General features: G+C 40.9%; 1 non-coding gene across 1 annotated transcript; it reads left to right on the top strand.

Annotated features, from left to right (window-relative positions):
- Window positions 1-21877: 21877 nt before the first annotated feature.
- Window positions 21878-21949, top strand: TRNAH-GUG. The gene has a single exon. It is a non-coding gene; the product is annotated as a tRNA-His (tRNA).
- Window positions 21950-72089: the final 50140 nt, after the last annotated feature.

Genomic DNA, 72089 nt, shown 5'->3' on the forward strand with positions numbered 1-72089 from the left:
GAATAAGAAAGAAATGCTTTCTAAGAACAATAATGTAAATTGCTACAGAAAAAAATGTCAGATTTATATGTTCAAGTACTTATTGACTTAAACATGAAAAATTGGAGCAGACCTCCCAGATTAATTTGTATTGATAATACCTCTTAACTGCATCCTCTCCCATCCTCAAGGAGCTTTGAGTCCCATAAAGATATTATCTGGTCCAGACATGCAAATTAAAATAGGAACATAAGTTCAGAACTTGAAAGAAATAAGGCCATGCCTGAAAAAAAACAGGCTTTGTGAAAATTCAAATTAAAACACTGAGAACTGAAACCATGGTGGGACTGAGGGTGGGCAATAGAAGATGCCTTATAAGAAAAATATCCCCACTAGGATGAGTTTTCATGCTCAGACTTAAGTGGAAGATGAAAGAAATCTTGAGTCACTAGAAGTTAATTAAATTATACCAACAAATTCTAAAATATTATGAAAGTTATGGGGCAATTGGGTATTTGGACACTACCAAACTTACTTTAGACCTGAAATGGTATTGTGGTTTTTGGGTTTCTTTTTTCTATTTTTTCTTTTTGATAGAGAGTTAGATAGATAGATGAAAAGAAAGTGAAAGGGTTGGTTGCTCAGTGGTGTCCGACTCTTTGCGATCCTATAGATGGTAGCCCACCAGGCTCCTCTGTCCATGGAATTCTCCAGGCAAGAATACAGGGGTGAGTCATCATTTCCTTCTCCAGGGGAGTATTGTGTTTTTTTTTTTTAATATTTATCTTTCAGAGATACATACTGGAGAAATCCTAATATTTTATGGGTACAACTTCCCCTGGTGGCTGAGAGGTTAAAGCATCCACCTGGAATGCGGGAGACCCGGGTTCTATCCCTGGGTTGGGAAGATCCTCTGGAGAAGGAAAACGACAATCCACTCCAGTACTCTTGCCTGGAGAATCCCATGGAGGGAGGAGCCTGGTAGGCTACAGTCCATGGGGTCGCAAAGAGTCGGACACGACTGAGCGACTTCACTCTAGTAAACTATTCATAAAAATATGTATTTCAGCTTTGATTTGCTTCATAGTAATATAGAGAGAAGTGTATGGGAATATAAATAAAACATGATTGGCCAAGAGTTGATCAATATTGAAGCTGGAAGATGAACACATTAAATGTTTAGGATACTATTCTGCTATTTTATCTTAAAAATATTTCATAATAACATTTTAAAAGAAAGAATATTATAAAGTGTATCAGGTACACAAAGATGTAATAAAGAATAATCTGGTAAACACTGTCCAGCTGAAGAATTAAAACATAGAAATATAGTTGAAAAAATTATAAATCAACTCTTTTACTTCAATTATCTGGATATATTTGTGGTGTCTCATTGGGAGGGTAGTGGCTAGTGTTGACTCATTAGAAATTGGTAAGACTTCAGATGATTACTCCAGCTAGACAGAGTAGATCTGGATTGGCCTTAAGGCAATGCAGTACCTGCCCTGGAGCTAACTCAGGCCTGAGAATCCAAAACCCCTGGATCAAAATCCCTGTTCTAACTACAGTTGTGTGAACTTCCGTCAAGTTCCAAACTTTCTGACTCCCATTTCCTCATATATAAAAATTATGTTTAGTAATACTAACCTTGAAGGATTACAGTCAATGTCTATAAGTCACATAGTTGGCTCTAGCCAAACAGTAGCTATTTTATTTGATGTTTCGAAAGAAGACATTTGGAGATTTCTCAGCTGAAATATATGAGCATCCCTGAATAAGCAGTAAATAAATACTTTATGCCTAGCCGATAAAATAAAGTTCAGTTTGCTACTAATCAAAGGAAAAGAGATTATCACTTTGAAAAGGTTTTAATAGCAACCAGGAGCAGGAAGGCCAAAGTTGGGTTATTTATGAGTTTGGGGACTCTGAGTTAAGGTAGATTTTTCAATGCAGTATAAGGGAGCACTTAATATGAATTGGTCAACATTTATTATGTTATGCTAAAATATTGGTATACACAGATTTGGGAAGATTTCAAAAGGAGTCTTAAGGAGTAAATCATCTTTTGAAGATATTTATTGCCCTGAGATGGAGAGGACAATGGCAACCCACTCCAGTATTCTTGCCTGGGAAATCCCATCCCTGGCAGGCTGCAGACCATGGGGTTGCAAAGTGTCAGACATGACTGAGTGACTAAACGACAATAACAAATTGCCCTGAGAAAGGGGTGATGAATGGAGAAAGAATAAATGGATTTGAGGGAAGTTCTTGAAATGAACAGCATTACCTGCCACTTCAGCTTTCTGGGCCAGAGTTTCCTAAAAAAGTAGTTAGATTAAGGCTGTCCGATAGTCACTTGTGTTAAAGTAAACAGTAGACTGAATAGGTATAGGTGATCTTTGCTCTTGGTTATATATAGAGAGGCTCTAAGAAATATTTTTTGTCATTTGCAGTTTTATTTTTTTGGCCCTAACTGATGCAGGGATTATATGATGTAATAATGCATTAAAAAACAATAACTTCCTTTATGCTCATACTTGCAACTCATACATTGTCCATTGCTTTTTGTCCCTCATTTGAATGTTTCTGATTGTCCTTAAAATACTCTTGTAGCTTAATGCCAGTGGTCTTTAACCTTGCCTGCACATTAGGATCACCTGGGGATATTTTGAAAGTCCCAAAGCCCAGGTCCATTTCAGGCCAATTAAAGGGGAATATCTGGAGTGCAGTCTGGGCGTTAGTAAACCTAAACTCCCCCAGTGATTCCGATGAACATCTAAGGTTGAGAAAGAATGCTTGCCACCTAGCTGGAGAAATAAAACCTTGGCCAGGGAATTATAAGACTCTCACTAGACCCTGACACTGACTACTGAGCACTGAAGGCTGGAGCATCACTCTGATGCCCTTGGTTGTGGTGGTGGTTTAGTCACTAAGTCGTGTCTGACTCTTGTGAGCCCATGGACTGTAGCCTGCCAGGCTCCTGTGTCCATGGGATTCTCCAGAAAACAATACTGGAGTGGCTTGCCATTTCCTTCTCCAGGGGATCTTCCCAACCCAGGAGTCAAATCCAGGGCCCTCGCATTGCAGGAAGATTCTTTGAGCTTTCTTTCACTTTTTTCTTTGACTTTCACTTCCCTTTCTTTGACTTTGACTTTCACTTTCTGAGCTACAAGGGAATCCCTCTCATGCTCTTAGACTTTAGTATAAATATTAATAATGACAGAGGTGCTATGGACAAACATTCTGCCTTTTAAAATATGATTTCAAATGGCATCAAATTTCTCAGGGACTTAAAGTTCATGGCAGTCTTCCTCTTTGAGTATCCATTCCACCAACTTCCTTTTCTTTACTGTGTTATCACAGTGGTCTTCCTACATTCTACTCTAGTATTAACCCAAACAGGGAATCACCCCATTTCTTTGATTTGCACCTGTCCCCACCATCCCAGCACCTGCCCACTCCACACACATGCTCATATAAAACTCCTGCAAGTGTAGCTGCCATGCCTGGAGACTGGAAAGACAGAAGAGGTTTTTCATTGCAGAAACATGAAAAGCTTAATATGGCTTATCAGATACGGATGGTCTGAGAAGTCATTTGGCCATTTTGCATCCTGTACAATTACCAGCCCCACCTACCTTTCTTCTCCCACTCTCTCATTCTTTGCTCTTCTCTCAAGGCAAAATAAAAATTCTTACCATTGTCTTATGCAGAGCATTCTAGTTATTTCTAGCCTAGTCCCCATTCTCAGCTTTGGAATTCCCTTTGTATATCCAAGGACTCCTTACTGTCTTCTGATAAACAAGGAAACATCTTTTCCAGGCAGTACCCCCACCACCTCCCCCATCCAAATCCTGTAAGGAAAACAAAGTGCTAGGGAAATCTTACTGTCACTCTCAGTGGAATTATGATAGTCCCTTCCCAACTCCTTAAAGAACAAGGGCTTCCCTTGCAGCTCAGCTGGTAAAGAATCTGCCTGTAATGTGGGAAACCTGGGTTCGATCCCTGGATTGGGAAGATACCCTGGAGAAGGGAAAGGCTACCCACTCCAGTATTCTTGCCTGGAGAATCCCCATGGACTGAGGAGCCTGGTGAGAAGTAGTATTCTGGCCTGGAGAATTCCATGGACTGTATATAGTCCATGGGATCTCAGAGTCAGACATGACTGAGCGACTTTAACTTTCCCAACTCCTTAGAATACATAAACAGTTAAATTAGTTTAGGTTTTAAATAATAAAAAAAAAATTTGCTACAATAATTTAGGTCCTTAATTCAGCCAGTATTTATCCCTACTGTAACAGGTACTAAGAGATATGTAAATAGATGACAAATTTTCCTGGAAGAATTAGTTTAGTTGAGGATATAAGACAGACTTGTAAGACATAGCTAAAGTATATGTACCGTAAGAGATTGATTATAAGTCTCATGAACTTAGCTTCTAAGACGTTATTTCAGTTCATTGGCCTTTACGTTTCCATATACTCAAATATTATATGTTTGCAAAGAACTAGTTTTTTTTCTCAATCCCATTTGCATGGTCAAACCACAAGTTGTGTACTTATTTGACTTTTGGTTATGTTTTCTCTGACTTTACTGGTCAGAAACACAGATCAGTACAGCTCAAAGCATGAATAGAGAACTTCCATTTCCAAAGTAGGTGCCTGAATCAACATTTCTTCTGTATATATTCAAAATTCTTGTCTAAAATATATTATCATCATAAATCTATCAATGAACTTTCAAGAAAGGAAGGAACTCAGCCCAGTAACTGAGAGAAAAAGACTGACATTTGGAATTTTATGCCTAGTAAAAATATACTTCAGAAACGGAGATTAAATCGAGACATTTTTCAGGCACACAAAATAGCAGACTCTCTAATGGCAATACTAAAGATATTCTTTGAGCATTGAGAAAATGCTCTCAAATAAAACAGAGGATGAGATGGTTGGATGGCATCATTGACTCAATGGACATGAGTTTGAGTAAACTCTGGGAGCTGGCAATGGACAGGGAGGCCAGGAATGCTGCAGTCCTTAGGGTCGCAAAAAGTCGGACACGACTGAACAACTGAACTGAACTGAAAACATCTGAGATGTGAGCAGGAAGGAAGAACACAGAAAGTGGTGAATATGTACGGAAATAGAAATAAGTATCGGCTGCATAAAACAGTGAACAATGTCAAGCCAATCTCACTCAAGAACCCAGCATAAATCCTACAGAAAACCTTGGAAAACCAAACCAGTAGTGCCTTCAAAGTAAAACACATAAGGACCAAGTTGGGTTTATTTCAGGAAAGCAAGTTTGGTTTCACGTTTGAAAAATTAGCATACAAACTGACGGACTAAAAGAAAGGGTATATGATCATCTCAGTAGATACCAAAATGTATTTGCTAAAATTGAATATTCATTTCATGATCTAAATTCTACCAAAGAGAAACATTTCTTAGGCAAACTGGCAATAGAAGGTAACTTATTTAACCTGGTAAAAGATATCTACAAAAACTAACAATAAATATCTTATTTAGTAATAGATGTTAAAGTTTTCTTTAAGATCACGGAAAAACCAAGAGTGTCTGTTATCACCTCTTTTATTCAAACTTGTACTGTATACATAGGCCAACACAACAAGACAAGGAAAAGAAATAGAAATTATAAAAATGATCATAATTTGCAACTGATGCATATGATTATGGACATATAAACTCACCCCTAAATGTACAGATTAACTATTAGAGTTAATGAGAGGTTTGGCAAGGTTGCTAAACAAAAATCAATATAGAAAAACTACATTCCTAAATACCAGCCAAAAATTGTGGTATAAAAAAGTACTATATACACACTACTGCAAATGAACAGTCTACATCTACATACAGCTGCGAGGGTGAAGCTTGCAAACATAACTGTGAGTATAGGGAACAGGCTGCAAAGGAATGCATACTGTACTGGCCCATTTATGTAAAGTTCAAAACCAGGAAGAGTTAAACAATTTATGGCTGAGGAATACACACATAGGTGGTAACACAATAAAGAAAAACAAGGAAAAGGTTATCACAAAAATGAGCACATTGATTATCCCCATGAGGAGGCAGTTCAGTTCAGTTCAGTTCAGTCGTTCAGTCGTGTCCGACTCTTTGTGACCCCATGAATCGCAGCACACCAGGCCTCCCTGTCCATCACCATCTCCCAGAGTTCACTCAGACTCACGTCCATCAAGTCCGAGTGAACTCCCGGAGTTCACTCAGACTCACGTCCATCGAGTCCGTGATGCCTTCCAGCCATCTCATCCTCGGTCGTCCCCTTCTCCTCCTGCCCCCAATCTCTCCCAGCATCAGAGTCTTTTCCAATGAGTCAACTCTTCGCATGAGGTGGCCAAAGTACTGGAGCTTCAGCTTTAGCATCATTCCTTCCAAAGAACACCCAGAGTTGATGTCCTTCAGAATGGACTGGTTGGATCTCCTTGCAGTCCAAGGGACTCTCAAGAGTCTTCTCCAACACCACAGTTCAAACGCATCAATTCTTCGGCGCTCAGCCTTCTTCACAGTCCAACTCACATCCATACATGACCACAGGAAAAACCATAGCCTTGACTAGACGGACATGTACAATAAGGACTTAGGTGGTCCCAGCAGTGTTATTTTTTTGAGTTGGTTGACCTTATTTCTAGTTTTTCATTATTAAAAATGTTCATAGGACATATTTCACATTTCTTTTAAGAAGTTAAAGAGGGAATGGGGATAAAGAGGAAACATCAATGTCAAATGTCTGCATAAGGAAATGGTGGCTGTTTCATCTACACTTTGTTTTTATTTTGTTTTTCTGGTTACATTTCTGAGTTTTCCAGCACTTGATTATGAAAACAGACCTTGCTGTCTGGCATGAAGTTGGTAATATCTTCAGAGATAATCTACTCTTATTTGGCCAGAGCTTTAGCAATTACCATTACGATGTTTACATCCAAATCTTTTATTTTCATTGCTTCCTGTAACATGTGTAGGGCTTCCCTGGTGGTTCAATGGTAAAGAATCCACCTGCCAATGCAGGAGAGGTGGGTTCGATCCCTGAAACAGGAAGATACCCTGGAGAAGGAAATGGTGACCCACTCTAGTATTCTTGCCTTGGAAGTTCTATGGACAGAGGAGCCTGGTGGGCTACAGTCCATGGGGTTGCAAAGAGTCAGACACGACTTAGTGAATAAACAACAGCCACCCATGTGTCAGTTCCTCTGGGACATTGCCTTCTAGTATTGCTGCTTGAATGATCTACTGTCACTTAAAATTACAGGTCTGGTTTGAGGACTTGTGTTGAGTTTGTGAACATTCTTCTTAGTGTACTCTCTCTCTAGGTGAATTCATTCATTGCCTTGGTTTTTATACCACTTATATACATGCAATGTCTCTCATACATCTTATTTCAACCTGAAGTCTCTTTTCTGAGTTCTAGGTTCATGTATTCAGTTGACTGCTTGATATCTCAATCTGGCTGTTTCACTGATATCAGAAGCCAGCATATTGAATATGCAATGTTTCATAACTAGAGGTGTGAAAATCATAAGCAATGCTTGGAAAATGGCAAATAGTTTTGTTTTGCTGGTCTTAGTGTGGGGAACTGGATGGGGATATAGAAAATGTAACTAGTTCAGGAAAGGATTTTGGAAATAGGAGTCCAAAGTAAGAAAATATAAACACATATTTAACACTGGCAAAAAACTAATGACTTTCACTTTTTTATCTCACCTGGCTAAGAAAAATTCAAAAAATAATGATGAAAATAATATTCATGGATTTCTGTATAAATATGATAAATTTCATATTTAAAAAGTATATTATGGGGTAGGGGAGGAGTGGGGTGGGGGAAGAATGGATTGGGAATTTGGGATTAGAGATGCAAACTATTATATATATAATGGATTAACAACAAAGTCCTATTGTATAGCACAGGGAGTTGTATTCAATAACTTATGATAAATCATAATGGAAAAGAATATGAAAAAGAATGTATTTACATATGTATAACTGAATCACTTTGTTGTACAACAGAAATTAACACATTATAAGTCAACTATATTTCAATAATTTCTTTTAAAGTAAAAAAATGTAATTAGGATAATAGTTTGGGGACATATAATACTTAAGAGATTTGCTTAAGAGTTTGGACTTTGTGGATAATGGGGAGTCACAGAGGGATTGTTATTTTCTGTCAGTTCATGCAATAAATAGTAATTGATGACCTGATATGCACTAGATACTGTGCTTGGCACTGAGGGATACAGTGTTAACTGTATAACCCACAGTTATCCAAGATTCTTGAGAGTGTTAGGAAGTAGAATGCATTGGAATTGGTGTCAGGTTAGAACAAATGGGATGAGAAGCATGGCTAGGCAAAGGAACTGAGGATGGCAGCAAGTTGTCTTCTGGCTTGGGATATTGAGGGAATGGAGTGCTTTTACCTGTGAAAGGTGATATAGAAAAAGAGGAAAGGTGGGTGGCTGAGGATATCTGTCTTATCTCGGACCCTGAACCTGAGATGACTCTGGGACTTCCGGTAAGGAGGTTGAATAGCTAATTACACACGTGGGATTGTGTTGTAGGAAAGAAACTGAAGATGGAGGTATTGGTTTGGGATTTCATCTATAGGAAGTTAGCTGAGCATGATGGGTGGAAGTGGGTGGTGTAAGATTGCCAAGGAGGAGCAAGAAAGTGATAACTCACATCACATGCAAGAAAAAATGTGGCACTGGCAAGCCAGTTAATCCCAGTGTTGCCACAACTAGCTATGTAGCCTTGACTTACCTTCCCCAGTTTTTGTGAGTCTGCCTCCTACTGACTCATTACCTCTTCTCGGATGAAGAAAGCCAAAACTACACGTAAACAGAAGAGTCACAGGATAGTCAGGTTGGTTTAAAGCCTTCTGAAAACTTTGCCTGCCACCTCACTCAGAATTGGTTGAGTCACAAACACTCCCTCCCTGTAAGCACGGGGCGGTGCGGGGGAGGGGTGCACTTCCTGGCAGGTTGCAAACATTGTACTGGATAAAAGTTATATGTTTGCTCTTCAGTTCAGTTCAGTCACTCAGTCATGTCCGACTGTTTGTGACCCCATGAATTGCAGCATGCCAGGCCTCCCTTCCATCACCAACTCCCGGAGTTCATACAAACTCACGTCCATTGAGTCGGTGATGCCATCCAGCCATCTCATCCTCTGTCGTCCCCTTCTCCTCCTACCCCTAATCCCTCCCAGCATCAGAGTCTTTTCCAATGAGTCAACTCTTCACATGAGGTGGCCAAAGTACTGCAGTTTCAGCTTTAGCATCATTCCTTCCAAAGAAATTCCAGGGCTGATCTTCAGAATGGACTTGTTGGATCTCCTTGCAGTCCAAGGGACCCTCAAGAGTCTTCTCCAACACCACAGTTCAAAACCATCAATTCTTCGACGCTCAGCTTTCTTCACAGTCCAACTCTCACATCCATACATGACCACGGGAAAAACCATAGCCTTGACTAGATGGACCTTTGTTGGCAAAGTAATGTCTGCTTTTCAATACGCTATCTAGGTTGGTCATAACTTTTCTTCCAAGGAGTAAGCCTCTTTTAATTTCATGGATGCAATCACCATCTGCAGTGATTTTGGAGCCCAAAAAAATAAAGTCTGACACTGTTTCCACTGTTTCCCCATCTGTTTGCCATGAAGTGATGGGACAAGATGCCATGATCTTCGTTTTCTGAATGTTGAGCTTTAAGCCAACTTTTTCACTCTCCACTTTCACTTTCATCAAGAGGCTTTTTAGTTCCTCTTCACTTTCTGCCATAAGGGTGGTGTCATCTGCATATTGGAGAAGGCAATGGCAACCCACTCCAGTACTCTTGCCTGGAAAATCCCATGGACGAAGGAGCCTGGTAGGCTGCAGCCCAGGGGGTCGCTAAGAGTCAGGCACGACTGAGCGACTTCACTTTCACTTTTCACTTTAATGCATTGGAGAAGGAAATGGCAACCTACTCCAGTGTTCTTGCCTGGAGAATCCCAGGGATGGCGGAGCCTGGTGGGCTGCCGTCTATGGGGTCGCACAGAGTCGGACACGACTGAAGCAACTTAGCAGCAGCAGCAGCAGCAGCATCTGCATATCTGACGTTATTGATATTTCTCCCGGCAATCTTGATTCCACCTTGTGCTTCATCCAGCCCAGCATTTCTCATGATGTACTCTGCATACAAGTTAAATAAGCAGGGTGACAATATACAGCCTTGAGGTATTCCTTTTCCTATTTGGAACCAGTCTGTTGTTCCATGTCCAGTTCTAACTGTTGCTTTCTGACCTGCATACGTGTTTCTCATGAGACAGATCAGGTGGTCTGGTATTCCCATCTCTTTCAGAATTTTCCAGTTTATTGTGATCCACACAGTCAAAGGTTTTGGCATAGTCAATAAAGCAAAAGTAGATGTTTTTCTGGAACTCTCTTGCTTTTTCAATGATCCAGCGGATGTTAGCAATTTGATCTCTGGTTCCTCTGGCTTTTCTAAAACCAGCTTGAACATCTGGAAGTTTGTTTGTTGTTAGGACCATTATTAATACCATTATTACAAATAAAAATAACAGCCCTTGGTTTGGGAGGATTGAGTCATATCCTCCTCCAGTAGGTATGCTGGAGTCATAATTCCTACAGTACTTCAGGATGGGGCCTTATTTGAAGATTGGGTCTTTATTGAAAAATCAAGTTAACATGAAGTCACTAGGATAGATCCTAATTCAATATGACTGGCAGCATTTGAAAAGAAAGAAATTCAGACATAGAGACAGATATGCACTCATGGAGAATGGAGTTGAAGGGAGCAATTAGGGTGATATGTCTGCAAGCCAAGGAAAGCCAAGGCTTGCCAGCAAATACCAGCAGCCAGAGGAAAGGCATGGGAGAGACTCCCGCTCACAGTCTCAGAAGGAACCAGCCCTGCTGACTCCTTCCAGAACTCCACATACTTCTGTTGAAGCCACCCAGCTTGTGCTACTTTGTCATAGAAGCCCCAGAAAGCCAACACATGGTTGCATACTGCCTGATTTTTTATCAAATGCTTTTTTTGCTTATTCTTTTTGAATCGTTGCAGTCTCCTGTGGAAGACATTATTAGTGATCTCCTTTCTGGGAGAGGAAACTAAATCTGTTTAATGGAAAGAAGCATAAAAATTTTAATGGAAAGTCAGGACATTTTACCCATGGGGCACAGCATTATGTGAATGGTATTGAGTTGGTCAAAAAGTTCTTTTGGGTTTTTCCAGAACATCTCCTGGGAAAATCCCAACAAACTTTTTGGCCAACCTAATAAATAGTGGAATATGTTGCTAAAGCACATTGTAGGTTTGACTCCCAGCTCTGGTGGCTGAGGCTGTGTAGTCCTAAGTAAGGTCATTAACCAACTCTATACCTTGGTACCCACTGCAGTATTCTTGCCTAGAGAATCCCAGGGACAGAGGAGCCTAGTGGGCTGCCATCTATGGGGTTCCACAGAATCGGACACAACTGAAGCAACTTAGCAGCAGCAGCAGCAGCACCTTGGTACCAAAGAGAAAATAATAACATTTAAAGTAGTACCTGGGCTTCCCTGGTAGCTCAGTGGTAAAGAATCCACCCACCAGTGGGGGAGGTGTGGGTTTGAACCCTGGATTGGGAAGATCCCTTTGAGAAAGAAATAGCAACCTACTCCAGTTCTTGCTTGGCAAATCCCATGGACAGAGGAGCCTGATGGGCCACAGTCCATGAGGTCACAAAGGGTTGGACATGACTGAACAGGCATGCAACTCAAAGTAATACCTAAGGTTCTCATGAGGATAAAATGAGCTAATTCCTGTGAAATGTTTCATGCGGTACCTGCTATATTAATAGGTGCTCAACAAATTGTAGTTATTTTAAAATAATTATTCATGGGAAATTGCAGGGAGTGAAGAAGCCCTTCAGCAATTATGAGGGTCATGCATTCATAGATGCCTCTCATAAATGTACTGTGTGAAAGATCTGTACTAAATGTATTATGTATATTTAATGGTCTCTAGATTCATGTCAACTGCTCCTTATTCCACAGGCAAACCCAACTAGGTGGTGATTCTGCCCCAGGGCCCATTCAGTCATCAATGGGAGATTTTCTCCCTCTGGGTCGAGTCCATCATAACCTTCCAGCAACACTTTGTGGTAGGAATAAGGATTCAGGCCATCACATTAGAAATCAGTCAGGATAGAAAGGGAAAGGATTGGAAGTTATATGCAGCTGGGAATCAGTCAGTTAAAAGGTCAGAAAGTAAAGCTCAGTTTTTGATATAGATGGATCCCACGTGCTTTGAACTTTAAAATCATTGCATAAGGTTTCACTATAAGCAAGTTTACTATGAAGGGATTTCACCACACAAATAACGAGTACGGGAACTCAATCACCATCCTGAATTTTAAAAATGCAATTAAAAGTGGTGCAGACCCACAGAGCCTTGCCAAACCCTGCTTTAAATAACAGTTTAGAGAATCACAAACTTCAATTACTTTTGGCAATGTTTTGGTTTTTCATGAGGCACTATAGGTTATTAAATGTCGTAGCTATTTAGCCTGCTAATGAATAGTTTATCCTACATTCAATTAGGCTGGTTTTCCCTCCTTTTTTTTCTTTCTGTCTCTTTTTTGTTTGTTTGTTTCAGCCCACTCAAAAAATTGATGATAATTAAGGGAAAGCTGTCAGGAGGCCAGGTTTTTCATCAAAAATTTCTTATGGTTCTAGGGTTACTGAGGGTAGAAATCTGGTTTCATTTGTAAACTTAATATCCGTCTTCCACATCAGCAGTGACTACCATAATGATTATAACAGTAAAAATAATTGCAGTTGTATGCTCTCAGTAGCATCTTTCAAATCACTGTCAATGTTTCACATTTTTCTGTTAATATTTTTGTGTAGTAGACAAGGAGCAGATTTATTATTCCTTTTAAAGTCAACGAGGCAGAGGAGGTTACATGAATATTCTCCAATCAGAAAGTTCATCATGAATAAAGCAGAAAAAAGCATAAACAGGTAGTGTTCATCCATCAGGCTGTCCAGTTCCCTGGTCTGTCTTTCTTGTGATCGAAGAATTGAGATCAGGGCATGCTAATGGTATTTTCCTGTATTGCTAATCTCCACGTTATTGACGTCTGATCTGTTCGGTAGGCAGTCCCTTCCTGATCTGTAGTGGTGCTTATTTATTTCATAGCCCCACTTCAGGGAGATTATGGCCCCCCAGATTGTTGACATTCACAGAGGAGGTCAGAGTTGGACAAAGATCCATATGCCATTCAACATAAGTGTACTTGTGAAATTTATTTCAGGAAAGGCAAACTTAAGCTCCTTGATAGCAAAACACCTAAACTTAAGGAAAAGAGGCCAATTTAAAAGGTCTTAAATATTTATTACCTCATTGTGCAGCTTTAAGGGAGACCGAACTTTAGAGTTCCAATCCACACCCAAGCCAAATAATTTTTTAATCTAGTCAGCCTATGCTGTGTCCTAGGCACTAAGGTTAAGTGTGGGGGAGAGAGAGATGAGTAAGATGTAGGCCGCACCTTGGCAGAGATGTGTCATGGATTTGCCCCAACCCCACACTGACTGGGGCCAAGCATCTTGGATGTATGAGAGCTCAGTCACTATGAGAGCAAATATTGTTATGTTAAAATTTTTTAGAGTAGGGCTATCTTGTAATAATATTGATGCCTTAACGTGATAATTTTTTGTGTATTTAACATGGTTCAGGGTCTATGCAAATATTTTACTACATTATCTCATTTAACATACATAACAATTTAGGTCAGTACATACAACTTAATCCATAAAACAGTAAGTAGTAAATACTGTTTTGTTTTTATTTTTTAATTAAAGTACAATTGACTTGCATTATTAGATTAACTTCCTGTGTATAACATAGTGATTCAGTATTTTTACAGATTCAGTTCAGTTCAGTTCAGTCTCTCAGTCGTGTCCAACTCTTTGTGACCCCATGAATCGCAGCACGCCAGGCCTCCCTGTCCGTCACCAACTCCCAGAGTTCACACAAACTCATGTCCATCGAGTCAGTGATACCATCCAGCCATCTCATCCTCTACCGTCCCCTTCTCCTCCTGCCCCCAATCCCTCCCAGCATCAGGGTCTTTTCCAATGAGTCAACTCTTCGCATGAGGTGGCTAAAGTATTGGAGTTTCAGCTTTAGCATCATTCCTTCCAAAGAACACCCAGGGTTGATCTCCTTCAGAATGGACTGGTTGGATCTCCTTGCAATCTAAGGGACTCTCAAGAGTCTTCTCCAACACACAGTTCAAAAGCATCAATTCTTCAGCGCTCAGCTTTCTTCACAGTCCAACTCCCACATCCATACATGACCGCTGGAAAAACCATATATTGTATTTTACAGATTAGACTCCGTTAAAAGTTATTACAAGAAAAAGAAAGAGCAACTTGAACAGATCTAGAGAAAGAGGCCCAGCTGCTGAGCCAGGGCCCTGAGCTTTCTCTGCGGAGGGTTTTGAGGAATGATACTTGTCTAAACTATCCCTTCTTCCTCCAGCTCCCACCCTAGAGCTCTTTTCCTTCCATCCCCATACTTATCTCCTGATTAAATTGGTCCCAATATTGGCTTCTTTGGGCAGAAGGTACAACATGACAGCCTGAAACCGGGGCAAGCAGTCTCCACTCTGTGGGCCTTCTTGGTTCTGATGCTGTGTTCATGCCTCTCTCATTCTCACTATGAGTCTTGGGCACTATGTGTCCCCATCTCGGGTTGGAACTGCCCGTTCCACCAGACCCTCAGACATTCTTCCTTCTGGTATCTGACAAGCCACTTATCCTCAAAATCAGAGTCCAGTTGATAAATCTCGGCCATCTCTGGGTCCTGGCATACCTCCACTCCTCTGACACCCCCTCATCCTGATCTGAAACTCAGAGTGGCTCCCTCCTATGTCTGGTCTGACTCAAACATAACTAATCATTATTAAGCACTGACTATATACCCAGTGCTCTTTCAAAGCACAATGCAAGTTTATTTAATCCTCACGATAAACCTATAAAGTAGATATTATTATTATTTATTATTATCATCAGGCTTCCTTCCTGGCTCAGCTGGTAAAGAATCCACCTGCAATGCAGGAGAGCTGGGTTTGATCCCTGGGTTGGGAAGATCCCCTGGAGAAGGGCATGGCAACCTACTCCAGTATTCTTGCCTGGAGAATCCCCGTGGACAGAGGAGCCTGGTGGGCTATAGTCCATGGGGTTGCAAAGAGTTGGACAGGACTGAATGACTAAGCACAGCCCATTATTATCACCATCCGCTTTTAATAAAGGAAACTTCAGCACAGAGAGATTAAATCATTTCCAAAGCTGTCAGCCCTAGAACTTTCAGCAGCCTATGTTGAAGTTTCTTTAAGAAAAATAGCTCCACAGTGATTGATTAGAACCCTCATGGCCATAAATCCAGAATGCTAACTGGTCCCCATTCTGCCAACGCTTCTTTTCCTTAAAACCTCAAGTTCCTAATACAGTGGGAAAAGAAAATCTGATTGTGGGTACGCCCTGGCAATCCGACTCTCCACCCTCCCCCTTCCTCAGGGGCTCCTGTTGCCACCACTTTCCCTAATTTTCTGCTGCCCCAGGCCTTCAGCTGTTCATATGATCACTCGTGGCTCAGCCCCCCTCATAAGGTTTCCAAACAGGGGCCTGGCCCACCATATCGTAAAGGTTAGGCCCACGTATTCCAGAGGGCTGTGTCAGATGAGGAATTCTATTAGAAAGCTTTGCATCTGGAGTTTTCTAATGGTGCCTTCAGGCAAAAAAAAATTAAAATTAAACCAACAACCCCTCCATCCACTCCTCCCCACCCCCCATTCCTGCTTTCCCCACAGCAAGATTTTTGACTTGGTTAAATCAAATTCATTAATAAGCAAGGGGGAAAAGCACTCCAGGCAGTTTACCCTTCAAAATGTAAACTGTTAAAACATTTTGTGGTTATAAGCATTATGAAAAAGAATGCATTTTCTCTCGTGTTCTGTGATATCTCATAATCAAAGATTTTCTGATACATGCAGGGAACACTATGGAGATGGTCACATGTAAGGGCATTTCACTTTCAGCATTCTTTACAGTAATGGTAACACGCTTGAAAGTTTAAAATTGGCAGCTGCAATGTGCCTGGTCTTCCTCCGCTGTCAGCCACTGTTTTTTTTTCCCCCTGAAAATATTCTCAGTGTTGTGTACAAGCCATCTTTGTTTCTCTTACAGATACCGAATGCCCTTGTGTATGTGTACCCAGTGTGTTCAGCCTTCTCCTCCCTCCATTCTTCCCTCCCTTCCTCCCCCCCCTCCTCTCTCTCTCTCTCTCTCTCTCACACACACACACACACACACACACACAGACACAGACACACAGACACACAAACCATGTTCCCTGGTATGGGGCTGAAGTTACAGAAAGAACCCAAGAAAAAAAGTGGTTTTTAAGGTCCCTATAAGGTCACGGCTGGTTGGGGCCTGACTGGAAACAGGGCTTGGGAGGGGAGGGGACGGAGGGGACTTCTTTGCAGGGGGTTCCCAACCTGTCTTTGTCTGAAAACTGGGCACTGGGCCAGTCCCAACCCAGCGGATTGCCTGGCCTCCAGCCCAGTGATGGATCTGACTGTCATTTCCCTACCCCCGGTGAGGGAGGAGGCAAGCTACGAAGAGGGGTGAGGAGGAGAAAAGCAGAGCCGAGTCTGGGAAAAAGGTGGAGGGGCGACACAGGAGGAAGGACTCAGCTGGGGAGGGGAAGGCCTCCCCCAGTCCCAGGGCCTCTTGTCAGTCCCCGCTCCCCTGTTAGAATCCATTATGAAAAATCAGAGAAAGTAACGACTCCATCCGAAAGAGCATCTTGTGTTCAGGCAGCTAGAGGAAAGGCAGGAAAGCTGTTGCTCCATCACATCTAACATTGAGACAACGCTGGTTAAAATTTTGTTTTCCTACTTAAAAGTGTTATTTTTAAGAACTTCCTGAAAAGGGAAGCCTGCAATCTTCTTCTTTGGGAATGAAACCTGTAGCTAAATGCTCCTCACCGGCAAGAAATTCTTCTTTACACACAACTTAAATCAAAAGACCAATCCCTCTGTATTTAAAATATGTTGCCATGGGCTGGGAAATGAGGTTCAAGACATTTAGAAGCTGACAGAAAGGACAGCTTCTGTGAACTTAAGGAAAATAGTATAGTTATCAGGATGCCTCTATTTTGATTGATTTCTTCGCTTCAAAATCTTTACACTTGGGTACTCTTTGTGAAGGCTTCCCAGATGGCTTAGTGGTAGAGAATCAGCTTGTCCATGTAGGAGATGCGGGTTCAATCCCTAGGCTGGGAAGTTTCTCTGAAGTAGGAAATGGCAATCCCCTCCAGTATTCTTGCCTGGAAAATCCGATGGATGGAGGAGCCTGGCATGCTACAGTCCACGGGGTCATAAATAGTTGGACATGACTTCGTGACTAAGCACAGATTGTTTGTGAATATATTTCTCTAAATTAAATGTATGTTTGCATTCAAAGTGTGAACAGTCTGACAGCTCCTCTAGACCAATTCCCCTCACCTTACTGATGAGGAAACCGAGATCCAGAGAGGTCGTGACTAGCCCAAGGTCACGCAGGTAGAAGGACTGGAGCAAGGATGTGAGAAAGCTGGCCCTCTGCCTCTCGTTCTTTCACTCTGGTTCTCCACCAAGTACCATGCCTGCCCTGGCTTTCTCTACTTCAGTCTAATTTTTGCTAACTTTAAGCAATATGTGTGTGTGTGTGTGTGTGTGTGTATTCCTTTTCATGACATCACCTTATATAGTCTATCTTGTTACTTCTCTGTCATTCACCTGTATCTGTCTCACTAAACAGAACTGCTTGAAATAGTGACACATGTCTCTCCTATTCTTTCTCGAATCTTTAAGATTCAGAAAAATGACTGAACTATAGCTGGTCCCCAACCAGAGTTTGTGGGAGATCTGTTAGTGGGAAGGTGATAACAATATGAAAGCTGACACAGTAAAGTCATCAATAAATTACAAAGGAGTTGAAAAGGCAGTCAGAAGGCATGCTTTGATTCCATCAATTTACCCCTTTGAGGTGGGTTGTACATATTGGTGTTTATAGAAGAAATCTGAATGTATATCTCTAACAAGGCAGTGCTGGTCAGGAGGAAAGCCTGGTAGTTGTACAAAAGCCCACTCCACTTTAACAGGAGGGAATGTTTCGGAGTCTACCACAAGACGACTGACATTGCTAACTAAGAGGAAGCTCGTGTACACACCCAAGAGAAGCTCTGTATGGTGAACCCCATTCAGAGGCTGGACCTCGCTCCTGTGTTCAGAAATGTTGCTCTGTAGTCATGTCTGTCTTTAGGTCTGCACCCTCCCAGACTTCCCCAAGCCGCTTTTCCACTAGTACCGTGGCTGGAAGTCAAGAATCCTGTTCACCCAAGACTTTCAACTCTGACTTGCAGGCATCTGGCCCAGTGCTCTGCCTGGTGCTTTTGTAGCAGGGCAGGGTTATGTGACCAGTTCTAGCCAATGAGCTTTGAGAAGAGCTTTCAGTTGCTGGTTCCAGACACTGCAGAGCTCTTTCCGTTTGTAAAACAGTGAGGAGTGTTCCTGGAAGTTCTTCCTTTAGCCTGAGTCTCTGAGTCAGGAGACACAGAGCAGTGAACATGGAATGTCAGCAACAGAAAAACCTTCTTTATTCTAAGCCACTAAGATTTGGGCTCTGTTACTGTAGCATAACCTAGCCTGACAGACATAATGTGTGAGGTAATCTGAGGGGTGGTAATGACCGTGACACCATCGTATTGCATCCTTTGAAGGGAAAGTTATTCCCTTTTCACATTCCTCCCCGCTATTCAGATGAGTTGAGAAGATTGGCTTAGAGGCTATTTTCTTTTAACAGCTCTCCTACTATTGCCCACCTTCCTTTTAAACTGAGAGCTGAGCTTGAGCTCAGAATATTTGGCCAGAATTTAATTCTATTTTGTTTTCATAGATTATTTTATAATGATCTCTGGGGAACATGATCCTGTTTGTTTGTTTTTAATTTATGGAATGTTACAAAATTTCCTTTGAAAATATATTTATTTAAACAAAATAAAAGAACTACCATCTCTACAGTGTTTACTATGTGACAGGCCTACTTTAAGTTTTGGGGCATGTCATTACCTATTCCATCCTTGGAAGAATTTTATGGAGTAGGTACTATAATATCTCCACTTTGCAGATGAAAAAACTGAGGCACAAAGGTTAAGAAGCAGCCCAAGTTCCCCCATTTAATAAGTGACAGAGCCACAATTCAGTTCGGGTGCTCAATCATGTCCGTCTCTTTGCAACCCCATGGACTGGAGAATACCAGGCTTCCCTGTCCATCACCGACACCTGGAACTTGCTCAAATTCATGTCCATCAAGTTGGGGATGCCATCCAACCATCTCATCCTCTGTCATCCCCTTCTCTTCTTGCCTTCAGTCTTTCCCAATATCAGGGTCTTTTCCAATGAGTCAGTTCTTTGCATCAGGTGGCCAAAGTATTGGAGCTTCAGCTTCAGTATCAGTCCTTCCAATGAATATTCAGGACTGATTTCCTTCACGATTGACTGGTTTGATCTCTTTGTAGTCCAAGGGACTCTCAAGAGTCTTCTCCAACACCACAGTTCAAAAGCATCAATTCTTTGATGCTCAGCCTTCTTCATAGTCCAACTCTCACTTCCATACATGACCACTGGAAAACCATAGCTTTGACTAGATAGATGGACCTTTGTCAGCAAAGTAATGTCTCTGCTTTTTAATATGCTGTCTAGGTTTGTCATAGCTATTCTTTCAAAGACCAAGCGTCTTTTGATTTCATGGCTCCAGTCACCATCTGGAGGAAAGGAAAGCAAAGGAAAATAAAGTCTGTCACTGTTTCCATTGTTTCCCCATCTATTTGCCATGAAGTGATGGGACCAGATGGCATGATCTTAGTTTTCTGAATGTTGAGTTTTAAGTCAGCTTTTTCACTCTCCTCTTTCACCTTCATCAAGAGGCTCTTTGGTTTCTCCTCACTTTTTGCCATAAAGGTGGTATCATCTGTACATCTGAGGTTATTGATATTTCTCCCTGCAGTCTTGATTCCAGCTTGTGCTTCATCCAGCCTGGCATTTCCCTTGATATACTCTACATATAAGTTAAATAAGCAGGGTGACAATATACAACCTTGATGTACTCCTTTCCCAATTTGGAACCAGTCCATTGTTCCATGTCCAGTTCTAACTGTTGCTCCTTGACCTGCATACAGACTAGAAAATCTGTTTCCACAATTTGTACTCTGAGAGTTGATCTAAATTAAAACAAAAACAAAAACAGAGATGTCCCTTTTGTTCTGTTGGTATGTGCCCATAGCAAAGAGTATGAGGGTGGAACACGAAAGATGGTGTTTCAGGAACCTCCTTTTGGCCTGCAAGGAGACGTGTTCTGCACCCTGCCACAGAGTGACCTTTGACCAGATTCACCCACCTGTATTGCTGGTCAGGACAGAGAGCAGGCTCAGGGACTCAGGGCATTACTTCCACTGCCATGGAAGGAAAATAGACTTGTGAGAGCTTGAAGGAAGATAGAAGGGACTATGTGGTCTTCCCAGGTGGTGCTAGTAGTTCTTTATGTCGCCTGCTAATGCAGGAGACATAAGAGACTCAGGTTCGATCCCTGGGTTGGGAAGATCCCCTGGAAGAGGGGAGCAACCCACTCCAGTGTTCTTGCCTGGAGAATCCCATGGACAGAGGAGCCTGGTGGGTCCCTAATGTTGCAGAGTGGGACACGACTGAAGAGACTGGCATGCACGTGTGCAGAAGGCGCTACAGGCGAGTGGGGGGTGGGGTGGTGGTGACCGTTTGTGTCTGAAGCTTTTATCTGCAGAAATACCCTTTTTTTCAGAAGCACTGGATTTCTTGGCACCCACTCAACAGATGAATTCAGTCCTTACTACCCTATATACAGTGCCAGCTACCCAAGCCACTCTGGGCCTCTCCGTTCAGAAGGCTTAAAGGAGACACCCCATAACACTCCAGTGATTACAAAGAGGGTTTTGATGTGTTTTCTCTTATGGTTTTCAACCTTTGGGGAATATCTTGTCCAGACTACTTTAATTTTTAAAACAAAGAAATTTCTTAAAAATGTCTCCTTGAATCTTACTTAGCATGGAGCTCTCCAGTTTCTTTGGGTGGAAGAAATTAGGAAGCTAATGTTATTAGGAAGCTTTTTTTTTATTTTGCATTATTGTGACTTCAAGACCTAAATATCCCAGGGGAAAAAAAAAAAAAAAGCTTTAGGGATCAATGGGTTTGAAAGAAGACCTTTCCTTTATCAGAGCGTGCTCACCCTGGCTTCTAATAGGAAGAGCAAGCCTTCCTGACTCACTCAGTTCCTCAGTCCATTTTGTTCTTACCATATTTTTTTTATATCTCTGCTGCCTAGGCATATGGAAAGAAGGCTCGTGGTGGAGAAACCACAAAAGAGGCTCAGATTCATATGTCATTTAATGCAATGTAATTGGTGGTGGCGGTTGAGGGTGGGAAATCTGTATTCATAATTGGTTAAAAGTAGGAAGCATGAGTCAACAGGCTGGGTTCTCGCAGTCTGGTTACTTTGATTATCATTTCCTGACAGTAAGTCCAGTGAGTCTTATATAATACAATTTCGCCCATCAGCCAAGGAGACAATATTCATTTCATGTTCAATCACTTCGTTATTGTTCCTTTCAATAACTGGAGATTACTGAAACCTCTTCGCCGGTGTTAAGAAAATGTATGTATTTAGGCAATAGATGGCAGTGTTTCCACAAATTTTAATATTGCAATGGCTCTTAAAGGCAGCCTGATGCTCAGCTCCCCTGTAGCTTGCCGTGATCGTATAGTGGTTAGTACTCTGCGTTGTGGCCGCAGCAACCTCGGTTCGAATCCGAGTCACGGCAGGAGGGGAGAGAACTTTTGGAAGAGAATAGCACGGGTCCCAAGCTGAAGCCCATTCAATAAAATTTTGCAACCAGACATAGAATAAATAATAAAAATCAATAAAACAGAAACTGCTGCAAAGATTTTAAACTTTAGAAAGATGACATGTGCAGAGTGTCTTTATTAATGCACTAACCCTGTTGCAAGTGTGTGGTGTGTGGGTTTTTTTATTTGCCTTGACGGATAATATGATAAGACTGGAGTGTAGTGGGCATGTAATTATTATTAATTACAACTACTTAAGCTCTGCTTTGAGCAGACTCGTCAAGTCCGCTTGCTTTTGAGCCTTGCCAGGGCTGTACAGTAATAACAACCCTGAATTATTTGGAAAGATATCAGCGGTAGATGTGGAAATCCTGTTTAACCAGGCATGAATTGTTGTTAGGAGGTTGTTTTTTTTTTTTTTTTTTTTTTTCAGGATGACAGAGAGAAAATGAACTGTCCCTTATCAGTAATTGCAGGAAACATTTTGTTTCTATGATATGAACTGGCTGTAATTTAACTTTCCTGCCTCATTGGATAATGTAAGGAGCCAGTTGTTGCTCAAAATGAGATTCTCTGAAGTGGGCATTTGGGTCTGATAAAGGGCATATTCTAAGTAGACAATGGGGCTCAAGCAATAAATAATGTCCATATATGGTAAAACTTTTTTAGTGACATTTTCCAAAAGCCTGGGGTTTGTATTATAAATGGCTAAATGTTGAATTAATGTGAATAACACAGCTTTAATGGGTCTTTCTCCAGGATTTAAAAACATGAGCAATACAGCCTGAAAATGTCAAATATAAGTATGTAATAATGAAGTTTACTGCTCACTAGAAGGTATTTTTTAAAGCCCTTAGCCTCTGTTTCACGGATGGCCTATCAAAAACTCATGTTGGTTATTTATGTAACACTAAAAAGGATTTCAAATAAAAATATATGCTCAGGGTAGGCACAGATTCTATTTAGTTCCTTCAGAATCAGTGAATTCTTAGAAATAATATTCTAGAACAATTGCAATAAATACCGCCTGTTTCTTCCAAAACAAAACAAACAAGAAAAAGAGAGCAGTTTCTATTTGATTTTGGACCTGGATTGACCAGGGCTTCCCAGGTGATGAGAGTGGTAAAGAACCCACCTGCTAATGAAGGAGACATAAGAGATGAGGGTTGGATCCCTGGGTCAGGAAGATCCCCTGGGGGAGGGCATGGCAACCCACTCCAGTATTCTTACCTGGAGAATCCCACGGACAGAGAAGCCTGGCGGGCTACAATGCGTAAGGTGGTAAACAGTGAGACACAACTGAAGTGACTTAGCATACACACGTAGGTTGATACGCCTCAGAATGTAATGTTCTAAAACATGTGTTTATTGTTTCCTCCCAGACCGACTTTCAAAACCACTTTATACTCTGAATCTCTTCTTCTGTGGGTTATCTCTTGTCCCACCCCACCCCAGCCCTCAGGCCCGTATTTCTCAGGAATTCTGCCTCCCCATCTCCAAAGGGTCGAGCCTGGCCCCTGCTTCAAGTCTGCATGACCTTCTCAGCTGGCTGGTACTAACAATGCTTCTAAGAAGACTGTTTGCAATTGTTGTTTACTTTAAAACACTTTAAAAAAATAAAAAAACAAGGCCAAGCCAAGGTTATTTGTGTTCTGCCAGGAGACTGAAAATGCAGTGAATTAATCATTTGAGGAAGGAGATTGTGTCAGCCAGGATTCAGTGGTTACAAGTGACAGAAACACAACATGTACTGATTTAGAGAGGCATGGATCTAAGCGCAGGAACAATGGGGCTTTAGAAACAATAGGAACCAGGCTATTAAAGATGATCAAGACACACTCTCTCCATCTCATCCCATATCTGTTTCAGCATGTCATCTTTATTTTCTCAAACTGATTTCTACATGGCAGAAAGTATGGCAGGTAACAGCAAAACCTAATCTTTATACTTACAGCATTGCTGTCTGCAGGAGAGCCCCTGAGTGCTGGTACACAAAAGTCCTGGGGAAAGATCTGATTGGCTTAGTTTGGGTCAGGTGTGCATTACTGAACCAATCAGCTATGTCCACAGGGATAGAGTGATACAGCATAAAAGGTGCCCTTCCCTTGGTCTTAAGGCCAGTCCCAAATTGAGGAAATTGCCAGCCCTGGAGCCACCTCACTATTTTCCCATTGCATTACTTGATTCACCATTTGGTGGCCGTCTAGTCCAACAAACTCATGAGTTCAGTTCCCAAACTATTAACATCTCTAGTGACTTGTGAAGAAAGAAAAGCAGTTGGAGAGTGGGGAGTGGAGGGTGTCAGACTTTCCGGACTCACTCTGGAGCTTAGGGACATAGTTGGAAATGCTTGAACAAGAGAGCATTTTATGTTCTCTCTCCTCTGTGTCCACCAAAGGGGGCCTTCTTGCCCCGTTGACTGCTTTAGAGCATGAAGTCTTCCGAGTCTTCTGACAAAAACCCCCTTGAACTTGGGCAAGTTACCTAAGTACTCAGAGTAAAATAAATGAACGAAGAGTAGGCAGTTCATGCAAGAATTGAAAGAATAGTGTACAAACAAATAAAAAACGAAGTACTGAGGCTTGTAATACAAATTCAACACTGGCATGTAGTAGGGTTGTAACAAATAATATTCTTATTCATTCAAGGTGCCTGGTCCTCTCCTCCATCAACCTCCATTGGTAGAAACTCTAGAGTGAGATTTCCATTAGGAAACAGGGTCCTTGCCATGGTTTCAGAAATTTTAAAAAGTGATAATATAGACTCTGAACCAGGGATAGCACAAGTCAGAATCCACTAAGTGGCCAGATCTTTATTCAAGTTTACCATCCTGGTTCACTCCTCTTCACATGTTACCCTGATTGCAGATCATAGAAATCAGGGCTTGTTTTCATTAACAGAGTTTGCTGACACTGGGTTTCCTATCTTGCTTTCTTGCTCATGTTAAAATAAATTGAATTCTAGTTCCAAAACCCATATCAAATTGGTTTTCAGAAATGTTAAAGCCTGAGAGATCAGAAGAAATTCTAAGTTTTAATTATATTAACTTCAAGACAATATCTGCCTTTAGTTTTTTAAAAAGCATTTTACACATATCTCAACAGACCCCATTGTTGCTTCCATGCTCACATTGTCTGCATTTTATACCAAAGCCTACTGGAGCTTTGGTATAAAGCTGGAGGAGGGCAGGGCAACCCACTCCAGTATGCTTGCCTGGAGAATCCCTTGGATAGAGGAGCCTGGTGGGCTACAGTTCAGTTCAGTCAGTTCAGTCGTTCAGTTGTGTCCGACTCTTTGCGACCCCATGAATCGCAGCACACCAGGCCTCCCTGTCCATCACCAAGTCCCGGAGTTCACTCAGATTCATGTCCATCGAGTCAGTGATGCCATCCAGCCACCTCATCCTCTGTCGTCCCCTTCTCCTCCTGCCCCCAATCCCTCCCAGCATCAAAGTCTTTTCCAATGAGTCAACTCTTCGCATGAGGTGGCCAAAGTACTGGAGTTTCAGTTTTAGCATCATTCCTTCCAAAGAAATCCCAGGGCTGACCTCCTTCAAAATGGATTGGTTGGATCTCCTTGCAGTCCAAGGGACTCTCAAGAGTCTTCTCCAACACCACAGTGCAAAGGATTTTAAAGAGTCGGACACAACTGAAGCAACTTAGCAGTCATACCTGCTGATATAGAGTGACTCTGATCTAATCTTTCAAAAAATATCTCTCAAAAATGTCAACTATATGACCAGTGCAAGTTTGACGCATGAAGCAGGGCACTCAAAGCTGGTGCTCTGGGACAACCCAGAGAGACAGGGTGGAGACAGAGGAGGGAGGGGGGTTCAGGATGGGGAGACACATGTGTATCTGTGGATGATTCATGTCAATGTATGGCAGAAACCACCACAATATTGTAAAGTAATTAGCCTCCAATTTTAAAAAAAATTAACTAAAAAAAAAAAAAAAGTCAGCTATAAAGGATTACAGGGCAAAGGTAAGCCATACACAAACTAGAGTCTCTGACAACTTTGTAACTTTATGGATGAAATATTGTACTCTAAAAGACTCCTGGTTTGGATCATATGATTTTGGCAGCTATAGTTTTCACCAATCGATGACAGTGTTATTGCCTTCTTGTTGTTCATTCCCTAAGTCATCTCCCTCTCTTTGTGACCCCATGGACTATAGCGTGCCAGGCATTCCTGTCCTTCATTATCTCCTGAGTTTTCGCAAACTCATCCATTGAGTCGGTGATGCTAGCCAGCCATCTCATGTCCTGCTGCTCCCTTCTCCTTTTGCCCTCAGTCTTTCCCAGCATCACAGTCTTTTCCAATGAGTTGGCTCTTTCCACCACGTGGCCAAAGTATTGGAACTTCAGCTTCAGCAGCAGTCCTTCCATTGAATATTCAGGGTTGATTTCCTTTAGGACTAACTGGTTTGATCTCCTTGCAGTCCAAGGGACTTTCAAGAGTCTTCTCCAGGACCACAATTTAAAAGCATCAGATCTTTGGCACTCAGCTTTCTTTATGGATCAACAGTCACATCTGTACATTACTACTGGAAAAAACCATAGCTTTTATTCAAATTGTGAAATAATTTTGCTCACTGAAAAGTCAGGAAAATTTCTTGTACTTCTTTTCTTGGACATCAACTAAAATAGCAAGAGGAAGTGTTAATTCTCTGTATAAGCTATCTATGTCCCTCGTGTTGGTATATCTCTATAGTGGGCCTATAGAGTTTGTTCAAATAAAATATTTTACCTGTGTGACTGTAGTTGATTAACTAAAAATTCAAAACTACATATGCTTGCTTTATTACCATAAGCTTATGGCTTTAGGTGAATGCCTCTTTCTTGCTCTCTACAATATAGTAGGCCAGACTGATCTTTTTTTGTTCAGACCCTATCTTCTTGATCTCTACCACCAACCTGTTGAATTGAAGAGAGTTTATATTCCAGTCTTTTTGATTCCAGACTTTAGTGAGTGTCCATAAATAAAACAAATTCGCATTTTCTGATCAAGTCATTAATTGAACAGTCTCCAATAAATGGGCTCGACCTCTATCTAGTCCCTGATTATAAAGAAGGTAGTTTGTTTTTCACGATAAAAATACACTAATTTATAGAAAATGATTTCTTAGAACCAAATCGAAATAGATGCAATTCACTTTCAGGGAGCCTTGCAGGGCTAGGATGTGACTGCCATCTCCTCTGTGGGGGCAGGAGGGCTTAAGGTCCAACTCATTGGAGCAGCAGTGTCCCCAGGAGTGGCAGCTGGTGGTGACTTGAAGAAAGAGATTACCTATCCCCCACCAGCTGCTGCAACTTCATCCATAGGATCCGGACACAGAGAGTCGACAGGCGGGCTGTTTCCTGTCTCTAGCTCAGCCAGTAAGAAGTATGAGACACATTTCCAGTGCCCCTACCTGTCCTAAGGTGTTGTGACTTATCTCAATCATGTCACCCTAAAAAGCTGAAGATCTGTGGCCAGGCCTGGAAATGTGAGCCTTCCTGGGAGCTGACTCGTGAAAGAAAATTCCCACAAAAGGTGAATCAGAGAGAAAGTTTTTCTGGGCAGGTGGGGATTCAAATGACAGTTTGACTTTGCACCTAACCTCTCTGTGCTTCAGTTGATTAGCAGAACAGGGGCAACATGAGGAGGCAGAGAAGGCAATGCATATCTAGTGTGGCTCCTGGTGATATGACAGTGTTTCCTTCCATCCCTTCCCAGGAATGCAGTTTTTGTTCTCTGTTGCTTTTTTGAACTTAACAGCATTCAAAAGTCAGCCCCCCAAAGCAAACCGAAAAACATGACTTGGATGCGAACTCTGATTGTCAGAAGTTTTAACACACTCATGTCTTCACCTAAGCCCTGGCTTCTGATTTCAAGTCACATTGCCATCAGAAAGATGAACTCTTTGTTTTCCAGCCTGTTTGATAATAAGCAAAGAGATTGGCAGAGAGGTCACCGTCAAGTGACTCCAATATAAACATGAGTTGTCACTAGATGGCGCTGCTTGTCGTTATTCATCAAAGACAAGGAACTCTTTTTCTTTCTTCTTTTTCCTCTCCATGGATTTCTGGCCCAGCGTGTCTGCAACTGGGATCCTAATCATGCCAGAACTCTTCTGTTCTCTGAAGGGAGGTTCTATTTTCAACATATTATCATCAAGATCTGAGGACTAAACAGACTCCACCTACAATCTGGGGGAATTACCTCAACAGTGTTGCCTTTATCCAGAGGTGATTTTAAAAGAATATATTGTATTTGGATGTCAACGTTCAAAGGCTCCGAGGCAGAAAATTCCATTTCAAAGAAAGTGTGATTAATGAAGCTACATAAATCCTATAGATTTATGTAGAGGCTGGAGCAGTTTCAGAAATCACACCATACAAATCAAAGAAGCGGGTTTTTCTACATCCTCTCTCACTTTCTCTCATTCTTATTTTGGCACATCTTTTCCTTTCCTTCCCTCTTTCCCTTTCAAAGTCTCTTGAATGCACATATCCCAAATTCGAAAACAAGAGGGAATTTGATCGGATATCCTAAGTACAGCCACTTTTAAGCTCTAACCATCACCATTTCTCCTCATTCTTCCCCCAAGAGATGCAGAGACAGGGTTGAGGCTGTAACAGTTAACTCACATAACTCAGACTGCTTATAAAGTTAAGTCAATTCTGAAACTCTGTGTAGTAAGACTCCCAGTTTCAGTAAGGGATCTTACTTAAAGAAAGCCAAATTTAAAAAGTAACGAAGGTCCTTACTAAAGGCTTTCTAGAAGAGGTGGTGGGGCAATTCTAGAGATAGCTTCACATAGAAATTTGTTACAAATCTCCTTTAGACATATCTCTGTATCCTTCATATTTCACACACTTATATCAATCTCTAACTGTACCCCTTACTTTCCTTACTTACTCTTTTTATATTCTTAAACCATTCATTCTTTTATACTCTTCTCTACTCCGACGACATCCTGTTCGGACTCCCTATCTCTTTCATAAACTCTGACGTGCCGGGAGTCCCCTCAGCCCCCTGAAAGTGGTGTCCTTAGGCCAGTCTGACTATATCTGCTTTCACAAGTGAGCCTGTCACCCTGGGTAACAGTGTAGAATGTAGTACTTTGTTCTCTAGTTAGGGTTGTGAAGTGTGGTCTCTAATGGGGAAGCACGTGAGCTTCAGAGTCAGATTCCTGTGTTGAAGTTCCACTTCTACTCATCACTTTCAAGACGACCTTGGGCAAGCTAGTAAGCTTCTCCGTGCCTCTGTTTGTGTATGCTGTGTGCTCAGTCGTGTCTGATTCTTTGCAGCCCTGTGGACTGTAGCCTTCCAGGCTTCACTGTCCATGGGAATTTTCCAGGCAAGAATGCTGGAGTGGGTTGCCATTTCCTACTCCAGGGCCTCTTCTCAGAGAATGTCTGGGTTGTCTTCTGCACTGGCCAGTGGATTCTTTACCACTGCGCCAGCTGGGAAGCCCATGGCTTAATAGTCTCTCCCTCAAAGGGTTGCTGTGAGGATCAAATGAACTGATATAAGCAAAGCATTTTGAAGAGTGTCTGGTTCAGAAAGAGTACAGTATTCACTGTAGCTTTGTTATGCTCATAATTGCTAAATTATTACTATTAATATATGCCAGGCACAATGATAAGTAGAGAAGGTAAAGAGATGGTGAAAAGTAAAAGTGAAAGTTGCTCAGTCATGTCCGACTCTTCGTGACCCCATAGACTATACAGTCAATGGAATTCTCCAGGCCAGAATACTGGAGTGGGTCGCCTTTCCCTTCTCCAGGGGATCTTCCCAACCCAGGGATTGAACCCAGGACTCCCACACTGCAGGTGGATTCTTTACCAGCTAAGCCATAAGGGAAGCCCAAGAATACTGGAGTGGGTAGCCTATCCCTTCCCCAGGGGATCTTCCCGACCCAGGAATTGAACCGGGGTCTCCTGCATTGCAGGCGGATTCTTTACCAACTGAGCTATGAGGGAAGCCCAAAGAGATGGTAAGAGTATACAAATAGAATATATCTTTGTCTCCATGAAGCTTTCAGGTTAATAGAAGAAACAATTAAGTCAACCGGTACTTGGCCATGCAGCATAAGATGATGTAAAGGAACACCACAGGTCTGACACCAGTACACACAGATCTTTAGTCCCCAGTGGGGAGTCCAGAGAAAGGTTCCCTTTGGCACTGTGACCCAAAAGGGGTCCAGGATTGACTTTTTCAGAGATAGTTACCAACACACATCTCTTCCAGCTTTTGTGGGAAGGGCATAAGCAGAAAGGCGGAAACCTTGTTTCTGTCTTTCTTGGGTTTTCGGCCTAGCTCCAATGCAGTGAGCCTTGAAGGGAGCCCAGCCCAATTGAGCAACTTGGGGTTCTGGATCTTTAGGAACTCTAGGAGGCTCCCAGAACAGGCACATATAAAAGCAGTTCGAGTGAGAAGATGAAAATGGACTTATTTCTGGTTGTCTTCCTGGGCACTCCCTGAAATATCCAGGCATCTCTTCAACTAGAGGAGTAGTAAGGATGAGGGTGGACATTCTCTGACATCTGGTAGGCTTGATGAAGCAGCTAGAAATATAACGTCCTCTATGCAATGGAAAGTAAGTTTTTTTTTTTCCTGCTTTTAAAGATTCAAAATATCTGGTTTAATCTTTTAGCAAGCATATGTTAAGTGCCCATGCTATAAAACCTGGAGATGCAATAATGATGAAAAAGAAAGCTCTCAGTAAGCTTGCAATCTAAAGGAGAAAATAGGCACCGATTCAATTGCAGTCCATCAGAATGTATCATCATAAAGCCTCATGGGAACACAGAGGAGGTAGAGAAGTCATACAGACAAGACATGTAGCCAGCATCTGACCTACAGAGATTACAACTGATAAAAGGAGAGGAGGTGCAAGATGAAGGCAGAGGCAGAAAATTTATGTAGAGATTAGCAAGTTATCAGACTATGAATAGAAGACTCTCTTTTTCCTTTAAGCCAAAAATTGTCATACAAATTTAAGACTTCCTGAGTTGTAGTTCAGGAGGATTTGGGAATACTCCCAGACAAGACAACTTCTCCATTCTCCTGGCCAGTGTCACCTTCATTTCCAAAGAGTTCCCAGGGAAGAAAGGCAAAGGGGAAAGAAAGCAAGCCATTGAAAACAGATGAAGGAGATAGAAGAAAGGACACTGTGGCTGTAAAGGAGAATGGCTGCCGCCAGGCTCTCCAAGGAAGCCTCATTTTTCTTCTTGCAATCGTAAAGAACACCCAAGTTTATCTATTCTGTACATAATGGTTTGCATCTGATAACCCCAAAGTCCACTCCATCCCTCCCCACCCTGCCTTCCAGCTACCACAAGTCTGTTCTCCATGTCTGCAAATCTATTTCACAGATAGGTTACTCATGCCATACTTTAGATTCCACATATCAGTGATAGCATATGGAATGTGTCTTTCTCTATCTGACTTACTTCACGATAGTCCATCATTGTTGCTGCAAATGACATTATCTCATTCTTTTTGATAACTGAGTAGTGTTCCACTGTGTATATGTATCACATCTTCTTTATCCATTCATTTGTTGATGGGCATTTAGGTGTTTCCATGTTCTGGCTGTTGTAAACAGTGCTGCTATGAGTATAGGGCTGATGTATAGCACAGGGAACTATGTTCAATATCCTGTGATAAACCATAATGGAAGATAATATAAAAATGTGTATATATATATATGTATAATAAATCACTTTGCTGTATAGCAGAAATTAACACAACATTGTAAATCAACTATACTTCAATTAACAACAAAAAAGAATATCTGGGTGAGATCCCTCTGTGGAGAATCAACTGAGATGCAGAGGCTGACCATATTTCTTTCATTCTTTTACTCATTCATTATTTCAACTAACACTTACTGAGTATCCACTAAGGTGTTATTCTGTGTGTGTGTTGCAGGGTGGGGAATGAATGAAATCACGCTTTTGCAGTGAAGTAGTTCATCGCCAATCAGATAGACAGCCAAGCAGACTAATATTACAGTTTCACACAATAAACTTTTGATGTACTATGGCAATCCTTCAGTTTGAGGTAAAATAAAACTAGGGATTAGGTGGCCTGAGATAAGCTTTTGTGAATATATGCACAAAAAAGAATACAGCAATATCTGGAATTTCAATCCCACTAAAATCCAGATGTGCAGAGAAAATGTAATCTCTTTATATTGCTTATTATCAATCTGATCTTTCTTGTAAGCCCCACCCTATAGGTGGAAAGGCAGGAAATGATTGTCTAACTCAGTTTAAATTTTAGTCCAGTCCCCAAAGGTAAATATTCCCTATAGGTAAAGCTCGGTCTTGCCGAGCAGTGATTTAGTCTTCATTTTTCTTCTGCCACTTTCTTCCCAATTCTCTACAAAGTGGCCTCAGGTATACAGTTGGGGCAGGGAGCAGAGCTCACATGATCTTGTTAAGGTAGAAGGAGGGGGTGCACCACATAGTGTCCCTCTCTTGCCCTCTGCTCCTGCTGGGACACGTGCTGAAGGTGACGGTGGTGAGCCTTATACTCTGACTCCTCTCCTCTTGGTCGGGGTTTCACGGCCCTTCCTGGCTGACTTGGCTGCATCTTGGCTCCCTTGGATGCTGAGGGTACTTTTAAAGCCCTGCCACATGACCTATCTGGCCCCGTGGAAGACTGTCATCTGGGTGCGGTAGGAATTGGTGGGTCATCCAAGTCATTCAGAAACTCAGAACAGAGAGTACAACTCATTCTAAATACTCCACCTGAGCCTGCCACAGGATAAGCCCCACCTCCCCTAAGTAAGGACTGGGGACTTGAGCACTCCATATTTACTCAGTCTCCTCCCCCTCCTCTAGCCCAAAGGCTCAGGAGGGGAAATTTGGGACAAATCTGATCAGTTCGCCCTTCATCTTTCTCTAATTGTCCCCCAAATGCTCCCAGCCCTAGAAAAATGGACTTCCCTTCTCTGCTTCCTCTTCCTGCCTAGATGTCCCTTTGGTAAAATTCTACCTAGTCCATCAGACCTAACCCCAGATGGGGTCAACCTGGAGGTAAAGAAAACTTTAAAAAATCCTCTCCCTCTCTGTGACACCTGTCTCTCCCACCTATTACCTTGCTGAAGATGCCCAGAACCTACCCTCAGAGGTCTCCCTCTGAGTCAGTAAGCCCTTGGGCTTAAGTCTCTGAAAGAGGTAGTGATGCAGTGATTTTAAGAAGGAATTAAATTCTTCATGTCTTCCATATCTACAAAGAGCATTATCAGTTTTAAGATAATAGAATTGTATTTCTTTGTCTTCTAATTGGTGGTCCAAGGAATGCCGTTCTGCAGGTGGTTTCTGCGTAAACCGTGCTGAGTGTTTCAAGCTCAAGTAAGTTTAGGGAATGCTGAGATAAACTTAAATAGGTTTATTTAATGGGAAACCATAGAGCCTTTAGTACACTAATGTGTTCTGGGAATTCTGCAACACTGTTTTCCAAAACTCTTTGACCTCAGAACACTGTTTTTCACATCTGGAAACAGTGTCCTGAAGAATATAGGCATGAAAGATGCTGAAATCTTTTGTCCCCAGAATCAGTGAAACCTCTATTCCTCCATCTTGCCTTCATTAAGTCAGCAAAGCAAAGTGTTAAGGCAACTGTATCCATATCTTTTTTATCCTTTTTTGGCTATGCTGGGTCTTCATCGCTGTGCATGGTCTTTCTCTAGTTGTATTGCTTGGATTTTTCATTGCGATAGCTTCTCTTGTTGTGGAGCACAGGCTCTAGGTACACAAGCTTCAGTAGTTTCAACACATGTACTCAGTAGTTGTGGCACAGGGCTTAGTTGCCCCATGGCATGTGGGATCTTCCTGGACCAGGGATAGAACCCAAGTCCCCTGCACTGGCAGGCGAGTTCTTAACCACTGGACTACCAGGGAAGTCCCATATCTCTATATCTTGTTTCCTAACTGGGCCCTCTACTCTCTCGAAGTCCTGTACTTATTTTTAATGACAACAGCTTTGACATCAGTGTTGTAAGCACGAAATACCTGGGAATTATATACTTGGAGATGCTAGACATTTTAAGGAGACATGATTTTGATCCCTGGGTGGGGAAGATACCCTGGAGAAGGAAATGGTAACCCACTCCACTATTCCTGCCTGGGAAGTCCCAAGGACAGAGGAACTATACTTCATGGGTCTCAAAAAATCTGACACGATTTAGCAATAAAGATCAACAGTTCCAAAGTAAACAAGAATAATCCCCTTATGGCAAAATGAGAAGTAAAAAAACCCAGTTCTTGGTCTTCTCTGGGAATTGTCTAGTGGAGATACAGGCCTTCCTGAGTTGCCCCTTTGGAGGATGGGAAGTGTATGATGGCTCATGGTTAAGGAATGCAAAATAAATATCTTATGACTTTCAATATAAAAATATATATGGTGTAAGATTACTGCACCATTCCCCACAATCAGAAGGAATGCAAATATTCCCTGCACGGCCTCAATAGTGAAAACAGAACCTGAGTAGAGAGAAAATTGGTATCAACAGGAAAGTTCTGGCAAAAGTGCTTTGCAGAGAACATAATGATCTTAAAATAGGTTCCTTAAAAGGAGCATTACCTAGGAAAAACAACCAAATCTCAAGGGATATAGATGAGATTTTAGGGAGGACAATGATGGATGAGAGGAAATGGCAAGAGAAAACCGTAGACGGCCGGGATAATGGGCCCAGCGACCCTTTTACCTTCCTCAAACTTTTCTTCTGTCCCTGTGTAAACAGAGAAGAGGCCTGACTCGCCATGCAAAGTAAAAGTGGGGCAAAAGTTGATATTTCATGTGCAGCCACATGTGGGCTGAAAGTATAACTCACAAAGAAAAAAATCCTCCCATCATATACATCTCTGTGCAAGCAGGATTGATTTACATGAGTAGCTTCAGCGTGAGAAAACACGGTGAGCACACAGGAAAACAGTCGGGAGTTCCAGAATCCCAGAAGAGTCAGATATTACTGGTCATTCTGTGCCTTCATGGATAGGGGCAGTAAAGCATCCTTAAGAATGAAGTAGAAGGTTTTTGCCCCCTAGCCCTATTGCCACTTCCTGCTCCCTCAGTCTTCCTCAAGACAAAACATGATATAGGCTTTATTTTCTAAGTCATTTGATCAGAAGTAATTATATTGGTAACATTCTTTGAGTTAATTTGTATGATAAAATTGCTGTTGGCCTGTGGGCATACTTGTTCCTATAGAAAGAGTTGATAGAAATAAGAATGGTAATTTGAGCTGTCATGAATCCCTATGGCTGTTAAATAAGTAAAATAAAAGCAATCCATACCAAGACTACTGTTTTGTTGAGAAACCAAAACTATGGAGACCCCGCCTCTGCTGGCCTGGTCTGGAAGCAGCGAACATCACTGCTTAATGTAAGTGTCAGCTTCCCCTCTGTTTCCTAATGTTCTCCTCCCCTCACAGCACAGCTGGTGGGAGATGGGAACTGCAGTCTGCACTCTCTCTTGGCCACAGAGGTGGTCACTGGACCAGATTGGGCCAGTTAAGGACCATGTCCTTCTAGCCAAGCTCTAGGCACATGATCTGTGCTGAATCAGCTGGAATCCCTCCTTGGAATGTCTAGAAACGAAGGTGAGGCAATGTTGTCTCTAGGTCAGCCTTTCCAAGGTTTGGTTTTATGAACCTATTGGCCTTTAAGCCTTATCGCCTTTTAAAGTTTAAAAGGATGTTTATCGTGAAGTTGAAAGATGTCCAACTAATACAGAGACCTTAGCAGAGCGAGAAACCTTTACTTTCTTTTTCTTACTCCCTAAGAATGTTTATAGAAGACATTCCATGTGCCAGACTGGAAATACGGTGGTGAGCAAACGTAAGCTCTACTGACAGTCAGGGAGATGGTGGCCTATTGGGTAGAGCTAGCAGTCAATAATTGCTAATAATTAATCAAGCTCAAGTACTTGGTGTCCTATAAGGAAAAGTAGCTAATAACTAGAGACCTCATGTCTGAATGGGGAAGAGGTGGCAGTTTCCACAAGGAAGTGATGCTTAGTCTGACCTGACAGGGGTTATGCTCATCCTCTTGACCAACGTTTCCTTTGCTATTAAAACCTTGCACAGCATGGTAGCTACCTCAGTTTAAAAATATCTCTTGTTTTAACCTACTGAGCTGACATCAGCCAGTTTATCTGATCTCATTACTGGGCATATGAGTTTTCCTGTACTTTCCATACTTCCTGTAACATTATTAAGTTGAAAATGCACAAGAGAAAATTTTGATCTGAATAAAATGAAGTGGTAGATAGAAAAGTGGAACAAATAACCTTTAAGAAAAAAATATTTCTTTGAATTCTACTGTAATTAATTGTCTTTGGAGTCTTAAATATCTGTAAAAATTCTGACATATCTATATTTTTTATTCAATCAAAAATCATGAAAATATACAAAACAGAGTATACTTTGGTGCAAAGAATATATACTTTTGTTGGAAGTCAACTCTAAAGGTACCTCACAATGAATCTGTGCTAGAGCTATATCTAGTGTTAGTCACTCAGTTATATCCGACTCTTTTCGACACTATGGACTGTAGCCCAACAGGCTCTTCTGTTCATGGGATTCTCCAAGCAAGAATACTGGAGTGGGTTGCTATTCCCTTCTCCAGAGGATCTTCCCAACCCAGGGATCAAACCCAGGTCACCCCCACTGAAGGTGGATTCTTTATCGCCTGAGCTATCAAGGAAGCCCAAAACTATATATACAGGTATACATGTATATGTATATATACACACACAGGCACACACACATATATATAACTGAATCACTTTGCTGTAAGCCTGAAACTAACACAGCATTGTAAATCAAATTATGTTTCCAGAAAAAAATATTTTTTAAAAAGTGAATCTAAAGAGGGAATATATGTATCAGTTGAGTTCAGCTGCTCAGTTGTGTCCGACTCTTTGCGACCCCATGAATCGCAGCACGCCAGGCCTCCCTGTCCATCACCAACTCCAGGAGTTCACGCAAACTCATGTCCATCGAGTCGGTGATGCCATCCAACCATCTCATCCTCTGTCGTCCCCTTCTCCTCCTGCCCCCAATCCCTCCCAGCATCAGAGTCTTATCCAATGACTCAACTCTTTGCATGAGGTGGCCAAAGTACTGGAGTTTCAGCTTTAGCATCAGTCCTTCCAAAGAACACCCTGGACTGGTCTGTTTTAGGATGGACTAGTTGGATCTCCTTTGCAGTCCAAGGGACTCTCAAGAGTCTTCTCCAACATCACAGTTCAAAAGCATCAATTCTTCAGCGCTCAGCTTTCTTCACAGTCCAACTCTCACATCCATACATGACCACTGGAAAAACCATAGCCTTGACAAGATGGACCTTTGTTGGCAAAGTAATGTCTCTGCTTTTCAATATGCTGTCTGGGTTGGTCATAACTTTCCTTCCAAGGAGTAAGCATCTTTTAATTTCATGGCTGCAGTCACCATCTGCAGTGATTTGGGAGCCCAAAAAAATAAAGTCTGCCACTGTTTCCACTATTTCCCCATCTATTTGCCATGAAGTGATGGGACCAGATGCCATGATCTTCATTTTCTGAATGTTGAGCTTTAAGGCAACTTTTTCACTCTCCTCTTTCACTTTCATCAAGAGGCTTTTTAGTTCCTCTTCACTTTCTGCCATAATGGTGGTGTCATCTGCATATCTGAGGTTATTGATATTTCTCCCGGCAATCTTGATTCCACCTTGTGCTTCATCCAGCCCAGCATTTCTCATGATGTACTCTGCATAGAAGTTAAATAAGCAGGGTGACAATATACAGCCTTGACGTACTCCTTTTCCTATTTGGAACCAGTCTGTTGTTCCATGTTCAGTTCTAACTGTTGCTTCCTGACCTGCATATAGGTTTCTCAAGAGACAGGTCAGGTGGTCTGGTATTCCCATCTCTTTCAGAATTTTCCACAGTTTATTGTGATCCACACAATCAAGAAAGCAGAAATAGATGTTTTTCTGGAACTCTCTTGCTTTTTCCATGATCTAGCAGATGTTGGCAATTTGATCTCTGGTTCCTCTGCCTTTTCTGAAACCAGCTGGAAAATCTGGAAGTTCATGGTTCACATGTTGCTGAAGCCTGGCTTGGAGAATTTTGAGCATTACTTTACTAGCGTGTGAGATGAGTGCAATTGTGTGGTAGTTTGAGCATTCTTTGGCATTGCCTTTCTTTGAGGTTGAAATGAAAACTGACCTTTTCCAGTCCTGTGGCCACTGCTGAGTTTTCCAAATTTGCTGGCATATTGAGTGCTGCACTTTCACAGCATCATCTTTCAGTATTTGAAACAGCTCAACTGGAATTCCATCACCTCCACTAGCTTTGTTTGTAGTGATGCTTTCTAAGGCCCACTTGACTTCATATTCTAGGATGTTTGGCTCTAGGTGAGTGATCCTACCATCATGATTATCTTGGTCGTAAAGATATTTTTTGTAGTTTTTCTGTGTATTCTTGCCACCTCTTCTTAATATCTTCTGCTTCTGTTAGGTCCATACCATTTCTGTCCATTACTGAGCCCATCTTTGTATGAAATGTTCCCTTGGTATCTCCAATTTTCTTGAAGAGATCTCTAGTCTTTCCCATTCTGTTGTTTTCCTCTATTTCTTTGCATTGATCACTGAGGAAGGCTTTCTTATCTCTTCTTCTATTCTTTGGAACTCTGCATTCAGATGCTTATATCTTTCCTTTTCTCCTTTGCTTTTTGCCTCTCTTCTTTTCACAGCTATTTGTAAGGCCTCCCCAGACAGCCGTTTTGCTTTTTTGCATTTCTTTTCCATGGGGATGGTCTTGATCCCTGTCTCCTGTACAATGTCGCAAACCTCAGTCCATACTTCATCAGGCACTCTATCTATCAGATCTAGGCCCTTAAATCTATTTCTCACTTCCACTGTATAATCATAAGGGATTTGATTTAGGTCATACCTGAATGGTCTAGTGGTTTTCCCTACTTTCTTCAATTTAAGTCTGAATTTGGCAATAATGGGTTCATGATCTGAGCCACAGTCAGCTCCCGGTCTTGTTTTTGTTGACTGTATAGAGCTTCTCCATCTTTGGCTGCAGAGAATATAATCAATCTGATTTCGGTGTTGACCATCTGGTGATGTATACATATAGCTAATTCACTCTATTATGCAGTAGAAACTAACACAACATTGTGAGGCAACTAAACTCTGATAAAAATTATTTTTAAGGAATGAATCTGTGCTTCTGCTCAAATTAGCACCTGCTCAATCCTAGTATCAGAGAAGGTGATGGCACCCTACTCCAATACTCTTGCGTGGAAAATCGCATGGACCGAGGAGCCTGGTAGGCTGCGGTCCATGGGGTCGCTAAGAGTCAGACACTACTGAGCAACTTCACTTTCACTTTCATGCATTGGAGAAGGAAATGGCAACCCACTCCAGTGTTCTTGCCTGGAGAATCCCAGGGATGGGGGAGCCTGGTGGGCTTCCATCTATGGGGTGGCACAGAGTCGGACACGACTCAAGTTACTTAGCAGCAGCAGCAGCAGCAATCCTAGTACGGCGTTCTTTACTTTGTTAAAATGTCTCTAGTTGTGCTACATCCACTGTCCACTGATTTCTAACAAGTAATTTGCATTTGTCAACTCTCATTTGTATGTAGATATGATAACTCATATTGATAACCCATCTTCTTATCTTCCTCAGTGGAAGAGGTAATCTGATTTACCATTTGTATATTGTATACTAGGTATTCCTCTTAGCATCCAATGTATTCCTTTTATATTTTTATTCTATACTATATGCTATGGACTCCTTTGGAATGACCTGTCATGTTCATATACTTACATATTGTTCCCTAAAAGAACGTTTATGCCTTTGAGATCAGGGACTAGGGATTTGATGCCTTTTCAGCTTTTTTTCTATCATGCCCAGAGCATCTTATCCAATAACTGATATTAATTTAACAAATATTTCTTGACATGTATAAAATACTATTTCTAGGTCAAGAATTTGCTAAGTAAATGCTCTTTCCATTGGTGTGATTGTTATTATCTCATTTAGCTTTTGGTTAGAACTGTCATCTATAGAGAAAAAGGAAGGGAGGGAAGGAGAATGGAAGGAAGGAAAAAGCTTGCGTCTCTATATTTATAAATACCACAATTATTTCACATGGTATTAAATGCCTCTTACATAAGACCCAGAGTTTTTAAATTGCGTGCTAGTTCTGCAACAAAACAGTTAAAAGCAGGATGTGAAAAAGAAATCAATGCAATTTACTTATAATTAATTTAAGATTAAGTTAAAAATGAAAAAAAAATGGCTTACTCTCAGTGGTGCTACTGTTGAACTGTCATTTAAAAGCTTATATATAATTAGTGAAAGTATGTTAATTGAATTATGGCAATTAAGTCAGCCTTGAGACAAGAGAGTCCCTTCTGATGGATGAGATTGTGGTAATTCTGTAACCCATTCTCCTCTGTTAGAAACTTTCAGGACCATAGCTCATCTTGCCCCTTAGTACTTTAGCTACTGTAATGTAGCCAAATCTTGATTTCTCTGATGTAATTATCTACTTTGTGGATTTTTTGAGCTCTTGGATTCTTCTTTTCCTTTTCCATTGGTTACTTGGTTGTAATCACTGATGGGTAGGCTGGAGCCATGAAGAGGTCATGCAATTTACATCTGTTGGCTTTTTTTTTAACTATGAAATATCCTCACCAGTACAAGATAAAGTGTGTGGGGGAGGAAGTAAAATTATTTGAGAGGTTGATGTGAAGAAAGTGATTATCTCTTCAGCCTTCTCTTTAATCATGTCATTGTTGATTAAAGTGTTGAGAAAATACTGAAGCTGGAGTTGGCAGGAATTTGGGGGCTGTTTGGAGACTCTGTCCACGCTAACCCCTTTTTACAGATGTTGTAGAATGAGCTAGCCATGTCCCTAACCTAATATTCACAAACAAAGTAGCCTTGGCAAATTTCCTTCCTCTCTCCAGGACTAAATTTACTCTATAAAATGAGATCACCACAGTTCCTTTCAACTCTAAAATTCTCCAGTTTTTGGTCTAGTCACAAAGACCAGGCCATGATTTTTAGAAACTCTCAATATGGATGGTTCACCTCCTATGCCCTAGGGTGACAAAGAGGCGCAGGCAGAATGTATGCCAGCCTGATGAACCAATGGGAAGTGGAGCTGATGCCACTGAGGACTGGCATGGGGGTGGGTCCGAATCACAGATTCCTGCAGAAAAGGAAAAGCAAGAGGGAAGCCAACAGAGAAGAAAAGGGACAACCATACTGACATGCCTGAAAACAGAAGTCCTGGGGGAGTTCTGTGAGCTGGACCAGCCCGGTCATGTGCAGGACTGGGTGCAAAATGAGAATGTGGGGCTCCTTGTTTCAAGACAAAACATTTCAAATGGCCTTGACAGAGCTTTAAGCTAAACAGAGGGCCTTCTCCTGTCGACCCTGTCTGGGGCCTAACTGGAAGGGATTGATTCTATTTCCCAGGGGGTTGAAATCCCAGGAACCTCCCCTCCCTGGATGCCCTGAGTCTGCAGGGCTCACTTCAAGGCTGCTGCTCATTCAGCACTGTTTCTTTCTTGCTTGCTTCTTTTTTTTTTTCAACAGTGCTGCTAGCTGTATAAATATTTTACAGTTCCCCTATGAAAAGTTTCCAAGGGGCCCGTGTTAAGGGAAAAATCTTTGAAAGGATTTTTTCCATAGCAATTAAAAACTTTCAAAGCACCGAGAGCTCCCCAGTCTCACTTTAGTGCAACAAACCTCTATTTTTTTGGACCAGTTTGGATGGCTCTGGGTCTGAAAACAAGCCAGCCTCTTTGTTTGGTGACTTTGTGGGTTGCCGATAGACATTTGGAATTTAAATTCATTAGATACATAGCAGAGCTGTGGATGGAACCGTCAGAGGGTTTAGGAATGCTGTGATCAGAAACTCTAACCCCGATTTCCTGTATCTCATTTACAGGGGTAAAATAACTATAAATCAAACTAAAGCTCATTTCAGCTCCCCAGATGAAGTCAAATGTACACTCTGACTTATGCATATACCATTTTTAGTTAACGCACCAATAAAAATAATTGTGCAAGCCTAAATTTGGAAGTGTTCCCAGCGTTTATGACAAAACTTAATAAAGCCAGGCGCATTGAATGTAATATGGGAATTTTATTGAAATGAAATTAGTCCATCATGTAAGCTCCACATTTTCCTCAGATTTCTTGGACTTCATATGAGCACTCTCCTGGGGACCCTAATAGGGTCCTGCAAAAAATTCTAGTAGAGTCTGTAGAGACACACTTCAGACTACAGCTCTGCAGTGGGTAGAATGGTGTACCCCAAGTTTCCACGCAGCAAACCACACACACTTTTCCAAGCATGCCCCTACTCCCCACCCTGAGGTCTAGGCAGCAGGCATATTGTTGTGGTTTTGCTCAGCAAGTAAGTCTCCTGGAGAGATGGGATGGAGGTTCATTTGTAACTCTAGTAACTGTGATATGTGCCAGAAACCTAGTACGTAATTTCCCTGGGGAACTAGAATGGCAGCAACATTGAATATATCCATGTAGTCTGGTTGCTTGACCGTATCTGGGATGGAAGTCAGGGGAATCCAGGGTGCTTTCTGGCTGCCCAAAGGAGGAGACACTATTTGTGGATTTGAAATTTAGGGTTTGGGGTGGTGGTGTAAGGATGAGATTGGAAGACTGGAAAGAAGGAATTCAAGTTCAGATATGAATTGTATTTCATTTACAGTGGTTCACAAGCTGCAATTTGTATAAATACTTCCTGGGGTACTTGTTAAAAAAGCCAATGCCCAGGCTCCACCTCAAGAGATTTTTAATCCATTACAGCCACAGATGGACCTGGCTTTTCAAACAAAACCTCAGGTGAAATTGACACAGGTTGTCCGAGGATCTCAGTTTTAAAAATACTGCTAGTGGATTGATCATCACCAACAACAAACCCTTTTCATTATATTTAATTGCTATAGACTAAATGTTTCCCTGTAAATTCGCATGTTGAAACCTAACCTCTGATGTGATGGCTTTAGGAGGTATGTCCCCTGGGAGATGATTAGGTCATGAAGGTGGAGCCCACATGAGTGAGATTAGTGCCCTGAAAAAAGAGACCCCAGAAAGCTCTCTTGCCCCTTAAGCCTGTGAGGACGCAAGGAGAAAGTAGCCACTGTGAACTAAGAATCAAGCTCTAACCAGACACCGAATCTGCCAACACCTTGATCTTGGACTTCCAAGCCTTCGAAACTGAGAAATAAACTTCTGTTCTTTATAAGCCACTCAGTCTAGTTTATAGCATCCTGGAATGACTAAGGCATTACGAAGTGTTTATTTTTGAGGTGTTACTGTGTGCATAAGGAAAGGTCTGGACCATCTCCTTCACTGAATTTGGACCACCATCTACACAGGTGTCTCGTCAATTGTTTTCAACTCAGAGGACAGATATTTTATAGCATTTTTAATAGCCTGTTCTCAGTGATTAATCATCATTACTGTTAAGACTTTTTTCCTTAGATCTACACAAATTTCTTGCTGAAATTTGAGCCCATTTCTCCCTATTCCCTTCTCAGAAGATATAGAGAGTAATTGGGTGGTATCTTGATAATAGGGCGTCCCAGTTGGCACTAGTGGTAAAGAAACCTCCTACCAATGCAGAAGACGGAAGAGACTTGGGTTTGATTCCTGGGTTGGGAAGATCCCCTGGAGAGGGGCATGGCAACCCACTCCAGTATTCTTAACTAGGGAATCCCATGGACAGAGGAACCTGGCAGGCTACAGTCCATATCGCCACAAAGAGTCCAACACAACTGAAGCAACTTCACACACACATGCACACGCACACGCACACGCACACACACACACACACATACACACACACCATCTTGATAATAATCCTTTAAGGATTTAAAGAAAGTCAAAGGTATCTTCTCATTAATCCACATGGCAAGTAGTTTTGTTCATGGTCACAGGCCAGTTTCCATTCTTATGATTCCAATCTGTAGGTCCAAGGACGCTAAATTAGGGCTGGACTTCAGATACTTCAGGTACCCGCCTGCTCAGACTGCCTTCCCCAAAGCCATCTTGAAGGGACTCTGGGAATTTAAGGAGTTGTTTTCAGACATTGTCATCACCACTTCCACAGTTTACATGGAGAGAATAACTGGCTCTTCTTTGACCTTTTCTTAAACTCAATTCTTTCTACTTTCCCTCGCCTTCCCTATGTTTCATCCCTCTAATTAACAGACTATAAAACCTTGCCTGACCTCTGTGGTTGGAACAGAAAATGAACTGGAGAATTTAAATGGAAGTTGGGCATGGCCTTTCTTCTCTGTGGCAGTGATGGAAAACCTCTGAGGTGGCCTCCTAACACCCATGCTGTGTATAATCAACTCCCTTTGAGTGCAGGCAGGGCCCGTGACTGTCTTCTCACCAATAGAATACAGTTAAGCTGGTGGAATGTCATTCACATGACCACGTCGTGTCTTATGAGACCCCAGCTGCCTAGCGATCATGGCCCCAGAGACTCAGCTTGCTCGTTTAGGGAAGTCCATGTGGCAAAAAGTCATGGGTGCCCTTGAGGACTTGAGGGCAGTCTCCAGGCAACAGTCAGCAAGAAACTAGGGCCCTCAGTCCTACAGTTTGGGAAAGTGAATTCTGTCAACAACCTAAATGAGCTTGGAAGCAGATTCTTCCCTAGTCAAGCCTTCCCGTGAGACTTGATTGCAGCCTTGGGGGACCCTAAGCAGAGGATCAACGCAAGCTGCGCTCAGAGTCCTGCCCACATGAATTGTGGGATAATAAGTATGTATTCTTTTAAGCCAGTAACTTCATGGAAATTATTACTCAGCAATAGAAAATGAATGGAAAGACCACCTGATTTTACTTATCTGGCAATGTGTAGGGAGAACTATACAAGGCTGATGAGAGAAGGCCTCCGGAGAAACATTTAGCCTTGGGGGGCCAGGATCAAAGGGGACCTAGTATTTATATCCTTGTAAATATTTTGGAGTTTAGTGGATGAGAAGTTGTTTGAAATCATCCCTAATATTTGCATAAAAGCCATTTCCGTTATAAATTAATAGTGATCGTTAGAATAACTCTCATTTTTGTAGCATGTACTATATATATATATAGCAGTCACACTTTGAGTGTTTATATAAATCAATTCATTTAACTCTCTTAACTGTACTAGAAGATAAAAACCCCATTTTACAGATGAGGAAACAGAGGTACCCAGAAGTAAAATTATCAGGTCACCTCTTTATTTGAGAAAAATAAAAAGGACAGGGGGCCCAGAAGGCAAACAATTATTTTTGCCAGCTGATATCCAATTAGGCTTCCATGTGTCTTCATTTTTAGAATGATGTCTAGCTATTATGAAACCTGGGCATGGCATGGGCCTCTTTAGACTTCTGAGAGGCCTGTGTGGATTCGACATAGAGGTATTTTTCCTAATGGTAATAGTAGTTGCCAAGTAGACAGAAGTAAACTGTACTTCTGTAAGACTGGAAACAGTAGAAGCTCAGACTCTTGGACCAAATAGGATTTTAGGCCTATTAACTCTGGCAAGACATTTGCAATGCTGTCTCTATTTTACCAACATATTCTCAATTTTATTAATATTCTTTTGAAATTGTAGAAACAAAAGACTGAGCTTGACATGGTCAATGGAAGTACCATTTTGTGGCTCTCATGGGTCATGCCATTTTTATGTGTCCTGCAATGATATTAAATTACCTTTGGAAATAGCTGCACAACATCCTAAGTGGGTAGGCATCCTATGATTTACTTTTTTCTCCAGGCCTTAGATTTAATCAAGCATTTCCAAGTTCCATTTGCAGTTTTTTTATTTCTTTTGGCCTTGAGAAACCTATTCAGATTCAGCTAACATGTTTTTAGTGAGTGCTGGGGGTAATTACTAGTGTTTTCACTTTACAGGTTAAAAAAACTGAGATTCAGAAAAGCTAACTGCCTGTGGTTAAACAATTAGAAATAACAGATGAAAGATTTGAAATCAAACCATCCAGCTCCATGCTCAGGACTCTGCACACAATACCAAGCTGAATGCTTTATATTTCTCCCTAAAAAGTTCTACATGCGAAATGATAACAAGATGGGTCATCCTTTCCCCCACATTCTTGAGGATGTGAAACGATAAAGTAGAAGGTATTTAAATGTGCCTGATTGTGTTTTTCCCAGATGATGTGGTTTTTCAGCAAACCAAGAAGGTTCCACCTGCCTTAAAATGGGATCTCTGTTATCACGCACTCCACTGAAGATTTAGTCCTTTCGAAATAAAAGCTTTTTGGAATTTTCATAATATTTCCTTGAGACTTTATCGACAGATTCTGAGACCTAGTGCCTTGATGACAATTGGCTGTTCTTTGAGAACCCCCACCATGTGTATTCTGCCAATTAGAGAGGTATGGCCTAAGGGGAAGGGAAGGGGTGGTCTGTGGCATGGCTGTCCTAGAGTGAGCAGCGCTGGGTCTTGAAATAGAAGTGCCAGTCCCAGAACATTTGTAACCAGACACCACACCACTTGGAGCAGCAACTGGAACTTTACGCTTCTTCTTAACAGGCATTTAAAAAAGTACCTAAATTAAAAAAAATAAAATCTAAAAGCCGCATGTCCCACCCTTACTTCTGTCTTGTCCCTTGGTCTAGTTTCATGCTACATCCCACATCCTAAGCAGTCGCCTCTAGGTAGTGTCTACCAAGTCTGGAGAATTGTAGAAACTCTTCCTTCTCACTTAGAGTTGGGAGAAACCCACTATAGCAGTAATTTTCTCCTGAACCCTGCTCCTTCCTTAGACCCCAGATTACCACTCCAAGATCTCTGACTGGTGACAAAAGATAGAACTTGACTTGTGAGTTAGATGGCAGTATGGTAGGGAGGCCAGTAAAAACAGAAGGAAGTGAAATGTTCAGCGTGAATTTCTCATACTTCGAGAGAATAACCCAACTTGCCCTGTGCTGACTCACGCTTTAGCTAGCAGTAATCCTGGTGTGGTCTGAAACCATGTCCATTATCTCATTTCATATTATTCATTTCTTCCATGACATTTATTGAGACCTACTGTGTGAAGCACTATTCTAGGTATGGAGATTCAATAGTCAACCAAATTCCTTTCCTCAAAGCAGAAAAGGTTCAGGGAAGAGTCAGACTCATGAATGAGTGATTGCAGTCCTGGGTAATAAATTATCTGGGACATAAGGAAAGATGGGCTTCTCTGGTGGCTGAGGCCATAAAGACTCTTCCTTTAGTGCAGGAGACCAGGTTTCATCCCTGGGTTGAGAGGATGCCTTGGAAAAGGAAATGGCAGCCCACTCTAGTATTCTTACCTGGAGAATCCCATGGACAGAGGGGGCTGGTGGGCTACAGCCATAGCATCGCAAAGAGTCAGACATGACTAAGTGACTAACACACACACACATAGGGAAAAATAATCTAAGCCCCTACATTACTTATTTACTTATAACAAATCACCCCAAACTTGGCCACTTAAAACAGCAAATATTTACTCTTTCATATAGATTCTGAGAGTAAAAAAATCAAAGAGTGGCTTAGTTGGGTAATTCAGGCTCAGACACGATCCTGAGATTGCTGTTAAGATGTCAGCCAGTGCAGAACTCATCTGAGGGCTTGACTGGGGCTGAAGGATCCTTTCCCAAGAAAGCTCACTCACAGGGCTGTTGACATCAGTTCCTCACATGTGGGCCTCTTCCTCAGGCTGCCATCCTCCCCCAGAATCAGTGATCTGAGAGAGAACCAGGAGCTACAGTGTTTTTATAACCTAACAGCAGAAAATGTCTTACCATCACTTCTGCTATATTCTACTGGTCACAGATCAACTCTGACACAATTTAAGAGGGAATTACACAAACCATAAGTACCAGGAGGGGTTTTGGGGGGGACATTATGGAGGCTGACCACCACACCAGTCTAGGAGCTTTGGGAAAGGCCACCAACAGAAACTAAGATCACAAGGAGGAATAAAATTTGAGACCTAGTACAAAAGTACATCTAGTCAAAGCTATGGTTTTTCCAGTGGTCATGTATGGAAGTGAGAGTTGGACTATAAAGAAAACTGAGCACTGATGAACTGATGCTTTTGAACTGTGGTGCTGGAGAAGACTCTTGAGAGTCCCTTGGACTGCAAGGAGATCCAACCAGTTCATCCTAAAGGAAATCAGTCCTGAATGTTCATTGGAAGGACTGATGCTGAAGCCGAAACTCCAGTACTTTGGCCCGCTCATGCGAAGAACTGACTCACTGGAAAAGACCCTGATACTGGGAAAGATCGAAGGCAGGAGGAGAAGGGGGTGACAGAGGATGAGATGGTTGGGTGGCATCACTGACTCAATGAACAAGAGTTTGAGCAAGCTCTGGGAGTTGGTGATGGACAGGGAATCCTGGCCTGCTACAATCCATGGGGTCACAAAGTCAGACATGACTGAGCAACTGAACTGAACTAATCCTTCTATCATTCCTTGGAAAGAAGGCTATTAGAAACCCAGACAGAGTATTAAAAAGAAGAGGCATCTCTTTGCAGACAAAGGTCCTGATAGTCAAAGCTATGATTTTCCCAGTAGTCGTGTATGATATGAGAGTTGGACCATAAAGAAGGCTGAGCACCAAAGAATTGATGCTTTTGAATTGTGGTGTTGGAGGAGACTCTTGAGAGTCCCTTGGACTATAAGGAGATCAAACCAGTCAATTCTAAAGGAAATCAACCCTGAATATTCATTGGAAGGACTGATGCTAAAGTTGAAGCTCCAATATTTTGGCCACCTGATGCGAAGAACTGACTCATTGGAAAAGACGCTGATGCAAAGAAAGATTGAAGGCAGGAGGAGGAGGTGACAGAGGATGAAATGGTTGGATGGCATCACAGACTCAATGGACATGAATTCGAGCAAGCTCTGGAAGATAGTGAAGGGCAGGGAAGCCTAGCATCTTGCAGTCCATGGGGTCACAAAGAGTTGGACACGACTTAGTGACTCGACAACAACAGGTAGATCATAAATATGGATAATGTTGAGACCAAGAGAGTCTAAGAACCAGTACCCATAACTATCTTTGAAAATTGCTAATATCCAGTAACATGTGTTCAATAAAACCTATTTTTGTCTTCATTTAACAGTGACTTTGTGATAAGTAATAGAAAGTTAGGGATGTTTACATTTCTAAATGAATAGTGTCTTAAAATTTTTGCTCATTTTTATAAACTGTCAAAATGGAAACAGACATCTCTAAGAATCATAGTACATGCCTTTTTACTTATCACTAATCAACATTTTTTTAAGGATCAGAGGTCTGCTAAAAACTGCTGACATTTGCAAGGTGTCCAAGATAACAGAACTCTAACAAAAGACTAGTCCCAAAGACTGGGTTATCTTTAAAATTGATATTCGCTATATCAACAGAAATGATAAGAAAATTAATGAGAATTGACTTTAAATTCGTAATTTTATGTGTGCATCTGTGCTCTGAGTCTGAATCAGGATGAGCTAAGTATTCGAGGCCGCAGAGAAGAGATGTTGCGTTCAAGAAAGTGGAAGCTGCTCTATGTCCAAATGGCTGCATCAGGGGGGATGGATGCCCCTAGTGGGGCAGGAGCAGCATCTACCTGAGGACTCAGGAATATCCACACCCTCTCTCTCCGTTTTCTCTTTGTTATCCTCTTTGTTTTCTCTGACTCCTGACTTTCCGTCACTACAATCTTCAGTGCAAAACTGTGCTGAAGGTGACTTGCACTTGCTCATAAGAGCCAATTGTTAGATTTTCACAAAATTTGTGAACCTATGATTAAACATAGCCAATGTTAAAAAATTAAGTGATAAAGCTTATAATTAAATCAATTACATAAAAAGAAAACATTAATAAATACTCAAAGCTCACCACTTCCTAATTATTTGGCTACATTTTGCTATTATCTATGTTCTTGAGGTTATTTATCTATGATGAGAGTATTTGCACCATGGATAACAGCCAACACTATAAATCAGGGATTTTTCCCCACCAGAGAACCAGTTGTTAAATATTTACCAGCATATTGCTAGTAGCATCCTTCTATTAATCCCAAGTTTGTGGAAGTACTTGAGTCAGACTGACTTGGTTTAAAGCCAGGTTTTGCTATTTAACAGGTGACTTGGGCACGTTATTTAACTTCTTTGTGTCTTAGTCTCATCATCTGTAAAACAGAGATAATACAGCACCTATTTCATAGGGTTGCCATGAGGATTAAAAGAGTTGATATTTGTAAAGCATTCTGGAAGAGTGCCTGAAACCTAATAAGTACTACTTCAGTGTTTGTTAAATAAAATAAACTACAATTCTAAGGGCTGTTGTTCCCTCTTCGATTCTCATTTGTTTCCTCACCTCTTAAAATCAATTATGTTCTTTTCCCACATGAATAAAACATCTGATTTTTGTTGGATTCATGATCATCTAAGATTAGACTTGTCAACCTCCCATAAATAAATTCTGATGAAGACAATATAAACAAAAGTATTATATGGTAGCTTCCAGGAATTTACAATGACAGTTGGAACATTCTTTTTGCCTTTTTCTTATTTCCTCTTCTGTCCTGATCTCTGAATCTTGGATGTGATGGCTGGAACTCAAGCCATGATATTGAATCCTGAAGAAGAAAGCTATACCTTAGGGATAGGACAAAGAAATATGGAATAAATCAGTCATTGTTGATGGCAAGGAAGATATAAAAAAGTAGCTGAAATATGTTCATGGTTTAGAATTAGAAAGATATACAGAATCAGGTTTCAGAGGTCTTTAGAGATAAACTAAGATTCTGAATGATCTCATAGTTCTAGATCTATGAAATTTAGCTTCTGTGGCTCTTCTTGGATTTCTGGAAAATTCCATATCCCTTATTATCATGTGAATCTTTATAATAAGCCTTAATTACTTGAACTAGTGTAATTGGCTATTCCTTGCAACCAGGAGTGAAACTAACTAAACCTATGGTCTGAAATATAACCATAAACGTATAATTCTACCTACCTTCAGGCATATTTTTCTTATTAAAATTTTCCTGTGCAGACAAACTTACACCATAGGAACTGAGGGCTTTTTCTTTTCCTTTGTAAATGTTCTACATCCTAGTCTGGTTTCTGGGTATCAAGTTTCATTCTCAAGTAACACTTATCACTTCCCGTCTTGAGAAGGCTCTGAATTTTTATTATACACTATCTGGATTTTATATGTTATTTATAATTAATGATCCTTTGGGGAAAAATTAAGTGGACAAAGTTGCTTTTCGTCTGATTCCTTTTAATGTTCGTTCCAACCTGAGTTCAGCCCCTGAGTTGAGCAGGGGCGTGCACCTGATTAAATAGTCATCAAGTCTTTTCCAACCCAGCAACAGTGGAGACTTCCTCTCCCCATCTCATCACAATTTTCATCACATATAACATTTTCCTCAAAGCTTTGCTAAACAGCTGGTCAGTGGATCAGAGACAATTTTATTTCATTGAGATATTATCTGACTCTGTTATAGGTTCTAATATTGACTCACAAAATAGAAGCTTTAGACTGATCTTTCCAGTTAAACCAAAGGGAAATTTAACATTTGTAAAATGGTTAGGTATCAGCCATTTTGCAAAGGCTACTATTTAACTTTTCAATAGTCTACCAATCAAAGATTTTAGTTGCAAACAAGAAAAATCAATTCTGAGTGACAAAAAATAAACTGGAAGGATAATCAGAGGCCCACAGGATGGCCAAGACCACACCAGGCTTAGAAAATGTGCAGGAAAAATGATAAGGCAGCAAGCAACTAGTATATCAGTTACAATACTGACAGACTATCAATATAAATAGATAAACTGTAAAATTCCAATGGTTTAAGACAAGATGCTATATTCCGCATGCAAATTTCAGTTGATGTTTGAAGGAAAGAAAATGAGGCCTCGCTCCATGCGATCACTAAGGAATTTGAGTTGATGACAGCCTTAACAATTTCCACACCTGACTCTCAAGATCACCTTGAGCTTCAACATTTTGTCAGCAAATGGGAGAAAAGAAGGAATGGAGATCCATGTGTGAAGTTTTTATAGGCCAAGACTGGAAGCAGCATCCATCACTTTTGCTCTCATAGTAGGGGTCAGAACTCAGTCACATGACCAAACTTAACTGTAAGTGTGTGTGAGCTTAGTCACGTCTGACTCTTTGCAACCGCATGGACTGTAGCCCGCCAGGCTTCTCTGTTCATGGGATTCTCCAGGCATGAATATTGGAGTGTGTTGCCATTTCCTCCTCCAGGGTATCTTCCTGATCCTGGGATCCAACTGGCATCTCCTCTGACTTCTGCATTGGCAAGTAGATTCTTCACCACTGAGCCACCTGGGAAGCCCCCTTAACAGTAAGAGAGGTCAGGAAATATAGTCCAGCTGGGGCCAAGGAAGAAAGAGGAACAGCTAGTGATCTCTGTTCCAGCCCATCTTCTTATCACCAAATATACATGCCATGCTTCTTCCCACAAAGAGAATACAGTCATCTCCTCCCTGAGAAAGACAACTTCAAATACCATCACTGTTGTTTTTGTTCAGTTGCTCAGCTATGTCCAACTCTTTGTGACCTTATGGACTGCAGCACACCAGGCTTCCCTGTCCTTCACTATCTCCTGGAGTTTGCTCAAACTTATGTCCATCGAGTCAGTGATGCCATCCAACTATCTCATCCTCTGTTGCCTCCTTTTCCTCCTGCCTTCAATCTTTCCCAGCATGAGGGTTTTTTTCCTAATGAGTTGGCTCTTCACATCAGGTGGCCAAAGTATTGGAGCTTCAGTTTCAGCATTAGTTCTTCCAATGAATATTGAGGACTGATTTTCTTGAGGATAGACTGATTGGATCTCCTTGTAGTCCAAGGGACTTTCAAGAGTCTTCTCCAACACCACAGTTCAAAAGCATCAGTTCTTTGGTGCTCAGCCGCCTTTATGGTCCAACTCTCACATCCATACATGACCACTGGAAAGACCATAGCTTTAACTATACAGACCTTTGTCAGAAAAATGATGTCTCTGCTTTTTAATACACTGTCTAGGTTTGTTATAGCTTCTCTTCCAAGGAGCAAGCATCTTTTAATTTCATGGCTGTGATTACTGTCCACAGTGAGTTTGGAGCCCAAGAAAATAGTTTGCCACTGTCTCCATTGTTTCCCCATCTATTTGCCATGAACTGTCACTGAATTTGCTCAAAGCTCAGACTCTCTAAGGATGCTCAGTATTTCCATCAGGTTCATGCTCATGGCTCATGATGGTTCAGCTTCCTCTCCTAGAAGAACAACTTACCTACTGCCTCCTACCAAAGCGTCTGATATACAATGATAGAACAAGAACAAAAATAATTGTGGCAAACCCACCCTCGTGGAAAAGAGAAGATAGTCAGTGATCACGGGTATGTAAAGACGTTGAATGCTAATGGACAGGCTTCCTGAAAACTCTACCCCTGGGAATGAGTAAGGAAAGCTTCTAGAATAAACTCTAGTTCTGCTTCCTGAGAGAAACTGTCTCATCCATTGTTCTTCATGACTCCTTGCTCCACCATCTGTAAGCTTCTTTCTTCTTTCCCTCTTTGGCCACTTCTGATAAATTTGGAAGAAAGTATGTCCTCCTTGGAGGCTGTGTAGCTTTCAAAGCTCATACATTGCTAATAAATTTAGAGGCACAAAATTTATTTTGATACTCAAAGGCTTATTTTAGTCCAAGTTCATGGTTTCTTTGGCAGTATAATTCCATCAAAAACCTAGTAGACTTCTAATCTGTTTGCTTCCAGTCAGTTTCATGTGCTAGTAACTGTACCCAAAGTTCTTTCCTGGTCATAATTCTCAAGCCTGATTTATGGTTTTGCTTCCCAGTGCCTATGATGCTCTCCATCTACCGCCTAAGGCCATCAAGCTTAGATAGCAAGACCACACCCTTTATTGGATCTTAGCTGCAGGGCTGAGTCTTATTCAATCTGATTTCTTACTGTTTGAATTTTGGAAGCAGTCAATTTTTCCAACTTTTCAACACCTCTAGTTCCTGACATTCAGTTTCATTTTCATTTGAAAGCAAGCCAGTTCTTGCCTGAGTTCATCCACTCTTGCAAATTGCTACTAACATTCTGCTTTCCAACCCTTTCCCCTAGAGCTAAAGAATCAGCATACATGTGACTTGTCTTCTGACTTATATCAAGAGACAGTTTTATCAAAGATTTTTCTACTGCATAACATAGATCTTCATCTTTCCAGCCTCCAAAGCGAGTTTCCTTGCCACTCACATCCTCATTGCGTACCCAAAATCATGAATTTAGATTTTTATTATGGAAACACTACACTTCTGGTACAAATGTGTACATTAGTTAGGAAAATTTAGTTGCTATAAAGATAAATCCTAATATCATAATGGCATAATACAATCGAAGCTTCATATTTACTAAAATCTACTCCCTCCAGTCATCTGGGGACCCAGGCTGATGGAGGCTGTGCCACATTCAACATGTGATAATCTGGTTATTCTGGTTAGGCCGAGGTTATTCTGGGCATTGTCAGTCAGTTAACAGATGGAAGCAGAGAGATTATAAAGGATCTGGTGGGAGGTTCTATGGATTCACCTTGGAAGTAGCATCTTTCTTTTGACAGCAGCCTTTTATTTGATCCCTGGGTTGGGAAGATCCCCTGCAGAAGGGAGCGGATACCCACTCCAGTATTCTGGCCTGGACAGTCCATGGTATCGCAAAGAGTCGGACATGACTGAGCAACGTTCACTCTGACTATGAGCCAAAACTTAGTAATACGGTTACACGTAGCTCAGAAAGGAGACTGAAAGATGGAGTCCAGCTTATGCTGAGGAGGAACGGATAAATGGATAAAAAACTACCAGGAGTCTCTCCTGTACACTAGAATCACTGCCCAAATCATGGCAAACAAAAAAGTAAGGGTACCATAGCTATTGCCGCTCAAGACTGGACATTGAAGCTTTACCACCAATGCCTCCAGCATCAAAGTAGGGTGCTGTCATTAGTACACGGATGCCCATAGAAGGGTAATGTTGCTGCTACTTTTACACCGTCCGCACCCAGAATGGGTTCGCTGTATTCCTAGTTAATTTAACTCACTAGCTCCCAAATCAAAGCCAGAGCAAACACATCAGAGGTTAGCTTAGAGGTTGAGCTTAGATCATGTAGCAACTCCATTATTACAGAAAAAAAGATGAGGAAATCAACTCTCCATTTTTATATCATATAGTGAACAGATCCTGCCCCCAGTTATAGCTCCTAGGATGAGATATTCTTTAAATACAGAGAATCAATTCAATCAAAGAAATCAATTCCATGATGCAAATTTCAGCCAAAAATGGCAAGCTGGCAGGAGAGAGTATTTTAAAATTTAGGAAATGACTTACTTTATTCTGTATGTATGTATATACATATATATTGATATATGTATGTATATACACACAAATGCATACATACAGAGTAAAGTAGGCCATAAATATATATGATATATATGATGATATATATATCATCTAATTCCTAGCCATTGAGAATTTTGAGGTTGCCTTCATCTGCACCTTTCTTGTTCACCACTATATCCCGATGCCTAGAATAATGTCTGGTGCTTGGTAGTCACTCAACAAATATTTGCTGACTAAAAGAATCCCTTGCCCAGTAAGTGTGCTTATTGTAAGTGCATCTGTTCCTGGCTCTTCCGATGGCCAGTAGGGACTGGTGAAACGTATCAAAACATCAAAAAGAGTAATAGAGCTTCAGTATTACATAGCAAGCTCACAGTTCAGAAGTGTCTGCCTGATTTCTGATAGAGGCATTCATCTATTTACATGATAGAAAGGAAAATGAATGCCAGTGGTGGAAAGAAAGACCAGTAAATATTGCCAGATCATTTTTAAGATTTTCTAAGTTTCCTATTTTGGAAAGGACATACTAGATATTCAATCTGGAAATTAAAAAAAAATATCCCAGGGGATTCATATCATTGGCACATTTATTTGGAAAGCTCTCCTTGAGGTTTCTGCTTAGTAGGATAATGGCTTTGAGTCTATCTCACAGGAATCTCCTTGTGTCTCTTGAGCATAGAATTCCTTTCTGGGAACCTGAGTTATGACATCTCTTGGGCAGAAAAAGGTTTGCATTTGTAGACATTTTGGGTGGCACTGAAATTACATGAGAATATTTTGAAAAACAGTCAGCCAACATGGGGCAAAAACATTTCAGCCTTCCCTCTCCAGATGAAACCGTCTTCTTTGTTGCTGTATTACTTAGCAAGAAAAGTTATGACATGCAGTACTCTCTCACTTCTTTTTGTCCTGATGCGTGGTGCTTAGTCACTTAGTTGTGTTCAACTCTGCTACCACATGGACTGTAACCCGCCATGGGATTTTTCCAGGTAAGAATACTGGAGTGGGTTGCCATGCCCTCCTCCAGGGGATCTTCCCAACTCAGGGATCAAACCCAGGTCTCCCACATTGCAGGCAGGTTCTTTACCATCTGAGACACAAGGGAAGCCCTTGTACTGATGTGGACAAGGTTAAAAAGTGATGTACTGAATGAGATTGCTGGAAAGATGAGAAAAAAAGGAAGAGAGTGGAAAGAACTCACATCATTTAAATTTTGAATGAAGATTCTAAAAAATTACAATATAACAATGTTAGCCTCCATAACAGCATGAGAAATTTTAGTGGAAAGGATACCCCACATCTTCCTTTACACCCTAAAACAGGGATATAGGCACATCGCCACCTAGTGTGAATGCGCTGAGTTCAGTTCAGTTGCTCAGCCGTATCTGACTCTTTGCGACCCCATGAATCGCAGCTCGCCAGGCCTTCCTGTCCATCACCAACTCCTGGAGTTCACTCAGACTCATGTCCATCGAGTCAGTGATGCCATCCAGCCATCTCATCCTCTGTCGTCCCCTTCTCCTCCTGCCCCCAATCCTTCCCAGCATCAGAGTCTTTTCCAATGAGTCAACTCTTTGCATGAGGTGGCCAAAGTACTGGAGTTTCAGCTTCAGCATCATTCCCTCCAAAGAAATCCCAGGGCTGATCTCCTTTAGAATGGACTGGTTGGATCTCCTTGCAGTCCAAGGGACTCTCAAGAGTCTTCTCCAACACCACAGTTCAAAAGCATCAATTCTTCACCACTTAGTTTTCTTCATAGTCCAACTCAAGCCACATATAAAAACCTATTATTTCCTAAAGAAACAAGACTTTACTTTGAGCAGGGCTCATCATGGCCTGGAGAGACAACCATACCCATACTATACCATTTCATAGCCAAGAGGCTTAGATTTCAGGAGTACAGAGCTGAGGGAAGTCTTTATCCCACTGACGATATATTGGGAGGTGCTCAGGGATAAAGCTGTGAGAACAAGCAAAAAGAGATGTTCTGTTCAAACAATGTGAAAGAGGAGAGTCTCTGTGTTGGACAAAATTGTCTCAAATAGAATTGAGAATATTAGCTTAGGTCATCTTTTCCAGGTTCCATATTTCACATGCTTCTTGGTATTTGCATATTTGTAACTAGCCTTTGAATAGGTACTGAGCGTTTTGGGTTTTTTTTGACAAGTTGAGTACTTTTTGTTCCAGGATGACATGAGGAAAGAGAAAAATATTTTTTAAAGATTAATTTTTGATTTTTTAAAAATTTCTGAACATGTTGGAGTTAATAATTTTGGCATCTAGTATTTTATTTTGAGGCTAACATGCCACGCCATCTGCCAAGTGACAGTGTCTTTATTAGGTTACCATGGTATATAAAAAGGAAAATGCTTTGCAAAGGTTTGAGCAAGATGATTTTTATTTCCCCCTTTGATTTTTTTCAAAATATAAATTAACATATTTTCAATAAAACTGTTGAAATTGGAGTTATAAATATTGAGATGATATGACCCAATAATTTAAGCCCTTTATTTTCTTTAAGATCTATTATTTTAAATCTGAGAATAATACTGGGGTTTAGAGGATTTTAAATATATATATTTATATAAATTATGAAATCCATAACAGTGTTAACCACTGGAATAAACACTCAGAATTACCCACTTGGAGTTTTTAATCTTTAAAAAAAGAGAAACGTTTACTCCAACTATATTTAAGAAGAGTGAAATTATTTTCTTCTTCTTTTGCGTTAACTGGGAACAAAGTACAGAAACTGAAAGAAAGTGAAAAGAGAAAATGGGATTTGTGTCCATTTGGCATAAGCTAATAATTTTCATCTAAAAGCTAATGCTTTGCATGCACTATTTTGCCTCCATCTTCCAAAATGCACTTTTAGGTGGTGATTTGATTCAGCTTTGTCCTAGGCCAAATGGTTTTTGCTAGTGTTTTTAAAAATGGTGTTGCATTACTATGCCTCTGAAACTCCCTGGTAGTCAAAGTTTCAGTCTTTATCCTCCTTCTGTCTTTGGGGAAAGTTTTCCAGGTTTCATTCTTTTCTATATGCTTTATAAAAAAATTTAAAGTAAGCTGTTTATGTCCAGAGACTTATGCAGACATACACCAGAAGGCACACACATGTATCTGCTAGCGGTCACATACACTTTCAACACACTTTAGATGTCACAGAAGAGTAGAGGGGGAAAGATTTTGGACCCACCAGTCCCATTTTTATCATTGAGTTAAAGCATGTTAAGGATTTTTCTGGGGAAGAATTTCTATAAACCATGAGCTAACTTTACTATTAAAAACAGTAGGACTGTGCCTCCGGTAAGAGATGAGACTGAAATAATAAGGAAGTGAGCACTGGTGAAAGACTCAGAGTGCTCAGCATCGTGGCTTATTTCCAATCAGAACTAGGTAAGAATACTCGAGTGGGTAGCCATTCCCTTCTCCCAGGGGTCTTCCCAACCCAGGGATGAAACCTGGGTCTCCTGCATTACAGGCAAATTCTTTATCATCTGAGCCACCAGGGAAGCCCCATAGATATTAAACACTTGACTAATTAGTTCTGCTCAGATCCATCAAAAAGAAATTATATTCTTAAAAGCAACAAGAGGGCACATAGAATATTCAACTTTTAAAGTAAGGCAATCAATATTTGTTGAGTGACTATGATGTAGTAGGAACAATGCTAGGTACACAGAAAATGACTTGAGTAAGATAGACCCTGTCCCAGGCTTCTCATGCCTTCCAAGCCAATGGAAACTTGCATTTCCCAATGATAGATAACACTGTGCTTAGAAATCTAAGACTCCGGAGACTGGAAGCAAGGCCTCATGAGGACAAAATCTCCCAGTCAGATAGATTCCAGGGGGTAACGATGAGAGTGGAAGAGGGGATGACAAAGGTCAGAGTTGGGACAACGATTTGATGAGCCTTGAGAGCGTGATACACTAGCTTGGTACTGCTAAAAGCCACCAGTCTTATCATGCTGTGGGTTAACATTTAGCCTTTTAAAATAATTTAACTTCCAATGAGCCTTTGGAGAAAGACTCAAAATTGTCATCTCTGTTGACTATCTAGTTGACCACTACTTCTTGAAACTTGTGTAAACAGTGTTTTGTCCCCTCTTGTGGTGATATAAAAAGACATTCATGGATCCAAACGAAGGTGAAATACCAGAGAGGAAAAAACCGAGGCTACTCTTGACTGGAGGAAAGACCGCTGATTGGCCACTCTGCAGGTGGCTCACTAGAAAGGCTTTGCCAAGCCATTGCCTCCTCCCTACCCCAGTGATGCAATATCACCCCACCAGAATGTTTTGTTCTCCAAGACCCTGTTTCAATGGGTACATCCCATTAGCGAGGCCAGCAGATGTCAGTCCTGATCCACTTTTTCTACCGAGGAGGAAGAGCAGATCTGATTTCCCAATCACTGCCTTCTCCTTGCTGGCTTTTCTTCTTCCTGAGATGGAGGCCCCCTGCTTGGTTTGCTCTGTTAATATTTGCATTATTCAATACTTATTATGTGATAAGCATGTTGTTTTCTTTAGGTTTTGCTTGGTTTGCTTTCTCGTGCTCTTATTCTTAGCTGATAGCTTAACTTAAGTGACAGCTGTGCTCTGTATCACCCAGCGTGTAAAGGATGGGTGATTTTACAGATTCTTACCTGATGCCCCAACAATCCAAAGCTGGGCCAAAACAACAAAAAATTCCAAAGTAAAAAAAAAATGGAGCTTTTCCCCTGCAAAACCATCCCTTTGGTATCAGCCTTGGACTGACCTCTTTTAGCATGAAGAAACATAGGTTTGCAGGTACTATGGCAAAACATTTCTGAATGCACATATTTTTACATTTTCTGAGTAAGAAATAATAGCATCCCTGTCCACTTATCAAGCAAGAATCCTGTCCTTGTGTGAAAGCATTTTATGTCTAAAGATTAAGTATTTATTATAAGTATAAATTGAAATGATTTTAAGTAAACAAAATATAAAGCTACTGTTTATAATCCATTCTGCTATTTGTGTGATACTATTTATTATGAAAGCATGCCTCGGAGGTGATACTGAAATTTTAAATCCTAGGACTTACTAGTGAAGAAAAATGTGTGTTCTTGCCTTTGATCTAGTACTTGTTTGTTATAGCCGATTAGCTGTTATATGCACCAAGGTAAAATTGTCATATAAGACGATTTCAACACGCGGGTGAAAGAATCTGAAGCTTGCATATTGGCTGGTCACAGAGTACATTTGGGCGATACTCTGTTGCTTAAATTAAATGTTAGATATTTATTTACCAAGTTGTTTAATTAAAAAAGGCAAGAGCGTTCTTGAATTATGACTAACAATAAAACTTAGAGTATATATGCAACCTTTAAATATCTCCAGCTGAATATTTTATTTCTTTGCAGAGTAGTGACTGATTCCCCAAATGTATAACACTGACTTTTTTTTTACATGAACATAACTTCTGCATTTAAAGAATTTAAAAATCTAATCCAAGTAAACTTATTTTACTAATATTTTGAGGGCTGGAAGAAAAAATCATTTTTTATGATTCTGAGGACACTAAGTAAAAGTTAAAAACTAAAGAGTATGTGTCTGTAAGCCCGTATTTCAAGCTGATATTTTAATTGTCTAAAAATCCTTTGCCTAGTTTTTAATTGAAAAAATGACTCACTGCTAGTCAAAAATGTATCTATACAAAAGTGTGCGTGTAAAATATTTTCTCATTGTGTGTGTAGCACTTTCACAGTATTGTCAACTGCAAACTTAAGAGCAAAGCAAAGGTAATTTCTAAAAATGTGTTGCGTTGGCCTATGAAATTGTGTTTTATTTCTCTGTTCAACTATCTGGACCAATGTGGTTCAATGGAAATGTATAATGCAAGCCTTAAATGTGAATTTACATATAAGCCACACATCATTAATTTTTTTTCTAATAGCCACTTTTAAAAAAGAAAAAAGAAATAGATGAAATCAATTCCAGTAATGTATTTCCAAAATATTATTTCAACATGTAATCAATATTTAAATATTATACATGAAATATTTTACATTTTTTCCCTGTGTCCTAAATCTTTGAAATCCTATAGGTATTTTCACTTCGTCCACATCTGAATACACACCAGCCTCATTGCAAGTAGTCAGTAGCCACATGTAGCAAGTGGCTAAATTATCAAATACCCACCTCTCAAACACATTGGCTGAATGACTTTTCTAGAATGTTACTGTTGAGTTGATACTGATCTAAGAGCTCGATTCTGAGTGGAGCAGAGACTTTTCACGTACAGGAACTCTTTGTTCCTGTTCTGTCTCATTTCTAACAGCTTGCTTTGCTCTGTAAGGATATATCAGCGGCCCTTAAACTGTGGGACCCTCTGTTCGTTCATGCCTGTGAAGTTGAGATAGTCACTCAGGAGAGGGTGACCTGCAGCAAACATTCTCAAGTGGCCCAACTGAGAGAAGCAGAGCCTACAAGAATCTAGTCAGAGATCCACTCAGGATGTGGCAAGAATTCCAGTTTCTACTGACTTTTGGGTTGTCTGGCATGCGGTCCTGAATTGTAACCCAGGAATTCCTAAAAGAAAGTCAACTGCATGCCTAGGTTTTTCTGGGAGGGTCTAAATTTCACAAAGTTTAGTTGGTTTCTCTTTTGCATGCCCCTGTTTTTTAGGCCACATGTCTCAATTTGAGGCTCAGAAAATATGCCACTCTGGCAAGTGTTCCTCCAGTTGCAGGGCGGGTTTTCCAGGCTTTCACAGAGCTGGCACAGGATTGTGTGGAAATGGTATAGGGAAAGAATAGAAAAGGCCAGGAGATAAACTATTTCACGGAGAAATAGCATAGATATTCTGAAGTTTATCCTCTTACCACAAGCCTTGAATTATTGTGCGTTTAGTTAAGAAGAAATTAAGCTGAAAACTGGAGACGGTTTTACAAAATGCAAATAAATACCTTTCTTTGTCCTTTTCATACCTCTGCTATTATACCCCAATCCAAAGTCCTTATCAAAAATAAATAAGGAGCCATTGATGTTTGACATTTTCAATAATAGCGGGAGAAACATTCATATTATATCAAATAAGTATATTGCATGGAACCTGGGACATAGTGAGTACTAAATAAATGAAGGCCATTACAAAAAAAACATACTAGTGATGAATGATTTGAGAAATATGAGAAAACTGTAAGAATGACAGAATGGCATCATCCCTTGAATATCTGCCATTTGTCTGTTTTATCTTGTGTGCCCTGAGAGGCAGTGAATGCCCATTACATCTTCTTTGTACCCTTCTGAATGGAATCTTATTTTCATCCTTATTAATATACCTTAATTAATAGAGGTACATTTGTATACCAAATTCAGCAGAACACCTCAGTTGGGTAAAGGTTTTGCATAATTTTGCTGGCTGTCTTGTTATTTCCTGATTAAACTGAAAGAGAATATTGGTTCCAAGGTATAATCATTACTTCATATGGTCTTAGAAGAGGAATTTCATGGTTTTCTTAAGTTGGTTCTGAGTTTCTTCTTAGTCTTGGGTCAGATAGAGATTTGTGATGAATTTCTCAAATCTTGAAAAAAAGAAAAAATGTTCATTCTCTAGCCCGTTTTTCAAATTATAAAGAGAAATATCACACTGGATATTTTTAAATCTCTTGGAGATGAGAAGTATGAATTGTTTTCTCCAAAATTAGCACTTATTGTTTTTACTACCCAAATTTCCATTGCCATCACTGAATCATCATGAAGCTCTTCAAGAGGAATTTATCTAATAGCAAGAATACTCAGTTATCTTTGCATATTTATCTAAGCCTCTGTTGTTTACACTGTTTCTGTTTTGTTTTTTTCAAAGATTGTATGAGAGACAACCAAATATAATACCACAGAAACAGTATGCAGTGGAGCAGGGCAACAGCAATTTTATTAAGCTTCGGTTTTAGAAGGCAGTGGGTTTGTTTGTTTCATTTGTTTGTTTAGTATTTTCACTGTTGCCCATCTAATATCCGTAGGCATTTTATTTAAAAAGGAAGGGAGAAAAAGAGAGACAAAAACAGAGAATGGGGCATAGATAGCTGATCATAAAGAAATGCTATCCACCCCTCTTCCCAGAAATGAAGAGGAAGAGTGTCCTTAGGATCTCTGATTCTACCTAGTTTTCCGAAACAAAATCAAATTTACTTCCTGTTAAAGCTATGGCACGCAAGCTAGAACAATGGTCTTCCAAAACCCATCTGCATCCCCACACTCCTGGGGCCACTGCTCTTCTTTGTCAACGCCATCAACAGCTCAGCAGACCACAGGAACCTCACATTCTGCTATGGAGAATGACACTTGGTCACAGTCAGGCTCCCGTGTCAATGACATTTTCTCTGAGAGTTCTGCACAGCTGTGTCACTGTTAACTTTTAATGAACATCCTTCCTTCCTTTGAAAAGTTTCAGTGAAATGAAACGGATGTGCAATTTCTGCTTTCATCTCCACTTTATGTGGGATAATATACGGTAATTCTGCCTGCCGAAGTCGTCTGCGACATGCCTAATTTGGGGCGTTTCAAATCTAATAATTTTGCCCACAGTTACCCACAAATATAAAACATTTTTTAAAGGCTCAGGCACTAAAATATCCTATAACCTCGAATATACCGAAAAGTAAAAGAGACTCACTCCCAGCCTGAATTTGCACCCTGACCCCCGCCCCCGCCCCCGCCGCTCATTTCAGGGGATTGCTGACTCAATGGAGCGCTCCGCTGGCAGGCGTGCCAAGAGCTCCCTGGACAATGAGCGCACAGAGGCACCACCAGGTTATTTGGAAGTATTATTCTCCCTTGGTTTCCACAATAGCTGGGATCTGATAATTTAGCATTAAGCCTCTTTTCAACTATATGGAACTGTAATAAGGTGATTTAGCCAATGCGCTTGTCCATTGTCCTAAAGATTCTGTGATCTATTATGCGGTAATGGGTAAAAAGAAAAAAAAGAAAAAGGGGATGGGGGGGGGGTTGGGCTGAGAGGGACATAAACCAACTCATTATCCAAAACATGCAAAGCTGCTTTGAGAGAGCTGTTATTTATTGGCATTTTTTTATGAATCAATATAGATATAGGAATCAACTGCAAAAGCCTCTGGGTACGTTCGCATAATGAAAGCCCAATTAATATCCCAAAGCATAGTGCACCGCCGGCAACGGGAGCTGCAAGGACAATCACGGGCTTCCGCAGCCAACGCCGACAGCTGCAGCGCCCGATAGAAGAAAACAGCTTCAAAGGCCCGATCCCCACCCCGCCCCCACCCAGCCTCCACTCAACACTCCCTTCGCATCTCGCCCTCGCGGAGGCCAGGCCTGCCGGAACAGATGGGATACCAGAAGCAACCCATGGCTATCTGCGATGTCACCCAAGGAGGCATTTGGGGATGCTGTTTGGGTGGCAAAAAAATGTCAAAAGAATATGGGAGGGGGGAGGGGCGGGACAAGGGAGCACTTTTTTAGGTGAAATCTCAGCACGGCCAGGGACCTCAATAGGTGGGAGGATGGATACCGGGACGCCATGGCAGAGGTCACGCTGGGTCTGGGCTCCTGTCGGCTTACATTTCAGTTTTATTTTGGTGTGGATTAAGGGAGCTTTACATTTGTTGGGCTCACAAGAAAAGCATGCGTCTCCATGTCCTGTCGGCCTGTTTGCTTTGGATCCAGCCAGGACGCCCAAGCCCATGCCAACCAGTGGGAAAGGGTATTCCGACACTCTTTCCAGCTCTCACCTTCACTCGCCTTCTCAATCGCTACTACCTTTTGCAAACAAGATCCAAGCTTACTTTTTGAAGATGTAGCATCTCTTGATTTTTTTAATTTTTTTTTTTTTTTTTGCTATAAAGTATGAATTAATCTCTAACTAGACTGAAAAACAAGGCTCTCGAAGCCGACCGGATCTTCCAAAGTGCTAACCAGGTGGCTGGGTGGCCATAGGGGAGGAGCCTCTGCTAAGTCACTTCAGTCGTGTCCGACTCTGTGTGACCCCATAGACGGCAGCCCACCAGGCCCCTCCGTCCATGGGATTCTGTAGGCAAGAGTACTGGAGTGGGGTGCCATTGCTTTCTCTGGTGGAGCCTCTAATGATGCCTAAAATTGGCCAGACAGAGACTCTCTCATAGAATGCATTGAGACCTGGGCACCAGAGATCTGAGGAAGCCACCCAATATCAGGCTAGTCAAAGCAGAAAAGTAAAACTTGATTAAATAGATCATACAAAATTTTCAATTCTTGAAGGGGTTGAGTACTGTTAGAGGAGGTTGTAAGGTGAAAATGTTCTCCTTTGTCTTGTATTAAATGCAATAATAGTTATTCACATTCATACAGCCCTTCAGAGTTTGCAGAGATCTCTCATTTGATCTTCCCAGTAAATTTAGATACTTTTAGGCATTGTAATGATACTGTTGTTCAGAGGAGGAAGCTAAGACTCTGGATGGTTCAATGACTTGCTGATGGTCAAAGCTAGGAAATATCAGAGACAAGGTTTCATTCTCAGCCTTCTACATCCTCTGCAAGACAAGGGAGCTATTTGAAAAAATCCATGAAATAATGTTTTTTTTAGGGGGCCAAGCATCATTACAAGTATATTCCACTAACCAGTGTCCACGTTATTCTTATGATGACACCTGTCATGTTGCCTTTGCATTTATTTATCTGTTCCCCCGCCATTGCATTGGGAGATCTTTGAAGGCAGGGACTTTCTTATTCATCCCTAAATCTCCAGTACCCAGAACAACACCTGGCATATATCAATCAGTAAATGCTATTGAAAGTGGATGGATGGATAGATGATAAGAATCTTATTTTTACTGTTTGGATAATTTAGCAAACAGCAATTCAGTCTTAAAACTCCCTTCCTTAGTGTTGAAAAAATGGAACATATTGGGTTTAACCATTTCTATATACGCTAGTTAGCCAAGAATACAGTAACTGATGTTAATAAGAAACGAAAAGAACACTGATTCTGATAAATGAAGAGGGAGAATTATACTGTGAGAAAAAAAAAAAGAAAAAACTACTTAGGAAAAGCAGGCAATCACTGGAGCCTTTTATTTTATCATAGGTTCTTTGGAATAGTCCCTAGACAACTCAGGAAAGCCCTCTCTGGAACCTCTGTGAAGGGAGAAGAATCGCTACCTTTGAGTGCTTCAGTTACTTTTTGGATAGCATCCAAATTAGTATCACTTTAATAAATGTTTACTGGAGCACTGGATGTGCCCAGCTTGGTGCTAAATGTGGAAAAGGTTACCAGGTGGAGCTGAAGCTGGCCTCAGCCCAGAGGGAGTTGACATACTGGGAGAAATCTTGCAGAATGCCTGTGGTTACCTTCAGTACCAGGCTGGGCTCCAGCGCTCAAAAGCAAATCTAAATCAAACACTCAGAGAAGGTTACTGCAACTTCTAGTTTGAGTTGAAAGCAGGGTCACAGAGGCTTAATGGACAAAGTAGCAGGGATGCATGTATAAGTAGGAGCCAGAGACTTTTTGCGGGGGGAGGGGGAGCAAACACCAGATGGTGAAATGCACTCTTCAGGTCATATGCAGGGTTGGAGCAGTGCAGAGATGGTCCAGTATGCTGGAGGTGTATGCAGCACGTTTCTCATAAAATAACTAAAGTGAAATTCATTGGATAAAGAGGCAGCGTTGGAGGAAACTTATTAGAAGGAACTTGGAGGAAACTTATTAGAAGGAACGTTGCCCAGCTCTGTGTAGAGTAAGTTTAATAATTCAGAAGCACTGTCCAATTCATTACTCGGAGCTCTATCCTGACCTGCAGAATAATGTTAGAAAACTAAAGCAATGAATGAAATAGACTTGCCCAGCAAAGATAAAAATCATAGATTCTCAAGATTATTGATGCTTATAAGCACAAATAAATACTTAAGGTGGTAGAATTTGTTAGTTCTTTCTTAATGTTCGCCAAGTAATATGAGTATTATGCTTCTAGAATGAATTGGTAAGACTGTTCACAAAATAACTTTGCTTAAAACTGCTGCTGCTGCTGCTAAGTCACTTCAGTCGTGTCCACCTCTGTGTGATCCCATAGACGGCAGCCCACCAGGCTCCCCCGTCCCTGGGATTCTCCAGGCAAGAACACTGGAGTGGGTTGCCATTTCCTTCTCCAATGCATGAAAGCGAAAAGTGAAAAGTGAAAAGTGAAGTTGCTCAGGCGTGTCCGACTCTTAGCGACCCCATGGACTGGAGCCTACCAGGCTCCTCTGTCCATGGGATTTGCCAGGCAAGAGTACTGGAGTGGAGTGCCGTTGCCTTCTCCGGCTTAAAACTGCTAAACGACAATAATTCCTAGGTATTAGCTTGTACTAAGTGCCAGGCACTGTGCTAAGTGCTTTAAATTTGTTATTTAATTTAACCCTCATCCCCACCCCATGAGGTAACTATTTCTCACACTAACCTTTTGATCTTAGGATAGTTTTAGACCTACAGAAAGGCTGGAAAGCTGGTACAGAGGTTTCCTAAACACTCCTCCACCTAGTTTCCCATATTCTCGTACATTAGTAAGGTACAATTACTAATTAATCAACTGATATTGATACATAGTTATTAACCACAGTCCACACTTTATTTATATTTCTTTAGGTTTTACCTCAGGTCCTTTTTCTGTCCTACAATCTCATAACACATTTAGTCATTCTATCTCCTTAGGTTCTCTTGGTTGTAACAGTTTCTCAGACTTTTCTTATTTTTGGTGACCCTGACAATTTCAGAGCTCCCTGGTCAAGTTTCTTTGGTAGGATGTCCCTCAGTTTTGATTTCTCTCATAATTATATTGAGTAATAGATCCTTGGGAGGAAGACCATAGAGTAAAGTGGCATTCTTCTCACATTGTACCAATAGTGCCTGCTGGTCTAGTGGTTGAGACTCTCGGCTTCCACTGCAGTGGGCACAGGCTCAATCCCTGGTTGGGGAAGTTCCACAAACTGTGCAATGTGAGAGAGAAAAAAAAAAAAAATAGATTCCCTGCTCTCAACGTGATTTATCACTGATAATGTTAAGCTGCTTGAACTCCTGGCTGAAGTAGTATTTGTCAGGTTTTTTCCACTGAAAAAAGGTGGGTTTTTTTCCCATCCCCCACCTTCTTGCCACAATAGTATATTCTAGAAGAAAATCTCTGTGCATAGCCCATGTCTGAGGGGGCAGTAGCTACATGAATTGTTTGGAATTTTTCCATGTGAGTGATTTGCCTGTTCTTTCCCATTTATTTATTCAATCATTTATTTATATCACTATGGACTCAAGGATATTTATTTTATACTTTTGGTTATAATCCAATACCACATTGTTTATTTTGTTGATTAAATGATCTCAGTTTTGGCCATTGGGAGCTCTTTCAGTCAGCTCTTAACATCCCTTTGGCATTCCCTCACCCTTGTTTGGTTTTTTTAGAGTATTTTCTTACTTTCTGACACTACAAGGTGCTCCAGGCTCATAATTCAATAGTCCTTGCCCCAGAAATTAGCCATTTCTCTGAGGAGTCCTGTTTCCTCCTATTGGAGAATAGTGCTAGAAACCAGGCTTCCCTGAGCTCAGTCAGTAAAGAATCCGCCTGCAATGTAGGAGACCTGGGTTCGATCTCTGGGTCAGGAAGATCCCTTGGAGAAGGAAATGACAACCCACTCCAGTATTCTTGCCTGGAAAAATCCCATGGACAGAGAAGTCTGGTGGGCTACAGTCGATAGGGTCACAAATAGATACAACTTAGCGACTAAAGCACCACCATTAGAAACCAATATCTGGGTTTTGGTTATGGAAGTAACTTTACATTTTCTATACTTTATGGGAAAACTGAGGTTTAGAGAGATGAAGTAACCTTGCCAAGGTCATGCCTTTGAAAACTGTAGAACCTAAACTCCAAATTGGGTCTGTCTAATCTTGGAACTATGACATGATTTCTTTCTTTGCCCCTGCCCCCTCCCCTTGGGATATCAGTCTGCTTTCCAGTGAAACTTCAGTAGTGTTGGAAGTTTTCCTGGTCTGTTGACATATATTCTATTTAAGCATTCCCTTTCCTACTGTCCCTGAGATCAGATTTTGGTAGGGCTTATTCAAGACAATGGCCCTTTAGTTAGGGTTCTAATCTAAAATAACTATCCCTGGAGGTAGTGTTGAGGGTCTGAAAGCGATTTTTCCACATTTTGGGGAATCTAATGGAAATCATACGTTTAACCATGACACAACTGCCCAGGCTAAGGAGAATGTCACATTTCTTTGATTCTGTATCAACTCAGTGTGGCTGACTACATGAGTTATTTCAAACCATTTGAAACTGATTGGCTGATGATGACTTCATAGGAATTTCTGAAGTTGGAGAGGATAATAAAGAGTCTTTAGGGGTAGAAATGTTGGAAAAGGCCACTTTCGTTACTGTTCTACTCGTGATCCAACTTTGATTGAAGTGGAGCCATTATGAGAACTGTCTCTGTGTATGTGGCAGGGAAAGAGTAACTTTTTTGGATATAAAGTAGACATATATATTTGGTGTATGTTTTACCAATTTTCTGTAATGTTTTAATGTTCAAAATTCTGGCCCAAGTTACTTTTAATTTCTGCTTCATTTTAGATGCCTATTTAAAATTTTTTTAAGTGTACACATTGGAATGATTTTTTTGTATTCTATTTTCTGAAGGAAAAACCTCTATCTTACTGTAGATAAGCATATGGATCTATTTAATATGTTCAAAAGCAATGCATATGAATGACTCAAAGCCTAAGTTTGTGATGCTTGGATCAATTGCCTGTTGGGATGGACTCAGAAAGGTGATAGGAGAAAGGGGGAGAGATGAACAGACTAAATGGGAGAGGAGTAACATGTGGTTCTAGAAAACAAAAGAGGCATAAGCAGCCATAAAAGACAACTGGTTATGATAGAAGGAAAAGTCTCAGTGAATAATTAACAGAGCCTTTTCATTCAGTTGTGTTCACTTGAAACCATATGAAGAAACAGTACAATTAAAATACTTAGAGAATATTATTTGAAAGAAGCTTTTGAGATCATCTAATTCAGTGATTCTTAACTCAGGGCTGCACACTGGAATAACTGGGGAAGTTTTCAATAATACTGATACCCGGGCTCCACATGTTAAGTTTCTGACTTAGTAGATCTGTGTGATGTAGTCCTAGCATGGGAAATTTTTTAAACTCCTCAGTAATTTTAATATGCTTCCAGGTTTGGAACCATTGATCTAGCTTTTTTTTTTTTTAAAAAAAATTGAGATATTTCAAATGCACAAAAAATACAGTGAAATTATATTAGAAGCCTATGTATTTACTATTTAGATTTAACACATAACTTTTAGCCACATTTGCTTCATCTGCTTTTGTTTCTTAAGATACAGGATGGCACACATATCCTTTGAGTCTCTCTGTGCTTAGTTGTTCAGTCGTGTTGACTCTTAGCAACCCCATGGGTTATAGCCCACCAGGCTTTTCTGTCCTGGGGATTCTCCAGGCAAGAATACTGAAGGAAGTGGGTTGCCATGTCCTTCTCCAGGGGATCTTTCCAACCCAGGAATCAAACCAGGGTCTCCTACATGGCAGACAGATTCTTTACCAGCTGAGCTACCAGGGAAGCATATAACTTTTAGCCACATTTGCTTCATTTGGTTTTGTTTCTTAAGATATAGGATGACACACATATCATTTGAGTCTTTCACTCACTTTCAAATCCCATTGCCATCTCTTCTTTCCCAAGGGCATTTGCTACCCTGGAGGTGGTAATACCCTGCCCATGCATATTTTCATATCTTTACCTAACAAATATGTGAGTATCTACAGTTTTGACTGGCTTACAGTTTTCATGCATATATTTTGATATATAGTATGTGGATCCTTTTGCATTTTGCTTTCTTTACTCAACATTATGGTTTTGCAACTTATCCCTGTAGTCAAATTCATGAATTTTACCTGCTATATGGTATTCCCTTGTATAATATAATTTATTTATTCATTTCCCTACTGATGAGCTTTTAAGCTATTGTAGCCACTTTGTTTTGTTTTGGTTTGGGTATATTAAAAACTCTATGGTAGACATTTTTGTACCTATCTCTTTGAGTATACTTCTCTAGGGCAGAGCTTTCCGGCCAATGGTGCAGCAGTGCTTCACTGTTGAGTAGGAGATCTGGGGTCCCTGAGCCCTCAGGGAAGCCAAGTGGGACCTAAGGGGAGCACAGACCCCTGGATGGGTCACCTCCTGCTGTGAGCAACCCCCCATCAGATTACCTGCAGTGTGTTATATAAGTATCATCATTCTCTAACTTGCCATGATACAAAGGGGGTTGGAAAACACTGCCCCCTAATATGTGAAATGTACCTAGATGTCAAAGTCCTGCGTTTTAGAGTCAGCACATTTTAGTCAATAATTATTGCTAAATTATTCTCCAAAATAATTGTACATGCCTCTGTTGCAAGATTTGAAATTTTTTGCCAGTCTCGTAGACATGAAATGATATCTTGTTTTAATTTGCATTTTCTTGATAAAGCAGGCAGTCCTTTCATATGCTTATTGGCATATGTTTGTGGTTTGTGAATTGGCTGTTTCTGTCCTTTGCTCATTTTTCCATTGAATTGTTTCTTCTTACTGATTTGCAATCATCGTCTGTTTTCTGGATATTAATGTTGTGTTGGTTATATGTATTTGCAAGCTATAGCTTACCTTTTATTTTTAGGAT

The sequence above is a fragment of the Oryx dammah genome, unplaced genomic scaffold, assembly GCF_014754425.2.
Source record: "Oryx dammah isolate SB20612 unplaced genomic scaffold, SCBI_Odam_1.1 HiC_scaffold_1, whole genome shotgun sequence".
Lineage (NCBI taxonomy): Eukaryota > Metazoa > Chordata > Mammalia > Artiodactyla > Bovidae > Oryx > Oryx dammah.